A 72,089-nucleotide genomic window follows, 5' to 3' on the forward strand; every position below is an offset into this window, starting at 1 on the left:
TTAACCATCCTATTAACCAACCCTTAAGTGTCATTTGAAAAGACACAAATACCCTTCGAGTGTTATATAATCCATGCCTCTTCTATTCAAGAAAGTTGGGGTTACTTGAATGCCCACTAAGACATAACCCCAACTTTCTTGAATAGAAGAGGCAAGGATTTGAGATTGTTCATTTTTATCAACATGTGGATAGTTGATAAAGAAAATTAGATGACACTCAAAGGGTATTTGTGACTTTTCAAATGTCACTTAACAGCTGGTTAACAACAGGTATTGGATTGACACATTTTGAAAGTTCAGGTACTGAATTATCACATTTTAAAGTTTGGGGACCAAAGTGGCACTAGGCCCAAAGTACAGGGTACTAATCAAGAATTTTCCCTAATAGAGAATTTAAAGTTGCAGCTTTACATTTGAGCAATTGATATGAAGGGCAAGTTTGGAAAATAAATCAATTTTCAAAACAAGAGATTAGAAGAGTTTGGGCTAGTGATTCATGTGAAGAGAAAATTGGAAAATAAATATTTTGGTAAAAAATAACTACATGGGTATTTTGGAAATTTTCATGCCTCGTTTTAGAAGATTCTAACGAAAGGGGCCTACTTGCAACTATATCAAAAACTTTAGGGGAGGTGATTGCAATTACCAAACTTCAGAAGAGGTTTCAGCAACAACCAATTAGGGGAGGTTTTAGCAATTTACCATTTTTTTAATAAAAAACAACAATTAAATATATAAGAGAAAAAAGAAGCAATAAATGGGGGAGAGATTGTAGGGAATGCCACGGTGAAAAAGATATCATCTAATAAAGAGCCATCATTTCTTAGAATTTCTTTGTTATATATATATATATATATATATATATATCGAGAGAGAGAGAGAGAGAGAGAGAGAGAGAGAGAGAGTGTGGGGGTTATGAGAGCAATAGTTAAGGAGTGGGAGATATTTTAGGAAGACTTTTAGGCTGCGTTTGGAAATGATGCAAATAAGTGTGAATGCAAATATGTAGTGTAAAATGGTCCATATAAATTTCAAAGTTGGGTTAGTTTTGCACTGGCAAATTTACCTTCTTACCAAACAGACTTTTAGTTGTAGTGGATGCAAACATGAATTCCAATAAAGCATATGCCTTTTTTTTATCAATAGCACACTTGAATACAATTTTACCTCTTTTTTATTGATGTATTTTTACATCTTATTATCAATGTAAATATGCATTGGAAAATGTGTTTTCTATCATTTGTCAATGCATAAATGTAATGTTGCCAAACACAAGAAAAAGTGAAGTAGAGTGCAAATTTACCCTGAACCGAGATTTACACACCATTTGCATCATTTCCAAACACAGCCTTAGGTAAAGAAAGAATAAAAATAAGAAAGAACAAAATTTTCTTTGATAAAAATGTAAAAGGGGGTAGAGATAGAAGAAATAGGGGTGCTGATGTGGCATTATGGAGAGGGTGGGGAGGGGTGAGGGAGAAAGGAGAAAAGAGATAAGGGAGAATGAGAGAGGAAGAGGGCAAGTGGGACTTCGCTTTATAATATAGTATAGATGTATATTGATATATATATATATATATATATATATATATTGTACTTTTATTAATTTATTATATATAAAAATTCAAATATAATTAATTTTTATTTCTTTTGTATTTAAAAAATTACAATGGAATTTGATTAAATCCAAATCCGCCTTCAAATCCTAACTCGAGGTCGGCTCTAACTCCATCTCAGAATCATATTCAAAAGTTGGAGGCTTTAGTATATGTTTGGCATCGATACTGTAGATACAACACCATTTTCTAAGAAAACAGTGCAGCTGATGTGGGGGTTGGAAGCACAAATGATGCCTTTTTTGTTTGGAAAAGTTGTTGCTAGGTAGGACATTTCCTGGAGCAACATCAGCGTTTTCTGTTTGGTACCTATAGACACCCCATTTTTGCGCTCTTTAGTCTTTCTGTAGCATTTTGAGCTTCTAGCATGCTTCAGCTAACATTGCGATCAACTTGGGGGTATTTTTGAAATTTTATAAAAGTTGGGGCCTCAAGGATCCAAGACCATAGGTACGTAGAGCCTAGAAATCGAAACCCAATGACACCAAGATCACTCAAATACAACACCGTTTACCCCTTCATCCTGAGACCCAAATCCGAAACCAATTCCGATCATCCCATCAGAGTCATTTTAATCTTAATCCTCATTTCACATCAAATCCAAAATCCGAGACCATAGATAAGTAGAGCCCAAAAATCTGAATCCAACGACACCGAGATCACACGAATCTGATACCGTTTACTCCTTCATCCAAAGACCTGAAGTCAGAACCGATTTCGCTCATCCAATCGGAGTTATTTTGTCCCTGAACCTCATTTCACATCAAATCTAATGACACCAATATCACCCAAATCCGACACCGCTTACCCCTTCATCTCAAGACCCAAAGCCAGAACCGATTCTAATCGTTCAATTGAGATCATCTCTGACCCTAAATCCTAACCCCCAGAAAATCTGAAATCCAACCCTGTAGATGGATAGATCTTGAAATTCCAAGTCCAACGGTACCAAGATCGTCCAATCCCGACACCGTTAGCCCCTCCATCTTGAGACCCAAAGCTAGATTCAACTTGGGCTCTTCGTTTAGAATCCTCTTCACAATAACTTTGAACCTAGGGCATTCCACGACCAAAACTTCCTCTCAACCTCTAGAAACATCTTAAAAATCTAAGATTTGACTAGCTATAGCTTCCAATCAATCAAGCCAATCACCTAAACTTGGAATGTCCAATTTAGGTAAATTGATGAAATCTTTCACTCTTTGTCTTGATTGATTGAGAGAGCCTCTCACAAAGCTGTATTGATAGCCCATTCTCTCAATCAGTCTCCCTCCAAAAATCATTTAAACATCAGCCATTGATCTCCCTTGTTTCCTATCTCAGCCCTCCATTCCCCTCTCAAAAAATCTATAAATACCATCCCTTTCTCACATCCTAGATAGACAAGAAAGCCTAGAGCAATTATTCTATAGTCACTTGAATAGAGAATACCCCATTCACATTCCCCACGTCCTTGTGTCCGTTCATATCAATTTAACTCCAAGAACCCCTAGGTCAAACCATATTGAAGAAGAAAGCTGAAGCATTATTGAATTCTAAAATTGTTGCAGAAATGTTGAAGACATCCAACAACATTCATTGGGCCACATGAACAACACTTTCTCATTCCTCGGGCCAAACATATCTGTTGCTAAATGTATTTCTCTTGCCTCTAGATCGATCGTATTCAAAGTGAGTTCACGATCTTGGGTTCATTTGTTTGATTTGCTCATTGTTACTAGTAATTGTTATGGATTTATTTTATCGGCTTGATCAAATAGTCGTATGTTTCTTTCAAAGTTTTCTGCAACATCTTTGTTATTGGTTTGATCGATGATGGATTGTTTTCACTAATAGTTATTTATTTATTTAGTGATAATCAAATTTCTCAATAGTCATTAGTTTACGTAACCAACGTTGCTTAGATTTCTTCAATAATTGATTAGCCTACGGTTGATTTTCAAGGCTCTAGCATAAGTTTTATCATTGTGATTATTATTATTCTCAAGTGTTAAAAATGGCTTAAGTTGCTTATGATACGGGCATGCATGCATATGTTCAATTATTATAGTCCTCATATGGTTAATCGATAGTTTGTTTTTATCTTTTCAATCATTCTCATCATATGCATTAATTAGCCCTGGCCTCATTTAACATCGACTCCGTTTATTTATTTATTTATTTGTATTGCCATCAACATTTTTAGTTTAATACACTTGTTAGGTTTACATATCCATCTTACTTTTCTTCTATTTTATTTTCATCATACAAGGTAGGAAATTTCTTTTAGGAATTCTCCATTAAGTTGCATTTAGAAATATTTATAAATAGGATATTTAGTAGCTAGGTTTGTGGTTCTAGTTTGCTAGTCATTTAATTTTCTAACCAATATTATCTTTCTATTTTGGGTTTTCTTCTTGCATATATTTGTTTCATGGATTGACTACATCTTTCACAATATCGCCAATCTCCTAGTTTTTCGTAGTTCCTTTTCCTATTTTGTTTAATAATAAATTCCTTTTCTTATAATACTAGATCTTTTTTCTCTTGCTTGTCTTATGTTTGTTAATTTGAATTAGTCCTCTTTAGAAATTTTCTTTTTTTAATGCCCAAAAATTATGAAATTATCCTTGGAACATGGGTGAAGTAGAGGCCGGTCCAACCGGACGTGTGTAGGGTGCCTAACACCTTCCCACACTGTACCTTGGTCCTTGTACCCTAAGAATCTCATTCCCATTTAGGTAACGAGTCACCTAGAAAATAAAATATTTTTCTTGAAAAATACCGGATTTTCCTAAATTCCCAATTCCAAAAATTTAGGTTGTAACTCTAAACTCCATATCCAAATCCATCCCCCTCTTTGGGTCGGGTAGCCAAAGTACCAATGTTCCAGGAAACATTTTTAGCAATGGTACCTATTATCCAGTGCCACATCATGTCCCTGTTGGCAGCAACAAGCTGCAACTCCAGGAAACGCCAAATTCGGCGTTGCTCCAAGACACACCTTCCCGATTTCCAAGGCGTGGCTTGGAGAAAACAGTTCCAAACAAACAGGTGTTTCCTAGAGCACTGCTTTTTCCAACATGGCGCTGATATATCACCGTTTTCTAGAGCAACGACATCGATGCCAAATAGACAATTAGTGGCCATGTTATACATTCGTTGATTACAATATGTCGATTTGATTGTTAAGACGTATTTTGGAAAGGGAGAAATGATTGTTCAACACACCTTAAGAATTCTTAACCCCACCTTATAGTTATAGTAGGTGCCATCTCGGAATTGATGCAAATAAATAAGAGACCAAATCAGCCCCCAACAAGACTGCCCCCACAACATTCCACAGCACATCCCCACTATGTACTGGGAACATCCTGATGATGACATTCCTAATATTAGCATTGGGAGATGTTTCCAATATACAACAGGATGTGCTGGGCTGATTTTAACTCAATAAATAACTCCACTCCCAGGCTCTGCAAATCGCGAAACCGTTCCCTCTCTGCAAGTCGTGACACTGTTCCCTATCTCTCTGGTTAGAGAGAGCTTTTCTCTCGAGTTTCTCGAGGTTTTATCCATCTCTCTTTTGGGGTGGCTCTCTCAAGTTTCTCTTTCTGTTGTCTCTTTTTTCCCTCCTCCCCTGCTTTCATTCTTCATTTTTCCTCCCATCTGATTCTCTCCATTTTGCCTACTATTCTTCCTCCCATCTATTTCCCTCACCTTTCCCATATAGTTCTCTCCATTATTTGCCTATTTTTTTGTGTTTTTTTCTTCTTTTTGTCGGCATTTTAACAAGGGGGTTACTTTCTCTTAGATCTTGCATTGGGCTTTCGATACTAGTGGATATTTCTTGACTTTTGTGGTCCATGGTTAAGTCCATTCGTGGTTCTCTAGCAGATGCAATTCATGGTCAGTTCTGTTTGCAATTCTCTGACGGATGCAGTTCTGGAATACAATTACAATCTCTGGTAGTGGTAGTAATGTTTGGGCTTTTGTCGTTTTTTATGGATCTACCCCAACTGGCTCTTTACAGCCTTTTGGGAACCTCTCCTATCATTTCTTTTCACCGTTTGTGGTGGATTGGAGTTGTGCTTATCTACTTCTGTTGGTGATTTTAAATTCACATTTGTTTGATTGCAAAGGTTCATTATGTTCTCCTTCATCCATTTATATATTTTGTTCTTTTTGAGAAATTGTATATGGGTTATGATTGGCCTTGTTGGCAATTTTCTGTAATTGTATCAATTCTTGAATGAATGAAATATGCTTTAAGCCTTAAAAAAAAACTCAATAAATAAGTGGGTATTAATATTTTAAGGTGAAAGGTATTTGCCATTTTGAGTTGTATACATTGAGTTGAGCCGAGTTTGAACTTTTGACTTCAAGCTCAACTTTCTAACTCGAATCGAGCTCGAGCTAAATGACACCTTGACCATTGAGGGAAGCCTCGGCTTGGCACCTCGATCGCTGAGGGAGATCTCGGCTCAGTACATCAACAACTAAGGAAGACCTTAGCTCGACACCTATTCAACTAAGAGAGACCTTAGCTCAATACTTTAACAGTTAAGGGAAACCTTGGTTTGATACTTCAGCAATTGAAGGTGACCTTGACTCGAAACTTCAACTGTTTGAGAGACTTATAATGAAAGATAGAAGAACTTTAACTTCTGAGCTTTTGACTCCGGATGAAATCAAACTCAAGCTCGAACTCTAAATCTCTAATTAATCGAATTAGAATATGATAATTTATGAGCGAGTCCATCGCGGTTGAAGGGCCCCTCCGCCTAGTTGATATTTTAAGGTGAAAGTTATTTGTCATTTTGAATTGTATACGTTAAGTGGAATTCAGAATTCTGGTGCAGTGTACAATCGTAGCAGTGCCTTTTCGGCCATTTAACGGTACGTAACTACGTATGAGGTTTATGAAATGTATATTCGAAAAACCTAAGGGGCACTTCAAATAATTTTAAAACTACAAGGTATATGTATCAAAAAGCCGGGGGTCTTGTCAAAAGAAAAAAAAGCCCGGGGTAGTTTATGTAATTTTCCCGTATAGGCGCATAGAAAGACTGAAACCCTCGTCCAGTCGTCCTTGGTTCCCGGCCCCTCTCTCTCTCTCTCTCTCTCTCTCTCTCTCTCTTTCTCTATAAGCCAGTAGCTAGCCAGGTACTACCGCCACTCTGCTAATAAAAACTCATTTTCATAGCTCACGTTCTGACGTCCACGAGCGGGAAGGGAAAGAGAGGAGAATCCAAGCAATGGCGTCTAGGGTTTTCAGAGGTTGCAGAGTTCTCATGGCGGCGGCGAACAAGTCCTCTACTGGGGCTAAAGCATCAGCTGCGAGCACTTCTTCCTCCCGTACTACTGCTTCTGCTAAAGCTCAGACGGGCATTTTTAAGGTTGTGCCCGTATCCCCTGCCTTGCGCAAGTTCGTCGGTGCCCCCGAAGTCTCCCGTGGCGATGCTGTCAAGAAGGTCTGGGAATATATCAAGGAAAACAACCTTCAGGTCTTCTTTCTTCTCTCTTTTCTCATTTCTTAAACCCTAGAGTTTTTTATTTTTTCGATTTTTTTTTTGCTGTTTGTTGCTTCAAGAGATTTCACTATTCTCCTCTTCCATTGTTTATTAAAATACTGCGTTTCTTTTTGGGGCTACTGTTTTCTTCTTTCTCCTACGTATATCATCCAATGCAGCTGTACATTTCTTTCTTCCTTCGCTTGTTCTAATCCATTTGCGAATGGAACCAGAAACTCTGTATCATTTTCCATGAGTTATTTTTTCACTGTGGTGTTTGTTGCAACAACAATGCAGCACAGGTGCGTAACTGCAGAAGAAGAAGAAATTTTCTTTGAGGGGTTGTACTTTACTTTGTCAATATTCATCTTCCACCTGCCTTGTCTTGTAAAGCATTCTCTCAAAACTAAGTGTTACACTTTTTTTGTGCTTGTATGCAGTTTCTGATATTGGGGTAACATGACTGGAAGCCATCTTTTGCAGGACCTTCTGGTTACGCCTTTTTTGGGCGTTAATCATTTTTTTGTCACTCCATTGTTCCTCTCTGAATATGATAAATTGATAACCCGGTACAATATGATACTAGTATCACAGGATTTCAAAATATACTTTTTCAGCTCTTTTATGATTCTTCCATCATTGATTATATGATTAAGGAAACAAGTGGAGAAGCGTACACGTTTAGCCTTATATCTATTTTGTCTTGTTCTTCCTAGTTGAGCCACAACTGCTATTAGCTTGCAGAAAAGATGATCTGATCATGTAGTTAATTATTTTTTTGCTAAAGAAGGATGTGGACATTTTGCTTTATCTCTTCCCTGTTTTCCACATCTAAGGCGTCTGTTTTCTTCTGTGTAGTAGCATGGAACAGGTAAAGAGAAATCATTTAGACATTTCTAATTTAGATATTTTTTGTTGGTCAAGACAGATCCCTGAACATAGTTGGCAGGTGGTAAATTTAGCAAATATTGAGACTGGATGGTTGTTGGACAACCCACTTTTTTTGCACATTAGCAACTTCATCTAAATAACATTTTTTATGGTTCTCATCTAAGCAACATTAGATGATTAGAACCAAAAAAAATTCCTATGTATCTTTCTACTTGTGTGCATGAAACTCTCTTTAGCCCTTTATTCAATGTGTAATTTATGAACAACTCTACTAAGACTGCCTCTCCCTGTATTTGCACCTTTGTCCATGCCTCTATTTGGAATCAGTGGCAATAGGGCAAACCTGTATATAATCCTTCTTTTAAAGCTTTCCTCAATTCCTCTGTTTTGAAGGGATATATGTTACGAACCATTTGCCCCATGTTGGTAGTATGGGATGCTAATGTGAGGTATCCCAAATCGGTAGTATGGGATGCTGTTGTGGGGTATGTATGTGCTTGTTCCCTCCCTCTAACAGCTAGCTTTTAGGGGGGTGAGTTCTCCCAAGGCACATAAAACAATATATGGATTGTCATGACCACAGGAGGTGAGGTCTTCATATCATTTTCTTTTGTTTATGGGCAGAAGATAAAAGTTCTTTTTCTTGTAGTTCTCTTTTGTTCATCAATGCCATAAATAAAGTATAAATTCATTACTGATTAGAAGACATCATTTGTTTCTATCATATGATGATGATTTTATAGTTTGAGCCACATTTGTATTGTTATTGACTTATGGTCAATTTACACTGGTAAAAATTTGTACTGCTGATACTTGGTGCACGCTTGATTATTATAACCAAAGAACATGTAGCCGACCCCATTTAGTGGGGATAAGGCTTGATGTTGATGATTGAAGAACATGGATCAATATATGTATGGTTAATGTGTTGGTTTATCTTTTAAAATTTGAATTGGATAATATGTACAAGCTTTGTGCTGATGCAGCCTTAGTAGACCTGATTTTGATTTCATGATTTTCTGGTGTTGTGCCATGTGGATGTTTTGCAGAACCCAGCAAATAAGAAGGAAATCCGCTGTGATGATAAACTGAAGTCCATATTTGAAGGGAAAGACACTGTTGGGTTCCTGGAGATTGCAACTCTGCTTTCTCGTCATTTTGTGAAGACTAACTGACTGACTTGGTGTTTTTGGATGTTGCCATCTCTTTTGAGCTTCTTTGATTCTTCTTAGCTGCTTTGGTCCTGTGGAGTGTCAGAAATCTGTGTATGAAAATAGACATCTGGTTTGGTGCATTTGGGACTTGTTGTTACTGCTCAGACCATACAAAATAGGTGAGAAAGACAGGCAAAAAGCATTTTGCAATTGTTCACTGTTTAGCTCAAAATAGATACCCATTTGTGGAATGTATTTCGGAATTATTTTCAGCAGGATAACCAAAGAGTTCTCGTTCAGAATCTTTGACTGGTGGTTATCTATATCTTTGATATTTCTTGTTGAGAGGGAAACATGGAGTTTATTCCCCATAAACATGTTGCTATTGGCTGGCATGTAAAAGAGCAGAAAACTGCACAGGGAAGATCGGATCATGGTTATTTTCCAGAATCTGGGAAAGGGTTTTCCATGAGTTTGTGGCTTTCCCTTGAAAGACGGTCTCAGAAACATCTGATCTGACTTGTTAAGTTTTAGCTTTTCTATTCCGAGAATAGCAGAGTCTTGTGGGGCCATTTGATGATATCAGCTGAAATTGTTGAACTGAATGACTCGTTGGTTCGTCAGGTTGGGAGCTTATCACTGTCAGAAACTGAATTTGGGTTGAATTTTATATTCTCAAATATTTTACAAATCCATAAGTCATTCCTTTCAACAACTTCAGCCATATCAAACTGCCAGTGGTATGTCTTGAATGATACCGCCTGTCCGATATACTGATGTCCGGGCTTTACTTGTTTGATTGTTTCCGACTTGGCTCTATATTGTATCTTTATTTCTTTGGGGCAATCTAGTCATCTGGTCCATGGCGTTATTGGTAAAATTTTCACAAATCACCGACTCCAATGGAGTATTGGATTGAATGGATTCTCAATTCATGCTCCATAGTTGTATTTTGCCCGAGATGGAGAATTTTTGCCATGCATGTGAAACACTAGTTTCAGAAATTTGTCTTCTGTCAAGAAACATAATGGCCTGGATTCTGCTTTAATTGTGGATGGAAAATGAGTGAAATCATTCCATTCCAGGTGGAGGTGGTTACCGAGCTCTCTATGAGCGTGTATGGTTTTGTCATAGGTGTCATTAGGCATCACATCAGTAACTGAGTTTTGGGAGAAGTCCACAAAAATCGAAGTTTGCTTTTACAAATATTAATACATATAAATGCAATTGAGTCATTTGGTGATGGGGGTGCCCATGTGGCACCGTTTACATCTGGATGGGGATGATTTCATGGTGGTGCCATTGTTTTCTACTCAGTTGAATTCAGTTGGTCGGACGGGTAATCTGGATTCTGGTGTTCCAGCCACAATCCTGGTTTGGGCTAAACTGTAACCCACTATTTTACGAATATTCATTGACCCATTTCAAGGACCCCTTGTTCTGGTTGGCACGATAGATCTGTCTAACCCGTTTAGTAGATTATTGGGTTTACCCGTTTAATAGATTATTGGGTTTTCATATTTTCCTTCAAAAATTTTTGGATTTTTACAGTTCAGTCCACGTCAGAACTGGTCAATTTTTTCCAATGTGTTTATACCTAGCTCCCCCTATAAACAGTTAAACACCATCCCCCATCAATTTGGCATCTTTTCTCCCATGACCCAAACCGTACAATTGTATTGTGAATTCTGAGGTGGAACAAACGATTATAAATTTTTTATAGGTATCTTGTCTTTCCGGCATCATAGATTTCTCCCTCATCAAATGGATATTAACTCACCCTTCTATTTTTAATTTTTATTTATACTTTTAACCCAAATCCATTTAAATGTGGGTTGGTAATGAGCAATATTAGCTTTATGGCCATAAAGTTACAATAATCTTTAATTTGGTTTCAGAAACAATATAATTTTTCTAAATCAAATTAAATGTTATCACTTTCTTTTAACAAAACACACTAAAAGAACATATTTTTTGTTTTTTTGTTTTTGATGATGTGACATACTTTAAAAACAAGGAAAAGAAAAAAGACTCGGGTTGGAGAAAACCCCTATTCTAAGATAGCAACAGCTGAAAACAGATGACAGATGGCAAGAACACTGAATTATCTAAAAATGAAAGTTGAACCAGTGTCAATGAATTGATTGAGAAGAACACTTAATTAACAGTAATTAGGAAAAAAGGTGGGATGGCAAGTAGATTATATAAAAGTGCAAGTCTTTCATGTTTTCCCTTTCTCAAGTCTTCCCCACCACCGACCTGACCCCCTCACCCAACCAAAAATAAAATAAAGTTATAAGACCAAGAAAGATGAGATTGCCCTCAGCCCAATGTTCCTATGATATACAGTGAAAATAAAGGAGCACAAAAATATAGATAAATAAATAAATATAACATGATAACATGGTAACATTGAATTTCTGCTTTCCCCTTCAAGTAATAATGGTTAGCTGAGAAGGTGATGTATCCATGTCTCCACAATAGCAGGTGAGCCATACCAGGGTCTCAGTGTGTCATCTGAACCAACTGGTGAGTGGTAAATTCCATCTAAGGTAATATTCAATGCACCCTCTAGATGAGCTGATGACTCAGGAACCACCCCATCACCCCAAACATCTGCCTGACCACAAACCTGGCATAAAGTATTGCTTGTTGGTAAGAAAATGCTTTAAGAATTTCTTGGTGTCTTGACAATAGGCACCATTGATCGTTAGAAAGTATAGTGTCTTGAAGAGACATCATAGGGGCTAATAAATTTTGTAGCAATCATCTGCTCGTCTGTGTTGGCAGCATATGAATCATGGTTAATGTGTCCAGGATTAGATAATAATTATAAGGAACCTTATTTGAGAAAGTAAGACTCTATGCATCTTATCTATCCAAGTGAATGGATTTGAATTTTTCAACTATCAGATACATAGCAAATGAGATGACTTTATCAATTAAAAAACATAGCGAGTAAAAAGAAAGAGGAAAATCCACATTGATTACAATTGATAACATGGACTTCTCGTATGGCCAACTATTTTCATTTTTTTGCAGGACTGGTCCTCTTTACAATGGGTTTTATAAGTCAAAGCAGATGAACTAGTAAGTGTATTTTAGTTGACAAAGATTTTGTGATTTACCTGCTTGTATCCCTGACCAATGAAGCGGGCACGCAAGGTCGGAGCAGTTGATGTTGACTCATTCGTGTTACTAACAACAGTCAATTCTGTCATGGATTCACTGTTGTCTAAGAGGACCATGGAATTAGAATCCAGATTGGAATCGGAAAATAAGCGAGCCCCTTGAATATACCTACATTATTTACCTTGATGACTTAGATTTTGAAGTTTGTGGGTTGTTGGAGCAAGAAGTGAAACTTAAGAACCTAACAAAATGGATGATAAGAATAAATCTTTATACTGCAGACCTGTTTCATTCCACAAAGACTTATCCACTTAAAAAAATGTATGTTAAGTAAATGTAATTATGCTTATTTCCCACTTTCTCAAAATGATTTTCCAAGTTTTTCTTCATCTACAAGTTTTCACATTTAATGCTTAGATTTTCCACTAACACAAAATTAGTGTGGAAATGGGTAAAATGCAAAAAGAAAAAAAAAAAACTCATGCATTATATTATTAAAATGGAGCTAAGATAATTTGCTTAGGTAACTGCTAAATCCAAATAACTACACCTGTTAATTGCTAAATCATGATACTAATAAAAAATTGCAGTTTTTTGTTTTTAAGAAATCCAAAAAATTTTTATTGTTCTGAGAAAAATAGCAATAAATAATGGGAAGTTCTGTTCTTTGTAAAGGACCTAGATGCAGTTGAAAGCTGCTTCTAATAATGTATTCCTTGGCTATAGGAATCAAATGTTCATAATCCTACATCACATGGTCCTTATATGAGCATTTATGTGAACTTTTTTTTTGATGAATGAGCATTTATGTGAACTTAAATGGGATGCTCTTGACCGAGCAGCATCTTTGCACTGTACAGTACATGGCAAAATATTTTCTCCCTATCTTATTTTTTCTGGTGGTACTGATACCCATATCTATTATTATAACTTGTATATATACGAAATGAATTGGTCCCATGATAATGTTTTCTTTCCATGTGATGCCACTGTGTCCCAGGAAAAGTCCTTCAGAGAGGTGCGAGATTCAAAAAAAAAAAAAAAAAAAAAAAAAAAAGAAAACCTTAGGTAACGGGGAGTCTTCTGAAGTTGGTTTTGTTTGTATGGGATGGAAATACAGTTTGGCCTATAGTAGTCCTATTGATGAGGGGAAAATACAGCCTTCTGGAAAGGAACTTGAAGAATCTAAAAATAGAACCATCTTTGTAAACTAGGAACCACCTCCTTCCAATCAAGTTAAGATCAATTTTGATGCCTGTCTTGAACAACGGAAAACAAGCATAGCTTGGGTGGCCTGGGATAATTTTGGAAATATTTTATCTTCCAATTATCATCCTATAGGCTGCACCACAATCACGGTAACAGAAGCTTGGGCAGCGCGGGAGGCAGTTCAAGGCATGATGGAGATACAAAACAAGGAAATCATCATCAAAGGGGACTCAGCTCTAATGATTTTCAGCAGCAATAATAAGTGCAAGCCAACATGGTCTTCAGCTAACATCATCTGAGACATACAGCTCCTTAAGGAAAGCTGTCAAAGAAGGATCAGGTTCAAGCACGTTCTCAGGGAGGCAAACATGTTCACTGATCTCTTGGCAAAGTTAGGTTACGAGGACAATTTCGGCTGTGTGATGGATCAAGCTCAAATTGATCTTTGGGGTTGCATTATCCCCCACTATTTTTGTAGTGCAAGTCCTTTCTGTACAAGAGAGAGAGAGAGAGAGAGAGAGAGAGAGAGAGAGAGAGAGAGAGAGAGAGAGAGTGAGGTGGATTCCACCAAGGCTGAGGTGATGGCTCTTCTTGAGCCTTAGGGGTGCTATCTTGCAAAGGCCCTCATCCTTGATGGTTGAAGGTGATTCTTTAAATGCAACCAGATGGGAAAAGGTTTTGGAAGATGATCATGGAGATTATCCTAGAAACTGAATCAAATTAGAGACAATGGGCTACTGTTGAACTCTTGGTATTACTAGCTTGAATTGGACTATTTAGGGAGATGAATGCCATTTCTGATGAATAAGTGATCTTGGGAAGTCAATTGATGAGGAATGTATGCTGAATCTTTGATGGAAATGTCGGTCATCCAAATATAAGAAACATGTTGGAAATATTGTAAAAATTATAGATATGGTGGAAACATTGTGAAATATGCAAAATGTAGGATGGTATTTTATGAGGCATAGACACACCTTTTTAAATTATTATCTTATTCCAAATCATTAAACAAAGCTAAGAAACTAAGGTTATAGACAAAAGAATATGTTCTGAAGTTGCCTTGTAAACCTTAAGATTCAGAGCTTCATGACAAAATGAGTTAAAGCAAAATTTAAATTCATAGAAAATGTAAATGGTTGTAATAAATCAACAAAATAATCTATTACACAAATAAAAACTAATATTTAACTTCATATTTGAAATGAATATTGAGTTAGCTCAAAGTGATAACCATATAAGTGAGGTGGACAATAACTTGTTACTCCACATACCTACAATATTGTCACCAACTTATGTTATAATACTATCTCTTGTACTCCACATAGTATTAGTAGTATTCATTGGATAATATGTCAATTCTAGTAAAATTTCATGTCGGTACCCTTCGAAGTGGAAGTGGAAATATGTCGTGGAAACTATCTTTTGTACTCCACTTAGTGTTGGTAGTGTTCATTTGGGAAATGTTAATTCCGGTAGAATTTCGTGTCTTTACCCATGGAAATGGAAATATGTCATGGAAATATTAGGGAAATCAGGGACATTTTAAACTATACTCTGTCTGCCTGTGTCCATCCTGTACATTATCTTTCTGTAGTTTCTCCATACTATTAATTAAATCCTTTTAACAATTACTATTCCAATAAATGTCCAAAAGCATATATTCATTCAAAAAAGAGTTAATTAAACTTCTTTTTTGATAGAAAACAAGAGATCAATAAAAAGCTACACACAATGGGGGTAGCACATCCCCAAATGTCAGCACAAGAAAGACACTTTAAAGAGAAAGGCAACGAAGAAACAAAAACAAGGTTTGAATGAGCACAATTAGCAAGCCAATCGGAAACTCGGTTCCCTTCCCGGAAAGTGTGACTGTACTCCATAGCGCTGTCCATCCTCTCGACCAAAGGCTTGCAACCTTCAATGATCCTTCTCAAATCATTGATTCACTATCATAATTTGAAGTAGATTCCATAAATGAGTTTTTAGCTCTATCAATGATTATGGAAGGAGGAATTGCCTTGTTATCGAAGGTTTTGTTATTTTGATTCTTCCAAATTTGCCACAATAAAACAGCAATTTTTTTTTCTTTTACAAATAGAACTTTAGGATAATGAGAATTATCATCCAGAGAAGCCCACTACTCGAGAAACTGAATTGTTGTTCCCTAGAGGAGCCGGAATAGTATCTCTCGTGATGAGCCATATTTGTTTAGTGAATGGCATTTTAAAAAAATATGAACAGAATCCTCCTCTTCACCACAAAAATCACAACAACTGTCAATATCAAAATCTCTTTTCCTAAGGGCTATCTTGGAAGGGAGTTTATTGTTAAGCAAGAGAAATAAAAAGACCTTGATTTTGGGAGCAATTTTCGGATTCCAGATTTTATTGATTTCCTTTGTCACTCTAGTAGGGTTACCATGCATCCAGCAAGCCTCATTATAGGCCGATTTGATTGAGAAGTCTCCTTTTGGGTTAGGTCTCCAAATCTTACTATCCTCATGATCACCCGACGGAATGAAAATATTTATAATTTTTTCCCACGCACTTAAAGGCACTAGGTCCTTAATCAAGTCCTTCCAAGTTTTGGTCTCGTGATTGATGACATCACTAACCTGGAGGTCAATATTATTAATTTATGCTTTGTTAACCAAATTGATCAGGGGAACTTTATCTGACCACTTATCCAACCAAAATATTTTCTTATTACCTTTGCCTATAATCATTCCTAGCCCTCTCTTAATTAAATCACGGGAATCAAGGATGCCTTTTCAAGCCCATAAATGATTCTTTTTCGGCTTAGTCTCCCAAAAGTCTTCTCTCTGAACATATTTGTTACTTACAACTTGAACCCATAAGTTATCATTTTCATTTAGCACTTTCCATTCTAATTTTGCAAGGCAGGCTTCATTCATCCAGCCTGGATTCTTCAGGCCCAGCCGACCCCAAATCTTAGAAGTGCAGACTTGGTCCCAATTGATGAGGTGGAGGGATTTCCTATCTTTACTGTTAGTCCATAAGAAATCCCTTTGCTTCTTATCAAGGTCCTGAATAACACCTTTAGGGACTTTAAATGATCTCATAATATATTGAGGAATCATGTTACTAGAAGCCTTTATGAGAGTAATTTTACCAGCAAGGGAGAGGCAGTTTCTTTTCCATCCTTCCAATTTACTCTCCATCTTTTCACCCAAAAATTTGAAGATGTCCTTGTTATATTTGTTGCTAAATACAAGAGCACCCAAGTAGTTTTCATTTTTCGCCTGTAAAGGAATTTTGAGAATTTTTGCCATGATTTTCTTAAGTTTTGGGTGAATATTCTTTGAAAAAGGTAAAGTTGACTTGGTGAAGTTAGGGGCCTGTCCCGAGGCTTTGGCAAATTTGGACAAAATGTTTTTGATTGTACAACAAGCCTGGATGTCAGCTTTGGCAAAAACAATACAATCATTATCAAATTGAAGGATAGGAATGGATGGCCCTTGTCTGGACACCCAACAACCAAAAGGACTCCTGGGGGCAGAAGCCTCACTCAAAAGGTTAAGAGAGAGATCCTACACACAGAGGACAAAGAGTTAATTGAACTTTGATTTATTGTTAGTTCTCTTAAACACAATCCAAAATATGGATGTATAAGGTAGAGGTGTCTAGTAATGGCACATTATATTGCTTTTAAAGACCATGCATCCTAATTCATACTCTCCAATGAACAGATAACGAAAATGCTCAAGGAAATGTACTTATTTTAATAACTCATGCTCATAAAGCATAATATAATGTTGGACATTCTTCCAAGACAATATATAGCTCAAAACCCCTGACAGTCTACATGACATAACCAAGTCATTATGCAAGGATCAGAATATTGCATGAATCAAAATGAAATATGCAAGCTACAGATAAAAGGTAGAAGAACTGTGTGGTGAAAGTGTCATGAATCATCCACTGCTGGGTTTAAGGCAAAAACAAATATGGGATATCAAGAAACAGAAGAATGTGATTCTTGAATTTATTGATAAAAAATGTGATTCTTGAATTTACCTCCCCGCAATACATACATATTTCAAGTCTGGTGTATATATAGCTTTTGCACAATATCTGTCAACATAATCCAAGAGGCCCCTTGTTTGATCAATTACTCCTGGCAATCCCTTTGGAGGTGGTCTGAAAGAAAACATACTTTCTGGTCAAGCTGTCATGATGAAATGCAAATAAGACCTCTTGAGGATAGAAAGTGGATTCACCATAAAAATCTCTTCAAACCATGTTCCCAAATACAACCAGTATAATGCCACAAGAATTTATTACGAAGAAAGTAACAGATTTCCATAAGTTATGAAAAGAAAACAGGGTACATGAGAAGATGTACCCTGTTTCATCAATTATGCCATAAGAACCTGTCATATGGGTACTCTATATTTGGAAAAATCCTGAAACAATATGCTTTTATGAGTTGCAGAATTCTGAAAAAGGAGACATTAAAGTAAAAACAGAACCAACATGTGAAGAGGGAATAACAGATTAGAAAATGGAAAACTAGTGAAAAACTCAACAGTAATATGAAAAAAAAGCCTAATTCGTTATCATTAATGCTTACTAAAGACTGCTAGATTTTTTTATCTTGCACGTTCTTCTTTAGATGAGAATGCATTTAAGAATATTTTGGGAAGCTGAAAAAGAGATGTTCTCCAAGTACTGAAAATTTGATAAGAAACATACAAATGAGGGGTTCCCAGAGTCAATAACAAGGAAATGTTTGACAGGCCAAATTCTTCCATGTAAAGACGTGCAAGCCATCCTCCAGCTGAGTGCCCAATTAAGGATAAACTCTGACCTACAATGCAGCAGTTTCTTTTGTGGATTCAGATATCCAGGTAAGGGTTGTAGAGAGACTAAATGCTTAAAAAAGGACCTTAGTAATAAGTAATAATAGAAAAGAATAGTTCAGAAAAGACAAAAACTGACTGTTAACATAATTATGCAATATCATATCAATCAATCAATCACTTAAAATGTCACAATGAAAAAAATAGAATGGCTTTTTGTTTGAGAGAGACCCTAGAAATTTAACTTTCATATAACTAAGTATTTTAGATGTTATGCATCAATAGCTACCCTCTGAGGAATAGATGAAAATCACAGAATACAGAGAAGATACACAAAGATGTTTAAAGAAAATGAATAATGAAAGAAGTTTGGCTCTACTTGAGATTCACATGAACTATTGTAACATGCAAGTCACCCAAGAATCAAAACAAGAATTTAACCCCCCTCCATTTGTCCCATAATAACAGTCATATTGCTTTCTCTTGTTTTCATATGTTTATACTCAACACATTTACAATAGGTGATAAAATGAGCAAAGTTAAACTAAGATGGTTTGGTCAGGTGCATAGAAGGCCATCAACAGCACTTGTAAGAAGAATTGATTTTTTACAAGTTGAAGGGACTAGAAGGGAAAAGGGTAAAAGGACATGGGTAGAAGTAGTAAGAAATGATTTAAGCAACAATGATTTAACTATGGATATGACATTAAACAGAATGGTTTGGTGAAACAGGATTCATGTAGCTGGCCCTATATATTTGGGATAAGGCTTGGATGATGATGATGATACTCAACACCTTTACAAGGATATAACTGACATAATGTAGGTTGTAGAGAAAAGATATACAAGTTTATCAAATAATATTTAATGCAAAGTTTTACTGTTTCTTTTTCTGGTTTTCTTTTCTGCAATTTCTACATTCATTATTTGGTATGATGATTCAAAAAATTTAAGACTGTTCTCCTTTAGAATTTCAAAATGTTGTTTCAGTTTTCATATATAGTGGTGATTATTTGCTTTCCTGTATTTCATCTAGAAAGATGTATAATTGTCAAAAACTCTATCTTAAGGCTACTTCCAATGATTAGGATACATCAAGAGACTTTATTGAAAGAATTAGCTTTCATGTGTTCTGTGGGAAATTCACATGTTCTAGTTAAAGGTAAAGAGAGCAAGATATCCATTTGTTTTTCGGCCATTTGATAGAATAATCACAATTCAGCTGAAACAACAAGGTAAAATGAAACAGACCTTTGTCTTCAAATCATTATCATCATCATCATCATCTAAGCCTTATCCTAACTATATGGGGTTGGCCACATGAATCCTGTTTCACCATTCAATTCTGTTCATATCCATTGTTAAATTATGAGCCTTAAATCATTTCTTACTACTTGGATCCATGTCCTTTTTGGTCTGCCCCTAGCTGTTAACCATTTTAGTCTACTTTTTCTCATTTTATCACTTATTGGAGCTACTCTTGAGTTACTCCAAATGACTTCATTGATGACCCTATGCTTTCTAGCTTTTCCACTCATCCATCTCAGTGTATACATTTCTGCCACACTTCGATCTTCAAATGTGAGAGTTTATGTGAGCAATCGACTGTATTAGATACGAATAATATAGTAGAAAACGAGAAAAAGACTTTATTTTAGAATACTATAGATAAGCATTAATATTTGGTATCTTTCCCTTTTTTTTTAGATTATCTATTAAGAAAATAGGGTTGGGGGTGGGAGAAATAACAGACCTTCAGCTAATATCCTTGCTTCCTGAACTGCTTCATCGACCCTCTTCAGATACCTGTAATCCAGAACACTGAACTTAGTCAGAAAAACAGAAGATATTACAAAAAGATGATTTAAATGCAGAAAATATACCAATCAAGAACAGGCCGAGGACGAAGGGTTCCCCTCCAATAATTGGGATCCAACAAGCCAGCTGCATTCCTGAGCCAATCAACTCTAGAAACTTTAGCAACCACTGTGGGCACACCATATTCTTTCAACGTAACCTGAAGCTTCTGATAATCACTTGAATTGTTCCCTAAGCCCTGAACCATACAGAAGTAATCAACCGAATGTTTCTTATTATTCATCTGAAATGAAAAATCTAAAAATCCACACGAACAAGCAATGCCCATCTACCCAACACCTTAATTTTCTTCCTAAAGATAGCTGATTAACTTAACTACCTGATTTTTGAACTAAAAAATTGTGGGTAACAGAAGAAAATTTCTTAGACTTATAAGAACAGTATTAATGACTAACTGTATAAAAGAATAACTAACTTAACTGGAAGAATAACGGCCGGGCGACAGTTGACAGGCGTTGGCTGGGCTGGCTTTTCCTCTGTTCCTGCAGCGGCTAACGTGGCAATAAAATGGCGGTGTTTGATGGGTTGTCGTGGTGGTCGTCTTCTTGGACTCGGAAAGGTTGTCGGCATTGAAATCAACGTTGCCCAAGCCATTCCCTAGCTTGGGTTTCTGCTCTTCTCTGCAACTCTCCATTGGTTTGCAGGTATGCACTGTTATTTAGATGAAAAACCATTGGATTGGAATCCTTCCGAGGATTCTATCCTTTTATAGCTTGAACCATTGGATTGGAACCTGGGAACTTTATCGTGGAGATCGATAACATAGAATCAGAATCTATTGGGACTACTGTACTCCTCATTTAGATGCGAGAGAGAAGATTCTCACTATTTATAGGCTAAAATTATTCCACGTGGCATAATTTTATTTCGCCACGTTGCACAATATCCTTCTCCTGGTATTTAGATCCTTGCTAACCGGCTTCCGTGGGTTAACCGGGCGGTCCAATTTTGCCGGGTTAATGTTTAGATTGTTTTCGTAGGATTGGAATCTTTTGTTTTAGACGTTGATAAAACAGACCAAAGCAGTTTCACTCGAGATTAAACCGTTGGATTAGAATCATAAGAGATATTTTTCAATCACAAAGGAAAATCCCACAATCTGACCCTCGAGAATCGAGATTCCTCACGCGACCATGGGCTTATCTCAGAAGGTCTGAAGGTGGCGTTGCCTTGGTCTTGGACTGGCCGGTCGTGCTCATCTTGTCGCCGATGGTGGCGTCTACGGCTGAACCGATTACACCATTCGATTCGCAATTCCCGAAACTTTTGCTCTAGACTTCATTAGCACTTGGTTTCTACTTTTTACTGTTGTTGTGGTTTTCGCCATGACTGCATCAGACGATGAGAATGAATCCTTGGCTCACTTTCTCGAATCGGAGGTCCTCTCCGAGGTCTCTGACGAGGTTTGATACTTCTTCTTCCTTTCTTTTTTGAATCGACTGAATGTTTTGTTAGACCAGATCAGATTGATGGGGGTTTTGGTTCAGGATGCCTGTTTATGGTTGTAATTACTACTAATTGCTGACTATGCTATGGTTTTGCTTCTTCCCTAATGTTGTATATCTGAGGTGGAACGAATTCTGAGTCCTTTAGATTGGCTATGCTTTGTTTTTTAGACGGCTGTTCATTTTTATTTATTTATTTTTTTTTGCAGGAAGAAAAGAAAACAGAACCCCCAGCGAAGAGATTGCGCCTTGACAATGAGGGAACTTCTCAAACTGGGAGAGGGAGCAGCCAAATCTCCAGACGGATCGAGACGGGGATTTTCAGCAAGATCCCTCCAGAGCTTTTCCACAACATCCTCAAGTTCCTTTCTTCAGAGGTTAGGGTTTCTGAGTTTAATTTGTAATTTATACTGAAAACGTTCAGGTTCCAGAAGAACCAAATGTCAGATTATTTTAGGTCAATTCCATATGGTGGTTGTTGTTATTGTATTATTCTATTTACATTAAGGTAACCTAATTTTGTTGTATCATTGCAGGATCTCGTAGCATGTTCTCTGGTTTGTAGATTTCTGAACCATGCGGCATCTGATGAAAGTCTATGGCGTCGCTTGTGAGTACATCATCTTCTTCCTAAGCGCATTATGTCGTTTTCTTTTTTTTTTTTTTTCGAGTCAGATTCTTATTTGTCTATTTAAAGAAATAAATACTGTACAACTTGGTTTGATTTTGTGATTTGGAACAATTATTTAAAAGCGAGAAGGGGAAGGCATGATATACACCTTAAACAAACTGAGGCACCACTTTTTGAAAAGCAAGTAAAAAAGCCTTAATATTCAAGAATATGCAAATCCAATTCAGAAAGAAGCAAAATATTTCAAAGTCTATTAGTTTAATTGGTTAAAGCATAGTATTATTAAAATGAAGTGTGTGTCCTTGTATGTTTAAGTGGGTATCCTTGATCTGATAAAGATGAAAAGATCCAGGTCCAATTAAAATTTATGTTATATATTTGGTCATGTGCATCGAAGACCATGCAAGCACCTCTAAGAAAAAGCAATCAGTGACAAGCTAAAAGGACTAGGGGCAGACCAAAAAGGACATCGGTTGAAGTAGCAAGATGATTTAAGTGTTCATAATTTAACAATAGATATGGCATTAAACAGAATGGAATGGTGAAACAGGATTCATGCAGCTGACTGCTGACCTCATATAGTTGGGATGAGGCTTAGATGATGGTGATTATATAATCATTATGAAATGCATAATTAGTAAATTCAATATTTATATTTAGATAAATTAAATCTGAAACAGACATATCAGATTCTGGATTGGACTCAGATATAAAGTTTCAATTATCAGAAATCAGATGTAGTTGGTTCCACTCTGAATCTGATCCAAGTAAGCTCGATATTTAAGTCCTTTATGGCCTACTCTCTTTAAAGTCCAAATATAGTAGGCACAATCTACAATATAATAATTCAACTATTCTACACAAAATTTAAGGTTAATTTATCAAAACACAGTGCCAAGTCAGGTTAGGTACACCACAAAAAATAAGCCTTGCCTGTGAGTTAAAACACTAGCATGGAAAAGGATGTCCCTTTCATTTTGGCCGAGTTAATTCTTCTTAATAAATAGCATTCATATTTCTTCTGTGTTCTGCCTTTGATTTGCAATAATGTATGACAAGAGGGGATCTGATGGGGAGTGATAAGTCTATTGGAAGGAATATAAACTAATTTCAGTGGGTATGCATAAGTTGGAAATAATTTGACAAGTGATTTTGAAATTTGCAAGGAAACCATGCAACTGAATGTGGAACAGCTTTTTTATTTTTGTTGCTAAGAAAATGTGGATGTGGTGGATCATCTAGTGCTTGTTTGCAGCCTGTCCTTTTGACGTAAGACCAATTTCTGTTTTTTGAAGATAAATGAACAGGAAAATTTATTAAGAAACAAATAGCTTAGAGAAGAATACAAAGAGGTGATAAGAAATCACCCAACAACTAAAAAAAGCAACAACCCGAGATACTCAAGCAACCTTGAAATTAAAATAAAACCCAAAAATCAACAAGAAAGATCAAGACCCTTAATTTAGCCCACTCCCACTAACCTCTCACTACCCTTAGATGGCAATCTAACAAAACCCCGCCCAAGAATCCTTTACAAAGCAAGTAAGGCCTATCCCACCCTTCTGAAATTGAACTAAAATTTCTCTTTCTCTTTCTTGACAAGCCTTATATTCTTCTTAACCCTCTTGTTTATTCCAATCACAAGTGAACGCCTTTGAGACTAGCACGGATCTACAAACATCTGTTGTCTAAATCTTTTAACTGTATCGAGATGACCTTCACGGTTCTTCCTTTTTTCCATTAAGATCATTAATCCTTTCAAGCTCGAATACTGCATTCTTCTCAAATACCTGCTCCGCAACCAAATCATCTCCCTTCTGTTGCTTGGTCCTTGTTTCACTCTAGAATCTGTCACTTTTCTCCCCCTCTGCCTTTAGAGAGTCTTCAATGGGACTTAAAGCTTCCTTCTCGCTGTTTTTCAGGATCTCACTTGAATTTTCTTCCACTTAAATGCTTTCATTGCAAAATTCTCTCCACCCAAGAAAAACAGTCCCAGGCTCTTACTTACCTCGATTTCTTTGTAAATAACCTCTTCCAGATTGGCTTTCCTTCTAATTTCATGAGTCTCGTCCACTATAATCTCTTCATCCACCTCTTCATTATTTTTTTTGATAAATAAATTCATTTCCATTAAAATAATGATTGGATACAAGAAAATCCCTTTAAATGCACGAGGTGCTGCCTCTCCTCTTCATTTTCCCTCTCTAAAACGCCCTCGAGGGGCTTCGTTCTATATTTTCTCCTTCTATGGAACTTTCTCTTGTTTCCTTCCATCTCCTCCTCTTCTTTACCATATCCATGCTCTTCTTCTTCTGCGAACAAATCTCACTGTCACCTACTCCCTTCCTCAAACTCCTTCCTCTTCCCCTTCAACTTCTTCCAAACCCTTTGGAACTCTCTCCCTTTCACCTACAGTGCGCAAGTTCGAGCCTCCCTGATCTTTCCAACGAACCGATGAAGCTCTTCTCCTTCCTGAACAGCCTGCGTTTCTCTGAAACCAGTAGCATTTTCCCCTCTATTCTCCTCTTTATCCTCTCCCAGAAAATCTCTGTCGAGCTGTTAAATACCAGCCAAAACCAGAGCTTGCAATGCCTTCTTATTAAGTGGGGAGATGAAAGGCTAGAAGTATCATCTAATATTCCCATTATTCTCGTTTGCCCACCCTTTTTAACCAGCCGAACAACTTTGGGCTGCACCGTAACAAACCCACCCAAGTTGCCCAGCTTCCCCCCCATGTGGTCCCTTGCCTTTTTCGCCTTCGTAAGTTGTGCCTTTCTTAAGAGCTTCCATATCAAAGGCTTTCCTATTAAACACTTCCACTTGGTTGATTTCAAAATTATTTGAAGCTTTTTCCTTCGAATGCAGTGCCTTCCTCTTCTTTTCATCTCCCCCATTAAACTTCTTTGGAACTAGCTTCCCCTTGACATCTCCTTCTCTTTCACATGGCTCCCACCCTGCTATTTGTTTGCACCCACCCTACTACTAACTTTGAGTCTCCCTCCACTTCTAGTTGTTGCATACCCAATCACTTAGACAATCTGAGTCCCTGAAGGAGGGCCAACACTTCTCTAAGTGAGTCCCCCCACACCTGTTGGACCAGAGTACATAGCTAAGATTCTTCCTCCCTCATCTCTAAATACACCCCCAATTCCCGATGGTCCAGGATTCCCCACAGACCTGCCGTCAAAGTTTAATTTCACAGTGCGCTGTAAAGGAGGGGCCCAAGCTACTTGTAAGGTAGAACAAGATACGTAGGATCCTGCTCTTATACACCATCCTCTAGTCAAGTCATCTGTAGAGTAGTCCTTGAACAAATCTAGAGTTTTCAGCCAATGTATAGCCTTGATGGTGATCCCTTCATTAAGTTCAGGAGCTGATTTTTCTTTTCCTTGGAAGATCTTGTTGTTTATCTCTTCCCAAACTGCCCACAGGATGGTTGCCCTTGTTGTTCTCCACATCACCCTTCCCTTCTTCTTTGGTTGTTGGAAGAAGCTAAGGTCAAAGAGATCCTCTACACTTGAGGGAGAGTTCCACCTGCAATCAAAGAGAGAGGAGAACCAATCCCATAAAAGAGTAACAAAGGGACAAGAAATTAATAGATGATTTACCGTCTCACCATTCCTCAAGCAAAGGCTACAAACATGTGGAGAAAGCACTAACTTGGTCTTTTTCTTTCAAGCACTTCTAAGGTATTAATTTTTTGGAGAACCACTTCCCAACAAAAAGCCCTTACCTTTGGAGGAATCGAAGCACTCCAGATATCTTTAACAGGAAAGGGTGTAATCAGGTTTGTAGGGGGCAACAAAGCATTGAAGAAGGAGGAACAAGAAAAACAGCCTGAAGATGTTTCAGTCCAAATTCTACTATCAGGACAAGAAAGGTCCAAGAAGACTGAACTGAGAAGAGAAAACAGATCATCTGCCAATCCCACTTCTGAGTCTCTCAAGCCTCTCCTTAGCCCCAGATCCCAAGAATCCTCAGAGACACGAAAAGAAGAAATAACTTGAAATTTTTTCAAAGAAAGAGAATGAATGATTGGGAAACTATCCTTAAGGGGAGGGTCCCCAATCCAAGTGTCCTCCCAAAAAAGTACCTTATTACCCAAACAAGCAACATACCTTATGGAAGTTGAGAATGCAAGCAGTACACCAACAATGTCTTTCTGGGTTTTACCTTTGTCTATTTGTTGTGGTCTTACTGGCATGGAGATAGAGAGCAACTTACCTAATGTCTAACAGGAATAATGCCACTTTCATGCTGAATTTAAATGTTATCTATTGCAGTGTTAGTTGATGCAGCTTTTTTTTTTTTTTTTTTTTTTTTATTCTAGATGAAGATCTTTAAAAGGAGTTCGGCTTCAGTCAGGGAAAAGCCTGTTCGAGCAGCCTTTACTGCCTTGCATTGAGAATATCTCCTTACTTGTGTGCTTTATTTCATGGGGATATATTCCCAATGCATGGTTGCAAAAGGCTGTTAGAATGGTGTGGGCACAGGTTTGCCCGATAGAAGCCGATCTCCTTTAAAAGTGCTTATTTTTTCTAGAAGATTTATACTGATTAGTATAATATGCTTATATGCATAGTATCCAATTGTAAACTTTTATAGGTATTGCATGCGCTGGGGTCTGTCTCCTCCTACTAAAAAATTACGTCAGTTTGCTTGGAAAAAGCTCTATATTCAGGTATAATTTAAGTTTTGGAATCATTTTATTTGTAGCCAACAATAAAATAGTTGAAAAGAAAAGTTATGCTTTGTAAATTGAAAAGAGTAGATAATTGTGGAATGTAGTTATTATCATAATTTATTCTTTAGAATTCATTGATTTAAATGCCAGTAAAAGTAAGTGTCTGGGACCTTGGACTGGTCTAATGTATTATTTGTGATGCATTTGACATTTTTTACTAGCAGTTGCCAAGTTGAATATGCTAACATTTTTTTATCTTACAGCGTGATGAGGAGGACATGGTCGAATTTGTTAGGAATACTCCATCTGAGTTCAAAGAATATTATATCCAAATGCAGGCAGCCAAGAGAAGCCAAGCTCCTCTTCCCTCACAAGTAAGGGTAAAAAGATCTAGAAAGTGTTGTTTGACACTTCATTTCCCATGCATTAGCATGAAAAAAGTTCACTAATTGTTGGAGGTTGAGGAGTAGCTGCTTTGTTCCTCTGATGTACATGTGACACACATGGTAGGGGGTTTCCCTACCAAGTTGTTTCTACCGTGGAAGCTTGCACAAAACTGAGCCTCTCTCTCTCTCTCTGCACGTGTGTAATGATTTTCCAATTTGTATTTTCAATTCTTTTGAAAGTAAAATAATTTTTTTTTATATTAAAACAAAAAGAAGAATACAAGGAAAGTGACAAGAAGTCATCTGAGCAAAGAAGAAGCCCAACACCCAAAACATAACAACACACCACTTCCAAAATTCAAACCAATCAGACTCTCCCAAGATTTCCCAAGATATCAAACAAAGATCCATAATACAAAATTAACTTTAAACAATACAATAAAATAAACCAACCCAAAACAGACACCACCTCTACTCAAAATCTTTTTCAGTAGAACTTCCACCATATCCATAAAAAATGAACACCCACACCCCTTCAACCTAAACATCACTTTTTATTACAGCACTACTAACTCTGACACCCGCAACAAGTTTGATAACCACCACCCACCAACTGAAAGTATACTAAATTATACTGATACTTCAGTGGCAAAAGTCAGAGCCTCATTAAGCCTCTGACACTTTTTTAACTTTCATTTTTTTATTAGGCGCTATTCCAAACACACCTCCTTTCAACCTGGCAAACACTTTTGAAACAGGAATAGCTTGTTTTTGTTTATGCCTTTTATAATATTTCACTGCATTAAGATTCTTCTTATGATCTTGCACTTCTTCTTTAGAGCTTTTGTTAATCCTTTCCAACTCCAACACCACATTCTTTTGCAATTCTCAAACTCAACTCCCCTCCTCTCCCAAAACACTCCAACATTTTAAGCAACCCTCAGTCCATCTTAGACTCCTCTTCCCCTGCATTGAGATCACCCTCATTGTGTACCAATTTCTCTATCTCCCTTTTCCTATCCTCCAACTCTTTAAATGTACTCCTTGCAAGTTCTTCACCCCGTAGAAAAAAAAACCCCAACATCTTGCTCATCTCTACCTCCCTATTCACTATCATCTCCAAGTCAACTGTATTTTGAATTGTATTTGTTTCTTCCATCTCTATCTCCTCATCCTGATCTTGTTATTCCTCTGCCCCCTCTTCCTGATCACCAAAATCCTCCAACTGTCTTGTTCTATACTGTCTTTTCCTCTTATAAATATCTTGCTTCTGTCCTCGAATTTTGCTTCCTCCTTTCTCCTTTCACTCCCATCTCCTGCAACACTACCTTCTCCCTCCCTCTCCCTTTCATCTTGTTCTCCATTCTGCCCTTCCTTTCTTCTACTTTAATTGACTTTCTATCAGCATTTTTTTATTGGAAACCGTAAATCCATTCATTAAATTATAAAGGTAAACAATCACAAGCATCTCAACAAGGAAGTGCTAGATTCCACAATTACGGTGCTGTCCAAAGCAACTCAGCCGTGGTTGACCCTTGTTTAGCTAGGCCGTCAGCCAGGCCATTAGCAGATATTCTAACCCAATTAAAATCGACTTTCTACCAGAACATGCTACCTCTCCTTCCTCCAAATTTCCGTTAACCATTGACACCTCTTGGATCTCCTCCTCTACCTCCCAGTTTTCACTTCCTCCCTGCACCTTTGTAACCAACCAACCTCTCATCCACCTTTCCGATATCTTCCTTCTCCTCTTGTTCCCCTCCACTATGGTTCTCCCTTTCTCTCACTAAATCAAGATTGCTTAACTGTCTGTGATTGCTGACATCTGTTATCCTTATATTTACATCATCACTTCTTCCCACTGTAACCCTTGAAACACAACCTTTGCCCCGTTCTTGTGCATCAGCAGCTGAAATAGACTTCTTGGCCAGACTACCAATCTCATTTTCTTTGAACGTTGTCTGCCCCCCTTTCTCTGCTGTCATTCTTTGAAGTTTTTCTCCTCTCTTTTGATTTCTCATGCTGATTTCTTCTTCTTGGATTGGTGTTATAACTCCACTTCCACTCTTCTCCACTATCCATCTCCCCTGTAATTGTTTCTCTTCCTTGTTAAAGGAAATTCTAGTTTGCAGATGACACAATTCTTTTGTGTGAAGGAGGGGATCTCAATAGGATCAGAAACTTGAAGCTCACTATACAACTTTTTGAGCAAATGTCAAATCTGAAAGTGAATTTTGAGAAAAGTTGTATAGTTGGATTCAATATGGGGATAGAGGAGGTTGGTGAGTGTGCATACATTTTGGGGTGTGAAGTATCTAATTGGCCTTTAAAGTACCTTGGTTTGCCATTGGGAGATAATCCTCAGAGATGAATTTCGGGTTTCAGTTATGGAAAGGTTTGAAAAGAGACTTGTGAAATGGAAGAAAAGTTACGTCTCTTGGAGGGAGAATCACCTTAATTAGATCCACATTAGCTAACCTTCTTGTCTATTTTTTGTCAGTCTTTAAGATTCCAGTAAGGGTGGCTAGCAGATTAGAAAAACTTATGAGAGATTTTCTTTGGGAGCCAGGGGAGGAGAAGAAGGACCATAGGGTTAGGTGGGAGATGGTGTGTAGGAGTAAGAAGGAGGCCGGTTTGGGAGTTGGGAACATAAGGAATAGAAACTTAGCATTATTAGGGAAGTGGCTATGGAAATTTTCTTTGGAGAAAGAAAAACTTTGGGTAAAGATAGTGGGAAGTATTCATGGGGTGGCGGACAATGGATGGGACTTTGGGATTCTAGCACTACAAGAGCATCTCCTTGGAAAGCTATTCAAGCTACTTTGCCCGTATTCTCTCCTTGGATCAAGTATGGCTTGCACTCAGGTAACCTAATTAAATTTTGGGAACATGTTTGGGTTGGGGATTCCCCTTTGAAAGATCAGTTTCCAAATGTTTTTGCTATGTCTACCCTTAAAAATGAATCGGTTTCCTCCTTCCTTGTACCTTCTAACTCACCTTTTGGATTTGGTTGGAACTTGGGGTTGAGAAGAGATATAAGGGACACAAAATTATGTTGTATTTTAGCTTTTTTATCCATCCTTGAAGGGATCTTCTTAGAGCCAACAAAGGAAGACAATAGAATTTGGACACTCCCCCGGGCTCCTACACATGTGCCTCTTTCTTCAAAGCCCTGATACAACCTTTTTCCGTTGGACAATCATTCCATGTTAAAGAAGTGGGGAGTCAACCTATACCTCCGAAGGTTGGGAGCTTTTGTTGGGAAGCCTTTCTGGAAAGAGTTAATACAGGAGATTTACTTCAAAGAAAAAGACTCAATAGTTGTTTGTCTCCTCATTGGTGTGTCCTCGGTAAATCTGATGGTGAGTCTGGATACCATTTACTAAGTTCTTGTCAGTTTGTTAAAGCTATTTGGGAATGGTTTACTTCTTTGTTTGGGTGCAGGTGAACTCCCCCTTTGAATGTGCAAAGCCTATTCAAGTCCATGCCCAACTGCTCAACAAAAAGGAAAAAGGTTATGTGGAGATGTGTAAGGGCTGCAGTTTGTTGGACTGTTTGGGAGGAGAGAAATTCGCGGATTTTTCTAGACAAAGAAAGAAACTTGGAAGTAATACTGGAGATTATTCACATAAGGGTAATACGTTGGTTAAAAACTTTCAAGCTGTTTGCTGAGTTCTCAGTTGATGTGATGCTAAGAAATTGGAAGGAAATTGCAGAATCAACTTCAAGTAAGAAAGCTTCAAGTTCTTGTTGGATCCCTCCACCATGCAAGTTTATCAAACTGAACTTTGATGGTAGTAGTTTGGGCAATCCAGGGCCCTCTGGAATAGGGGGAGTGATAAGAGATGAAAAAGGGAATATGTTAGCTATGTATTGTGGCCCAATTGGGGTGGGAGACTCCTTGAGGGCTGAGATATTAGGAGCTCTTGAAGGAGTACAAAGGGTCAAAGACATGCATTTCAAGAAATAGGTCATAAAAGGTGATTCTGAAATTGTAGTGAACTGGTTAAAAGAGGACAATTCCAAGCTCTGGAACTACAACGATGAAAAGAGGAAATTTAAGTGGCTGAGTAAGGACATGGAAGTTAGATGTAGAAGTGCAAACTCATTGGCAGATGGCTTAGCTAGGCAAGGGGTGAACAAAAACTCTATTTTTTGGGCTGTTTTGTAGTTGGTTTCAGTTTGGTGTACTTTAATGTACTTTTGATGTATTGGGGAGTTAAGTTTTTTTAGCTCCTTATTTCTGTACTTTCTCAATTTTAATAAAATGCACTGTTATTGATAAAAAAAGGAAAATCTAGTTTGATAGTCAAGTGTTCTTAAATTCTAAATGCTGATTTACAATTTTGGTCTATAATTTTTAACCAATATAGGATCCATAGTTCCATACAGAAAATGGATGGCATTTGAGATATTGCCCAAATTTGAGACTGATATAGTGAGAACCTTGATTTTTTTGATATCTGAAATATTTATTTGAACTATGTATTCTATAGGGTGCAATGGTTAAAGAGATGTGCTAACTCCTTTGTGGATGCTCTCGCTAAACAAGGGGTGGGAACTAGGAAGGGATCAAATGTTATGGGCTGTATTGTAATTCTGTTTTTTTTTTTGGTTTCTTGGGGAGGGTTAAGAGAGTTTACCTCTCCCTTTGCTTCCTTTTTACTTTTCTATTAATTTTGTTAATAAAAGGTTCTGTTGTTGACAAAAAAAAAAAAAAAAACTTCTCTAGGGACTGTTAAGTTGCACTTAGATGTTTAGGATCACTAAATTTGGGGTTTCTTGTTTGGCTAAGGGATCTTTTTGGAGGAACCATTGAATGGTGAGGGCCCAATCCTGCATTTGTGCCATATTCATGGAAGATGCTATATATATATATATCCATAGTTGTCAACACATATGGGCAATGTTGGGAAACAGGGGAGTGCCTAGTCACCTAGGTAGTAGAATTTGACAAGGAAACTGAATTCTAGGTTCCTTGGTTTTATATACCAATCATCATATGTTTAAGTTGAAAGACGAGCAACACTTCACTAATAGCATAAATTTTCCTCTCATAACACAGAGAATCATCATATCTAAAAAGGCCAACATTTTAATTCCATTAATTTCAATATTTCAATTTCTTTCTCCTCAAAACCTCTGTTCTTGTGTGTGTGTGTGTTGTGATTACAATAGGGTGTCATCTTGTGATTTCTGTTGCCTAGTCACCTAGATTGATGACTTTTTGATACAAGTCATGGCATTAAGGTCAGATGGGCCACATCAAAGATGCTTTGTTGCCCAAGTGATACCTTGACAACTATGTGTATATCTTCATGTTATATTCAGATTAGGCCATTCTGAATTGTTTGCATTTGAAGGTGAATGATGATCGCATAATTATGGACAAGACAGTGGCTGATCAAGTATCTATGTGGAGAAGCAGTAAAGGCATGACAGATGAAGTGGTTGTTGACCATGCTTGTTCTGGGGAAACATGTTCTTACTATCAAATCGGAGATGTTTTCATTTGTGAGAAGACTGGTCGTGTTCATGGTAGGAACTACTCTTATGAGATCATCACACTAGTTGGTCCTTTATTCATGAAATTTGGGCCTTACATGTCTCATTTTGTTGATTGCTCCTGCAGTGTGTGATGATACATGCAGAGAAGTTGTTTTGGATGCCTCCAGTGGGCTTCTGGTTTGTACAATATCTGGGCACTGTTTTGATAGAATGCTCTCTCCTTCAGAAATGGAACCAGATGCTGTGAGTAATTTGTATCCTGGCCTACATATGTTTCATACTGTTTCTTGTTTGCAATTCTGCTACTACCCACTTAACATTTTGTTTGTTGAATTATATGTGAAAATGACCTTTAGGTATTTTTCTTATTTCCTTTCTTTTGACATCCCTTTGCTGTTCCCCTCTCCATTGTCCTACTTTTTCTTATGTGATAGTTGTTGGTGTGTTGATAATAATGTTCTTAAAGGTGCTCTCCTAGGTGCATACTTCATAGTGGCCGGAGACTTCTTGTATAGTGGGTGGTATGCACCTTTGTGACAAAACCTAGGGTGAAGGATTGAGAATATTTTTTAAGGTCTTACTCCTGGTTCTTGTGGAAATGTTTCCAATGGGTCCTTTTATAATTTTGAGTTCTTCATTGCCCTGTTTTCAGGATCACCTCTTAGATGGAGTTAGTGGTAGATAAGAAATAGTCGAATGATTATATTCCATCCATGCTGATTAATGGATTGTCATTGAATTTCTAGAGGCTTACAAACTGGTATACTTGTTCCCTTTTTTCCTATGTCTAGTAAGCCCTTCCATGTTTAGCCTCTGGTAGAATGTATTATTTAGAGCTCTCCCTCTAGGTGGATTGGATTGCTATTTTAGTGCTTTGTAAATATCCTTTCAGTTGGATGCATAGTATTCATTCATTATTGCAAGAGGAAAGGATCTAGTTGAATTTCATAGGGATGGGAATTTTGAAGCAGAAAAAAGCAATACATGCCTTGCATCGTTTGGTTTAATTAATCTTATGGTCTTTTATTAAAAATTCAGGAACAACAGCAAGGTGGTGTAACAGATGAAGCAGAACCATTTATGGGATCTGGCCGATTTGGTAAGAGGATTAAGGCCCTTCATCATAATTGCATTGTTTTATTTATTTATAGAGCTTTGCTTTTATATGCCCTTTGGAGTGTAAACTTAATGAGGTTTTATGAATCTGGTATTATAAATGAATAAAAACATGCAACTTCAAGTATCCCTTAATAATAATTTTTCTCAATTCAAATCCAAACTGGGAACACATTCGCTGCTGCCGGTTAATCTGTGACACATCATCGTATGGATATATAATATAATATGTTATATATATAATATGCATAATTACATAATATATACATAATAATATTATTTATACACATTCAAAATATATAATTATATTCTGTATATTTTTTATACTAATAATTAAGATTTGAGGCCAAAATAAGCATTGTTTGTGAAAAAATAGTGGCCCATGGTGCTGAAGGTGAATGATGACCTCTGGAAATTCTCATATAAATTGTATTTGTAACCAGTGACTCAGTTACCCGGTCAAGTGTGTCAATGGTTCAACCACCTGGGTCAAATGGGTTTTGATCGAATTCTAGGTGTAGGATTTATCTGGACCGGAGTTGACGCCAGGTGACGGCTTGAACAGTTCTACTGCCTGGCTGAACGGCAGGTTGAAAACATTGGTCCTAATTACTCTACATGTTAACATTCTAGCATTGCTTAGAAGGCCATGTATTCATAACTTGCTGACAGTGTGGTCTTTTGAGTGATTTTACCATGCCTCACCAAGATGAAACTTCTGGATTTAACGTCTGCATGGATCCACTTGCAGAAACATTTCCAAAAAAGGAAAAAAATTTCTCTCAAATTTTTATGATGAGTATTTTTTTTTAATTTTATTTCTCATCTTTTTTGTGTTTTTATGTGATAGCACGTGCTTATCTCTTGGGGTATAACTGTGCTGATGAGAAGGAACTGGAAGCGGCATTGAGGTTTTGCTGATCTGGTATTTGTGCTTTTCTTCCATGTTCAGCGAATTTTGATGAAAAAGATAGCATCTTCAAGCCACAGTTTTCTAAGAATGAAAGATAGTTGATTTCAGTTCGATATATGATACTTACTGTATGTTGTAGATTGTAAGTATTACTTAATGTAAAAGAAAGCTGGCTTCTTCAAGCCTAAAAGATGTGTAGCAGGTTGTATTTGTAGAATAGTGTTTGTGATTAAAGCAAGGTTTAGAGGAGCAAGGTCTAGCTGAACGCGTTAGCTGTTCAGCAGGCTGTGGAACCAATGATAAGGTTCCATGCTAGTATTTAAATAGGCCTGTATATTTTACAGTGGGGCCCATGAGTTTATTACTGGCGTGGAACCTTGTCATTGGGTCCACAGCCCACTGAACAGCTAAAGCGTTCAACTAATCCGTATTCGGTTTAATGTATTGATACATATCAACCGATGTGCTTTTTGGGCTTATTTACATGGCACAGGTGTAATGGTATTGGTCAAAACTCATGTTTTTCCACCCTTGTGTATTCAAGACATTTCTTTCTCCCACCTTATTTATAGGCCTATTAATGTGCCCATAGTTTTTGAAAATTGAAAGCCCCAAGGATGTTTTTTATTTTATTCAAGGGCAAGCTCATATATATATATATATATATATATATATATATATATTCTATGCTTTTATTTTAATTTTTTTAAGCACCACTTTTCAACTTTAGCCTTGTGGAAGCTGCTACCACCTTCTCCTGAAACTGGGCTTTTCTTAGAAACTCCTGAAACTTCAACTAAAAATCTCTTTCTTTGCATCTTCTCATACTTACGGAAATGTCCTTCCATTGCAAAGGCATCTGTTCTAATCTCAAACTTTTTTGAGCCCCTATATTAGCAGGTCTGTAATTAGGTATCGTTAGGGAATGTTATCCAATCTACGAGAAAACAAACCTCTTCATGTCTCCTAGTTGCAGTGAAGAGCTGGTAGCATTGCTTCCTTGATTGTTCAGATCTAAGTGGACCTTGCGGCTTTCAAGAGGATTAGATTTGAGTCCCTGTATCCGATTTTATGAAGGAGACTAATTTTAGAGTTCGGAGCTTGGAGGAAAAAGTCATAACCAAGGTTTGATATTTCTAAGAGCAATAGAGAATGGATCTTTTTGAGTTTGATAATCTTGGCCACTGCTAATTTAGTGCAAACCATTTGAATATCACAAATCAAAAGCAGTCTTTCTTTACTCAAATCTTTGCTTAAAATTTAGAAAAAGCCAAGAATTACATTACGTGCAGTCTACATATTTGTTTCCTTGATTTTTCATTACAGAAGCATGCATTAAATATGTGATATGGAGAGAGATGATATTCCCTTGAGTGGATGCTATTTTATTGGATTTTGAGAGGGGGGAAGTTGATCAATGGGATTTTGGTTTCCATTGATCAAGAATCCCATGTTCATTTTTCAAATTTATGTGGGGGCTAGGGAATGTTTATTTTCTTGGGTAAGTGATATAAATAACTTTTCCATGAGAAAATTATTAATACTTGAATGAGACAAAAATACCTCTTTTAATAATGGATTTTTATGGCTAAAATGGTCATTACCATATTTACCTAGAAAATAAAAAACATGGTTAAATGCATTAAACCGGGTAAATATTTTTCAAGAAAAATTTATCTAGATAATTGCATTTACCTAGGTAAATAACTTGTCGAAATGTGAACGGAACTTTAATTCTCACTGACCTCTTCTCAAACCCAATAAAATACTTGAATGACGCCGATTATGGCTAATCATTGTTGTTGCTACTATTATTGTGATATAAATTACGGTCATCCATCATCCAAACCACGCCTGAATGATTTTGCTCCAGTTGACACAGATAACCAACATTAATATCCAGACCAACGCTGACATTCTCTACAACGCTGACATTGTGAAGAGTTCACACTTGACGATTCCTTCTGAAATTTCATTGTGACTTGACTTCTATGCAACCTTATTTGTTTATTGATCAATCGGTTGATCAAGAAATCTGCTGTAAAAAAAAAAAAAAACGAAATTCCTCACGTCCGATTTCTTGATCAACGGTTAAAGTAAAGGATATTTCACAACAATCATGAAAGGATACGTGTATAACTTTATGAATTCTTCACAATCAAATGAGGATTCAGATTGATCCTCGAGAATGGCCTTAATTTGGCTTTCCCTTTCTCCATGTCTTTCCAACCCTTCTCCAAGTCAACAGTTCTTGAAGCCAACCTCTGGTTAAAAAACATAAGAAAAAAAAAAGGAAAATAAATAATGAACTTTTGCAATAGAATCCTACTAGAATCATCTTCAATGAAGACAACCCAATTAACCAACAAGGATAATATAACAAAACTATCTGTTTCTTTATTTTTATTACAAATAGCCAGAAGATGGAAAAAAGCGTAAAAGAAAATTTTGAGATAAAAAACAAATGGGCAATGGAGATGGAAAGGATCTCAAACTGGATCGGAGGGCATTTCGGTTTCTGCCAACCAGCACTCAGGAAAAAAATCCATTAGAAATCATGAAAGAGATAAGTGTCTAGAGTATGAAAAATACTGCAGGTTATCAACTGTTATCGTTAGTTTGTTCAAATATAATGACGAACTGAAGGACGAAGAAGGAGCAACTGGTATCTATTCTCGTCGATGAGATCACTGGCCGTTGGGTAGAAGATTGCAACCGGTGGAGGGAGGGGGGCTACGGTTTCCTTGCCGGAGAGAAAAGAGTCAGGGGGTAGTGGGTTTGGGCAGGAATGGAGAAGAAAAATGAAAAGCACTGAATTTGGTATCGAGGGCTAACGGAATGGAGAGCTAACGTTGTAAGTCGTAACCTGGCCTCAACTTGTGCTTTTCATCTATGTTTTCTAATAAAGTGGTTTACAATGGCAAGACTTGATCCCTATTGTGTTGTTAGCAGAGAACTGATTCCATATTTAGGGTGTTCTAATAAAACCTCCTTATTTGCATGTCTGTTAAATGCAAATAGGTGTTCAAACAGATCTGTTGCATGTTGGTGTTTGAAACAAATCTGAACAATAACCTATTCTATATCACAGATAAGAAAAAAAAAAACATAGATGAGAGGAGCCGTGACCTCTCCTCAGAAGAAACAGAATAGATAAAATAGAAATTACCATGCATATTATTGATCTTATACAAAGAAATATACAAATAAAAAGAAACAAAGAAACATAGACAGAGAAAAGGGTACCAGCAGCTGGCTGGAAAAGAGAGACACAGTCACCAAATGGGGTTTTGTTTGTTCTAGCTTTGGGAATAATACTGATCCCTAGCTAGAGAAGAACAAAACTAAAGAGAATAGAGATTCTAAATTTTCATTCAAAATAAATCCATGTAAGACTTATAGGATTTTGGTTCCCATAACTGAAACCAAAGTTTCGTAAAATTTCAGCAAAATACGAATAAGTGTACTTAGTGGTTGTAACTAGGACTATGATTCTTAAAATCTACATGATTAAGGTTGTTTCCCATCTTCAAATACATTTATTTTAATTTCATTACATTTGGGGAATGAACAATATGAATATTATAAACATAAGTGTTCAGCTATGATATTACCTGGTCTATATTTTTCTCTTTGTCTTTTGGTTTCCTTCCATGTCTCACTGAAGTGCTCCTATATTCTGCTTATAATTTGAGGGTCCGTTTGGTTCGTAGTCAGAATCGAAATCAGAATTGAAATTGGAATGGTCCATTCCCATATTCTGTTTGGTTCAAACAGCTGAAATGAGAATGAAAATTAAAATCAACAGGGATGGGATTTCATTCCCAAGGAAGGGGTAGGGAATGGCCATTCCCTCAAATAGGAGAATGCCATTCCACTAGGAATGGAAATGAGATTCCAATTCTACCCAACCAAACAGTTGAAATCGGAATAGCCCATTCGATTCCAATTTCAGACCCCTATTCCTGCAAACCAAACGGACCCTGAATTTGCAGAAACACAACTCTCCCAGAAATATTGAACTGTAGCTTCAAATTGAATTTAGAATCATTTTCATGTCGAAACCCTATGACATTATCTTGAATTAATAAAATGAAGATGAAGTCTCCCATTTCAGTAATTTCTATTTATACATGAAATAGCATTAGTTGAAGAATGTGAGCTGTTACATATTCTAACCGAACAAATATCACTGAACATGTGAATGCAGAATCATAACTTTATTGCCCAGCATAGGATATGTATGTGAACGGGGCAAAAAACAGGTAATGGACATAATCTTTTAGAAACTAGCTAGGGTTGTTAACCATATGCTTAATCGAATGGATTTGAATTCTGTTGAATCCAAAACTTCTCCATCAAGTTTGGATTGATTATTCATGGCTGCCCTAAAGGAATCCACCCAAACCCGATTTGACCTGAAAGCTTTAAATTATATATATATAATACATTTGAAAATATAAGTCATTAATTTAAGTTTGGAATTTGATTGGATAGTCATGCCACGCTATAACAGTGGATATGATCATGACTTGTACATTCAAAACAAGAACATAATCTTCAAAACGCTGATGACCAATTCATCTGATGGTTTGAAAAATCCCATTCAATTTATAAACTTGAGACTTGACTGAACTGAACCTTAGTGAACCATGTGGGGTCTCAACAAGAGTACTGTCAATGGGTCGGGCCAAGCTGATCATTGAACCAACCCACTTAACTGATTATATATATATATATATATATATATATATATATATATATATATTGAAGCCTAAAAAAACGAATTCATTAAGAGCTTAACATAATATCATCAGCAATACAATCCTCCAGGATAGAAGGAATTGAGGACCAAGTATATACATGGAGGGAATAACAAGAGCTCGACGTGCAATCTTGTGTGCCACCTTGTTTGCTGATCTAGGGGTATAAACACTAGAGCTCCAAGGAAGATTAGAACACATCGCTCTGCAATCTGCCAAAGTCTTGCGGACTTACCATGGAGGAATGAAACTCTCCTCCGACAGAGCTTGAACAATACTTAAACAATCTCCCTCAAATATTACTTCAGAGAGATGAAGCTCCAAGGAAAATTTGATGCTTTCCAGGAGAGCTGATGCTAATGTGCCAAGTGGAATGTGGACGTTAAGAATGGCATTAATTTGATTTTCTGACAGAAGATGTTGCAGCATAGACACCCTCGAGGACCTGGACCTGTTCTCTATATCAAGCATGCGAACATCACTGAATTGGTCAATTGGGATCCATGGATTATTTCATCCCTATACTTTAATAAATCAGCTCATCAACCAGAACTTTTGTTGTGATTGACGTTAGCCTCCAGAATGAAGTTCCATTTGGTAAGTATTTGGAATGTACAAAGAACTTTTAGAAGACAAAAGTCTCCAGCATAATCACATAAGTTGAGATTTATTCCTCAACGCAACATCACAGATTGCTAATCCGCTTTCTTCTTTCAATTTGGTCATTGTTGATCATCCTCTCAACTACATAATTTTTTTTTTTGTTGTTAGCAACACTCCACCAGAAATCCCTTTTCAAACCAGTGATAATTTTGGATAAGTTAGAGGGAAAAATTCTTGTGGACATAAGGTGATTAGGAATAGATGAGATTGTGCTTTTGTTCTACCTGCATGAGAGAGAGAGAGAGAGAGAGATTGGCCCTTTCACCGTATGAGAGTGGATTGTAAATGAACAATTTCATCAAGATTACTTCGTCCAAATAATAGGAGATTTGCTTCAGTTCTGGATCCACGTTGAAGTAAAGTAATGCCATCCAAGACTGTCTTTACCATGGTTTTCAAAATCAGACCAGATCGGAAAAATCGAGAATCGATTAGGTGACCGATTCTGTTTTACCCCAAAACTGTTATTTCGTCAAAAACCGTTGATTTGATCAGCAAACCGCTAACCTGGGTGATCGAACCATTTGAACCATCTAATGATTTTGGCCATTTTTCTATTTTTTAATTTTTATTTTGTTAGAATGGGCCATCTGTTCAGTTCGAATGGTCAGACCATTCGACCTGAGAACCAGACCCCTGACTGGTTCGTTGTCCGGTTCAGTTTTTAAAACCTTGATCTTTATACGCTCTCGAAAATTTCCCTGTTGGTGTTTCCCCCAGTTAGCTATATGTCTCACTATATCATCAACTTTTTCTTGAAATATGGACCATTGTGACCATCCCATGAGTTCTTTCTCTTCAGTCCAAGTGGCCTCAAAACGGAAAGGTCGCTTGTATCTTACTCGACTTACTATTTTATCAATATATAAACAATTTACTATTTGTTGAGGTTATGCTATTAACCTCAACAAATTCTAAATTGTTATTATCTTGTATACATGCCAAGTGTTATCGGGTCAGATTTAATTATTGGTTCAATTGGTTTAGGACTGGTCCACTCTGTCCCGAGCTAGAGCCGGCCCATTTACAGCTCTAAACAAGAATCATATTTTTTTGAAAATTTCAGACTATGCTTTCTTTCATCTTCTCTTCATTTGTTCATATGTCTTCTATTTACAGAAATTTACTCCTCACTGACAGCAGCCATTAGTGGTCTATTTATACATACAAACTAGGTCCAACATGTCCATAACAATACGTGGGAATTATGGATATCATTCTTTTATAAATTAGTATTAAAATTTCTATAGAAGATTACGACTATTACACTTCTATTTGAATCCCTGAAAAAGTGAAAATACAATAGAGGGCATGCAAAAGAATAATTTGAAAAAAAAAAACAAACAAATATTGGGGTTGGCTACAGACCAAACTCTCCTTCATATGATATCTTCTATTTTTTTAATTCTAATATATATATATATATATATATATATATATACATACACGTATTACATATGCATGTATACATACATTATATAGTAATATGTATTTTCCCTATAAACAACTTGATGGTTGAACCAAACCGGAAGCTGTTCCACCCACATTAGCACAAGATGATTGGGCCTTTTGGTTTTCATTATAACTGAGCTTCACATCTTCTAATGTGATCCCGGTACACGGATTCTTGGTGCTACAGTCAAATTTCACAGCGACTTGTGTAGCTGATGTTCCTTGGATGTGTTTGTATCTCACATTGCTGATTTTTACTCCTGAAGCCTGTCAAGATTTGATAGAGAGAAATGTGAATAGTGAGAACCAGGCCCAAGCCCAGACTAGCTTTCAACTAACCATTAATTACTATGTTTAACATAGTGGAGTGGGTGCCAAAGAAATAATTGTTTGCCAAAATTATCCTTATTATGAGAACGTACCTGACCAGGACAATCTTTGTTGTGAGGGCAGTAATTTTGGTCAATTATGATGGGGTTTTCGACATTCTTCATGATGGCATTTTGATAAAGGACCCCTTTTACGAATCCTTTGCTGGGTCTTCCCCACGTCTTAATCCTCAGCCCATTTTGGGTACCCGTAAAGGTAACGGTTTTAACTGTCACGTTCTGCACTCCTGCTTCATTAAGAGACCAGCCAAGGCTTCCGATGCTGCACCAAGCACCAGATCCATAGAGAATCACTCGGTCAAAACTTGCATTCCATCTCTCTCAAAGTTGAACACATCAAAGCCTGAGGTGCAACTCACCTGATGCCGTGTCCAGGTCCACATGCAATGTTCTCTATCCATACGTTCCTTGTAGCAGGGCCGATTGAGATACAGTCGTCTCCTGTCCTCATGCTTGAGCTCACAATCGCCACCCGGCTCGATGATTCTACATGAATGCCGTCGGTGTTCGGGCTGTCGCCGGGCGCCGTGATCGTCACCCCTCGGACGTGGACATTGTGGCAACCTCCGATAGTAATGTGGAACAGTTGGCTGTTTATCGATGATAATCCACTGATCACAATGTTTCTTGAGTTCACAAAGGACAGTGACTGCATATATAGACACACAAAGGATGAACAAAATCGTCAGTATCTATATATTTGAATAATTGAACCCTATTTCCTTAACGATCTCCACTGGTTAATTTTCTGTTACAATGGAACAATCAGTTTTGATTTCCAAGGAAAAAAGCTGTCATTAATTAACCCACCAGAGAAAAATTAATTCTGTGTTTGGTTTTTGATCAGATGATCTAAACGCAGAAAGAAATTTTCAAAACTCATACTTCACTTACCCTGGCTCCGACTGGGCAGCTCTTCCCTGCAGCCTTACAAGACCACAGAGAAGAGCCTTGGCCATCAAGGGTCCCTCCATAGATGAAAACTCCATTGACGCCCTGGAAGGTAATCCAGCGTTCAGAGCTACCGAGTACACGGTAGTCAGATGGGGCCAGGAGAGTCCCGTCGATACGTATCATGGTACGACTGTTGTTGCATTTGCCTCCAAAGCGGACTGCTTGGTTGAGTAAATATCTTCCCGGTGGCACATAGATCTCGGCCAGACCGACGGAGCCACAGGCCATAGCCCATGCCTTGAGGAATGCGCCGGAGGAGTCAGTTTTGCCATTGGCTTTGGCCCCATAACTGACCACGTTATATCTTGCAGCTGCTGCTGGGTAGAAGAAGAAGACGAAGAGAAGTGACAGTGGAAACGTTATGGGCTTCAACATATTAACTCAGAGAAAGAGATAGAGATGAGGAGGGTTGTACCAGAGAGAAATGGGAATTGATGGGATGGGAGAAGTTACAGCAGTTTGGGATATTTATAGGATCTAAATAAGAAGTGGGTCCAAATGTCCATTCCAAAGCAGAGAAAACCGCTGAAAAGTGAAAACTAGATTTAATTTAATTTACTAAAATCTTGATAAACTGTTCAGTAAGGAACAAGGCCTTCATTTTATCCATCCGTTCCAGAACTCACAAACTGATAATATGTGGAAAGTAAAACGGGAGAGTGGGTTTGGCCACAATCCACCTTCCCCACATTGACAGTTTGACATTGCTAGAAGAAATGGTTTGAACCTTGGAGAGATTTCAAAGTTTTGACTTTATTGGGTCAATTGGGTAGTGGTCATGTAACAGCCCAGTACTGTTTTTCTTTGAAGGGTCAGTTCCACAACAAAGAATGAAGAGGAGGAAGAGGAGAAGAGAGAAATTTTCTTGTTTTGCTCTATGCTAGTGTGCCATGAGACATGATAACGAGGAAGATGGGAACTGTTTGATTTCTATGTTTATTTCAGCACTTAAGTTAGCTAGATCACTATTGGAGTAGACCAGTAACATGGTTGAGCTAATCAAAATGGTGGGGTTGCAGCCGTGAACAACTGATGACCCTCCATTAAAACTTTAAATTAAAGGTTGGTCTTACACCTAACACTTGGGCCAATCTAACTTATTCTTAACCTTTATGGACTCTCTCTCAGGGTTGTACATTCTGAACTTTGTGATCCTTTAGGTTGGATCATATTTGGTATCAGAACTTGGTTTATGAGTTAGGTTGTTCTTCATGTAGGCTATGATATCTGGTGTGTTTTAGACTTCTGTGTATGACTTGTTATTCTTTCTTGGTCTTACCTTTTGGGTTGTAACTGACATGGGTGGGTCTTACCTTAAATTCTTATGGATGCATGTTAGGTCAATTTGTTAACATGGTTCTATAACTACTTAGTACATGATTTCTGACTTCTATTAAATTTTAGTATGTTTTGTATATGACTTTGACCCCCTACCCGGCCCCACCAAAATTAATAAAAGAATAGGGAAAGTAACCACCTTAATGTTATGATTTCAGTTTATTGGTCAGTTATTTTTCTTATAGTCGAACCCAACAAAATAAGGTAGAAATATTAGTTATAAAACCACCAAGACGTGTTACTCACAGGAATTAATATAACAACTCAATTGCTTTGTTATTTGAATTGTTTTGGTCATTATGTTAATTAATATATTTAGTTGTAGAAAAAATCTATGCTGCCGTCGGAACAAACAAAAAAAAAAAGAAAAAAAATCCCACCTTTTTGCTTACCATGGTTATGAACTTATGATATAGTTTCTTTTTAATCCAAAGAGTCAAAGTTTCATTTATAAAATGCTTGGATTACAATTCCAAGGAGAACAAAGAGTAAGAAGAGTGCCTTAAAATAAAAAATAAAAGCAAGAAGATAAATAAAACAATATTGTAAGACAAATTAAACTTGTTGTGAAAAGCAGTAATGAGTAGGGGTGTTAATGGATCGGTTTTGGATTGTACCCTGTCCAAATCAAAATTAATTTGGATGGATTGGATTGAACAATAAGACATATTAAATTGGACCAGTCTAGACTTTAGGGTCCAAAGTTTTTATTGGATTGGATTGGACTGGACTTGGTCCATCCATAATGAATTTATATTGGATTGAGCCAATATCTGGTCTATTGATAGAAGATAAAAATAATGTAGGTGTCAAAATAAATTTGAACACATTGGACAATCAAAACATTGAATTGGACCGGTCCAAAATGGCCCAAAATATTAATTAGATTGGATCGGACCTAGTCCATTTGTAATGAACTCCCATTGGACTGGATCAAATTGGACCAATTCAGTCCAATTGACACCCCTAACCACAAGCGCGGGCAGTGAATTAGCTCAAGTAAATCTCTACAAATGGCACAAAGTCAAGAATTCGGATATTTATCAAATAAAATCAGGTCATACCCAAATTCGACCGATTATGTCAAATCTCAAATTCAAAATCAGATTTTCAAATATCGTTAAAATCTCTATTTGCCATGTCAAGCTATTTATAGAGAAAAGAGGAGAATTGTGGTCTACCTGGAGTTTTAGCCCTATTGGGAGACGACTTTCCCGACCAGGCCAAGGAATCTGCACACAGGGCGCCCTTATCTGGTCCCTGACCTATGAGGGATGTGGGGTTGAGGTTAACCCAATGGAGCAACCCACTGATGTGTGAAGCTGATTCCAAAGCTAGCTGGTCAAGCATAGGTTGTTGGTGAGTTTCCTAGAATGCCCTTTGGCCAAAGGCCACGTAGCGAGGGCTCTGGTTGGGCCATATTATTTAACCACATCGTTACCACTTTTATAATGTTAGTTGATTGGTTAAAGTTTTTTTTTTTCGGTATTATATAGGGTTCAACTATGATATGGAAAAGATATATATAATATCTGAAAAACTTCTGATCAGTCAACTAGAATCATAAACTCAGTAGCCAATTAGGTGTTATTTATGAAAATTCATGAGTAAGTTTTGACTGGTCAAAACTTTTCCTATACCATGTCTTTCCGCATAATAGATTTCAAGAACACTAGATACAAAAACCATAAGTATCTTATTAATATAAACCAGGGCAACAATCTATCCTGCTCCACACGAAGACGAGATTCCTCTTGAATATTTCCATCAACATTAATTAATTGTTTTTCAATTTCTTTAATTTGGGCACTAAAGCTCCCCAAATTAGTGCAATCCCAAGAAGAAAGAGAAATTTTATAAGTCAGAACTCAGTGTTTAAAGGAACCATGACTAGAATTCCAGAATTATTGAACTTGTGTTTTGAAACCATCCAACTTCGTCCAAACAGATTCAAACATAATATGTTGTCAATGTGGACGCCTTATAGGCTGTGTAAGAAGAATAATTGGTCTATGGTCTTTATGACCAGCTATAAGGTGCTTGAGATGAGAGTGAGACAAAAGATCAATCCAAGGAGTACAAAAAGATCGATCCAGACGTTCCATAATTAATCCATAAGAGCGCCTGTTAGACCATGTAAATGGTGGATGAACAAAGCCCAAATCAAGTAAACCACAAGCTTCAGCCATTTGATTAAACATTTGAACATGTTGTGTGTCCACAACACAACCGTCATTTTTCTCATCAGCATTGAAAATGGCATTCAAGTCTTCCAATAAGACCCAAGGTCTGGAAATACTAGAGCCAACAAAAACAACCTCATCCCAAACCTCTTATCATTGTGACTGATTTGGATGACCATAAACACCAACTACGTCCCATACCATTGAGGGAGGGTGATTGTTGATAAAAGCATGAATTAAATGTTCATTAGAATGAAGAATACACAGCTCAAGTGACTTCGTCTAGCCAAACCATAAACCCCGAACTAACCTTGAGAGGGAATGACAAAAACATCATAATGCACTAACCTGGATAAAATTCTTTAAAATTTCACCAAATCACAACAAGTTTCAGAATGAACAAAATGGTAGGCTTAATCTTCTTGAGGAGACAGTTGAAATGTCGAACTACCGATTTACCTCCTCGACCTCGATAGTTCCAAGAGAAATATATCATGGTGAGTGTGGTGGCAATTGATGACTTGCCACCTCAGCCACTAAAGAACAGGAGAGTCATTTAAGGAAGATGCATCCAGCTTAGCCTTTAAACAAGCTTGCTTCTTGAGTTTAAGATGAGATAACACAACACTATCAAAAGGCTTGGATTGGAACGAAAATTAGCAACAACAACATTGTCCTCCAAAGATGGTGTTTTGTGTTTCAAGCTGCAAAGGGCGGGGGGAGACTCCCTTAGTAATATCCATAGCACAAACAATGGCGTTACCAACATCAGAAGTGATAGTAGAGAAAGAGACAATAAGAGAGGGGATGGAATGCATTCCTGATTGTCGAGAATACCACCATAAAAAGTGGTAGTAAGCTCGTCTTCCGATAGAGTTTGGCCAAGAAAATTACCAATTGATTGCACCTCTATAGGAAGCAAAGTAGGAAAATGTGGAGTTGAATTTCTTGGGGTTGCACATGCTAGGTAACATCCAAAATTGGTGGCTCAAAGTTCATATTCATGTGAAAAGAGCAAACCATTACATTCAAAACAAGAGCAAGAGCATATATGTTAGAATTAGAAAAATCACCCAGTTTTGTAGTAACTGATGTAACTGTATTAAATGCTTCATTACACTCACCGGATTTGGTGGAATCACATCCATGTGTATCGGACGTAGTTCCATCTTCCACAACTGGAACATGAGACGTGATCATTTGATTGATAACTGTCATTGCAACCACTTTTGGGCTAGAAAACTTTTCCCATAATTAAGTTATTGTCGGAGCAACTAGGTCCGGTGGTGGTGTCGATGTATGTTCATCCGTAGAATTTACTCGACGAGATGGCAACATCCGTTGAGAGGATGGTGTCCATATTGAGAGGGAAATACGTTCAACGTTTAATTCCTCTAGTCAAGAACGAGTAACCTCTGAAGTACAGGCATCAATGGCAGAGTGTAGTCGATGACAGGGTTGACATCCTTGTAAAACATGGCCAACCCGGCCACATAACAAGCAATACCAAGGAAGTCTTTCATATTGCACTTGGACTCTATAGTTTCGCTTGTTAACAAAGCACATAGAACCTCTTGTAGGAATAATAAGTCTTTCTCACGTAGAAATCAAGTTTTTTATCTCTTTTTCATTATTTTATTTATCTTTTATCTCATCGTACCCTACTTCACTTGGGCTGCAACATGGACCGGATCAGCTGAACTAGGGTGCAACTTGGGTGGGCTTAGATTGATTTTTTGCCAAAATTTAAATGGCCCAGCCCAAAATCCTGAATCATAAGAAGTGTACAGAATACAAGATTTAGAGGGAATTTTTGTCAAAATTCCCTCTAAATCTCCACCGTTTAGATTGTAATTCAGATTAAAATGCATTAGGCACAATTTGGAAAGAGTATACAAATACAAATATGTACAAAATACAAGATTTAGCACTCTATATATTTGTATTTATACTCCTTCCAAACTGAGTGCAGCCTCTAAGTGCAGTCTGGCACCTCATGATGAGGGCGGATTTTGCCCTCCAGTGAAATTATGACACCTGGCACCTCATGCCAACTAAGTGCAGCCTCTTGACAACTAGACAGCTCGAACTCAGCATATGCAAATCGCCACAGGTAGCTTGCCACTTATAAGCAGCTCGCCACATGCAGCTCGGCATCTTACAAAGAGCTCGCCTCCTAGTAGGCCACGAAGACCTGCCTCGGGTAGAAGCACCTCGGCACATTACTGGCAGCTCAATGAAAAGTAACTTAGTAAAAAGTAGCTCGTTGTAAGGTAGCTCGTTGTAGAGTAGCTCGGCGTATCGCAGGAAGATTTCCTATCTTACAACTGTACCTGCCAGATCTGGAGACTGCACCCACGTCTCTGGCCAGGCGGTGTCGTGCCTGCCAACTCTGGCAATGCCTCATATCTGACAGGGTCGTACCCTACAACAGTTACTTGCGCCCACCAGCTCAGCCCTATCAAGTAACGGTTGCGCAGAGAATTAGAGGCGGTTACGCCAGATCTATCAGGACACTATATAAGAGCTCCGACCCCCCAAAGGGGAAGGGGGATAAAAATGGAGGTAACCCCTATCCTCTGATTCAGTTCTCGTAGGTTCCTCGGATCCCGCCGTCTACAAAGAGGAGCAGATCATATCATGTAGAGAGCAGTCGGGTTGCACTACAACAGGGAGCTCACCACCATGGTTGTGCACTCAGCAGCTCATCAAGGTGGCTCACTACTAAGGAGCTCATTATCAAGTAGTTCACCACCAGGGAGCTCGCCACCAAGTAGCTCACCACCAGGCAGTTAACCGCCAGGGAGCTCCATCATCCTCTAAGTCACAGGCCACCTGGGAGCAGGTCAAATGACGAAGTACTTAGCCAAAAATTGATACATCACAAAAAAATTGGTATGTGACCAGAACCGGTTATATCACCTCCAATAAAAGTCAATTCAGGCGTTGGGTTTTCTTTCCTTGATGTCCTTAACAGGTTTCTTCTACATATTTTAGCCAAACTTCCGTTTCCAAATGTCCATTTTAGACTCTTTTTCTCGTCTGGGCTGCACGCAAGTCAATATACGAAATGTTGTTATATCCCCACAACCAAAAGTGATAATGTACCTACTTCCTCTGTCATGAGCCTGAGCGTCTGAGCTGCTAAAATGGGTGTTCTTCCAACCGTACCTTGAACATGGATTCACAATCCAGGGGACCGTCTTTCTTCAAACTTCTAACACATAAGAAACAGCCTACTGGAATTGGAATTAGATGGAGAATAAATCATCTTTTTGTGTGAATCTATCACACCAGTTGGTTATTTAGAGTTAGATTCAATTAAGGGTATCAATGGATCGGATTTGGATTGGATACGTTCGAATCAAAACCAATGTGAAAAGGTTAGACCATCCAATAAAACATAATGGTCCAAAATATTTATTGGATTTTACTGGACTCGGTCCATCTATAATGGATTTATATTGGACTGTGTCGGGTTAAAATAACAAAAGATAAGAATAGGGATGAAAGTGGAGGTTTGGGTTGAATGCAATCTGAATTAAAACCAATTTGAACAGATTAAACGGTACAATAACACACTGAATTGGGCCACTGCAGTCCAAATACTTTTCGGATTGGACCCGATCTGAACCATCTGTTAATAGACTAACAATCGATCATAGCCTTAGATCCAAGATCCAGCCAATAGTCTTGAAACTAAATATTGAATCATAGACAAAAAGAGGAAATGGTAAACCACATTTGCCTCCCTATGATTAGTATAATGCAACTAACATCAAACCCCAGCAACAATAAAAAACAAATAAATAATATCCCCAAGCCAATTAGACAGTCAAATATACATTTCATCATACCCATAAACAATCTCTTATACTCGTGTCATGAGGTACTGTTAGTATCAATGAAACAAATACCAACAGAGGAGAGGCATGCAACCAAACTGAGCCTAAATACCATTTTGTAGAGTGCAAAGTACAAATGCAAATATGTAGAGTGCAAAACCTTATATTTTGTATGTATTTATACTTTACTTTGCATTTGTACTCTTTTCAAACTGAGCCTTATTTTCAAACCATCGATATTGGCAAGAGCTTCCTGTCAACTTTTCATACTAAGTTGTTATTTTATTGAACCTGTGAGAATGTTTATGAAGAAAAAAAGAAAGGGAAATTTAGAGTTCAGTCCACCTCCGGGATAAAAACCCCAAAAAATTATATGAGGTTGCAAAGGCCTGAAGCATTAAAATCCACCTGTAGACTGCAAATACATCAAATTCCTATCTAATTGAAAATCCATAATGGATTTATATTAGATCAGATTGGATTGAACCAGTATTTGATCCATTGGTAGAAAATAAGAATACAGGTGTTAATGGATCAGGTATCGATTGAAACCAATTTGAACAGATTGGACCAATCCAAAATGGTCCAAAGTATTCTTCAGATTGGATTTGACCTAATCCTTCTGTAATGGACTCATGTTGGATCAGATCAGATTGGACCAAATCAATCCAGTCCAATTGACATCCCTACCTACATGTGTCATGTTACATTTTGACTTGAAGGTTTAGAAATAACTTATAAAAGGTTTTTCACTGTACATATTTGTATTACAAATTTACTCTTCCCAAGAAAATGAAAGAGCAAGGGCTATTACCAATTAAGTTTTAAGGAGATCTGGTAATTATTGATTATTGCAGGGTTAATAATCCTATAAAGTATTTCAATCCCGTTAAATTCTATAATAAATCAACCACTGGAATACTAGACACATATGCTAATTAGATGCCCTAGTTTATATTAATAAGATACTTATGGTTTTTGTATCTAGTGTTCTTGAAATCTATGATGCGGGAAAGACATGGTATAGGAAAAGTTTTGACCAGTCAAAACTTATTCATGAATTTTCATAAATAACACCTGATTGGTTACTGAATTTATGATTCTAGTTGACTGATTAGAAGTTTTTCAGATATTATATATATCTTTTCCATATCATAGTTGAACCCCATATAATACCGAAAAAAAACTTTAACCAATCAACTAGCATTATAAAAGTGGTAACGATGTGGTTAAATAATATGGCCCAACCAAAGCCCTCCCTACGTGGCCTTTGGCCAAAGGGCATTCCAGGAAACTCACCAACAACCTATGCTTGACCAGCAAGCTTTGGAATCAGCTTCACACATCAGTGGGTTGCTCCATTGGGTTAACCTCAACCCCACATCCCTCATAGGTCGGGGACCAGATAAGGGCGCCCTGTGTGCAGATTCCTTGGCCTGGTCGGGAAAGTCGTCTCCCAATAGGGCTAAAACTCTAGGTAGACCACAATTCTCCTCTTTTCTCTATAAATAGTTGGACATGGCAATTAGAGGTTTCAACGATATTTGAAAATCTGATTTCAAATTTGAGATTTGACATAATTGAATCGAACTCGGATATGACTTGATTTGATTTGATAAATATCCAAATTTGACCGATTATTTAATTCTTATATATTATATAAAATATTTAAATTATATAAATAAATTATATATTTTATATAAATAAAATATATATTTTATATATTTATATATCTAATCGGTCGAATTCGGGTATGACCTGATTTGATTTGATAAATATCCAAATTCTTGACTTTGTACCATTTGTAGAGATTTACTTGAGCTAATTCACTGCCTGCGCTTGTGGTTAGGGGTGTCAATTGGACTGAATTTGGTCCAATTTGATCATGTCCAATGGGAGTTCATTACAAATGGACTAGGTCCAATCCAATCTAATTAATATTTTGGGCCATTTTGGACCGGTTCAATTCAATGTTTAGATTGTCCAATGTGTTCAAATTTATTTTGAAACCTATATTATTTTTATCTTCTATCAATAGACCAGATATTGGCTCAATCCAATATAAATTCATTATGGATGGACCAAGTCCAATCCAATCCAATCCAATAAAAACTTTGGACCCTAAAGTCTGGACTGGTCCAATTTAATATGTCTTATTGTTCAATCCAATCCATCCAAATTAATTTTGGTTTGGACAGGGTACAATCCAAAACCGATCCATTAGCACCCCTACTCATTACTGCTTTTCACAACAAGTTTAATTTGTCTTACAATATTGTTTTATTTATCTTCTTGCTTTTATTTTATTTTTTAAGGCATTCTTCTTACTCTTTGTTCTCCTTGGAATTGTAATCCAAGCATTTTATAAATGAAACATTGACTCTTTGGATTAAAAAGAAACTATATCATAAGTTCATAACCATGGTCAGCAGAAAGGTGGGATTTTTTTTTTTGTTCCGACGTCAGCATAGATTTTTTCTACAACTAAATATAAATTGAAATTACTGAAATGGGAGACTTCATCTTCATTTTGAAAGGTTGCCCCAGCATTTTTTAGCCCAAAGGGCATGATCTTGTAGCAGTACAAACCAAGCTCGGTTATGAAGGCAGTCTTTTCTTCATTTGTCGGATCCATCCTGATCTGGTTGTAGCCCGAGTAGGCGTCTAGAAAGCTCAGCAACTCATGCCCCAAGGTCACGTCCACCAGACGGTCAATCCTGGGAAGTGGTAATTAGTCCTTTGGGCAAGCTTGATTCAGGTCGGTGTAGTTGACGCACATGCACCATTTATCGTTAGCCTTTTTCACCAGAACGGGGTTGGTCACCCAGCTCGGGTAATGCACTTCCCTGATGAAATTGGCTGCAAGGAGCTTCCCGACCTCCTCGTCGACTGCTCTCCATCGCTCTGGGGCTAGGTTGCGTTTCTTCTGTCTAACGGGCCTAACTACAGTATCAGTATTAAGCTTATGAGTTATAATGCTAGGATCTATGATGGGCATTTCTGTCGCTAACCATGCAAAAATATCTAAATTTTCAAGTAAAAAGTGTACTAGTTTAGATCGCAGAGGCTCCTCAAGGGAAGCACCGATATGAAGCATTCAGGTTGGGTTCTCCGTTGAGGCTGGGATGGAGACGGTCTCTTCGGTGGGCACAACTCGCTCCTCGCTTTGCTCCGTAGGCCGCTCCAGCTCGAGGTCATCGGCCACCTTGGCTTTCCCTTTGAGGGCGGTGACGTAGCACTTGCGAGACTCAAGCTGGTCACCTCACGCTATCCCGATTCCGAAGTCTGTGGGGAACTTCATGGCCAAGTAGTAAGTGGACACCACATCCCGTAAGGCATGGGTAATCGGCCGACCTACTATGGCATTATACGGGGAGGGGGTTGCAACCACTAAGAAATCGTGGTTGAGCCTCACTATGCTAGGCCAAGTGCCGACCTCCACGGGTACTGTAATCCTTCCCAGGGGCCTGACTTCTCTCCACTGAAGCCTACAAGGGGAGTGTTTGCAGGCCTCAGGTCGCTCTCTTGGAGCTAAAGTTGGTCGAAAGTTGCTTTGAAGAGGATGTCTGCTGAGCTACCTGAGTCGACGAGGACGCACCTGACTTCGAAGTCATTGAACTTCACTTTTATGACGAGCACACCATCATGGGGGTAGTGGACCCCGCGTGTGTCATCTTCTGTGAAGAAGATGGAATCTACCATCCTTGGCCGCTTTGGGGGGTTCTGCTCTTCCCTGACGGCCTCGCGAGCTGATGCACGAGCTGCAGCTAAGGTGCAGCCCACCATAATCGAACCTCCAACTATGATGTGGCTGGTCCCCCGAACTGGTCTCTCTTCGGGGGGTTGCTTCTATGGCTGTTCCATTTGTTTGCTGGACTCGGGAACGTCTCTACTCTGCTCCCCTTGCCAACCTGCTGTATTATTATTACTATTATTTTTGTACAAAATTTCTCAGATATCCGTGACGGATGAGTTCCTCTATCTCGTCGCGGAAGTTTTTACAGTTCTCGGTACTGTGATCGTGATCTTTATGAAAGCTACAATACCGATTTTTATTTCTGGCATTAGGGTCGGCCTTTAGCCAAGGTGACCACTTCACATACGGAGCGTCCTTGATCGCCATGAGGGTCTCAACCCACTTTGTGTTAAGGGGCGTGTAGTCCCTTTCCGCTGTTGGAGCTCTGAAAGCCTGATTTGGCTTTGCCCCCCTGAGCTTGGTCTTTCTTCTTCTTGCTGTCGCCCTGAGCTGGGGGCTCTGGTTCCCTCTTTCTTTTCTCAAGGGCCTGCTCACCCTTCTGGTGGATCTCTTCCTCCGTCCCTATGAACCGATCCGTGAGCTTGAAGAACTCAGTCATGGTTTTGGGCTGATTGACAACTACATGCCACTTGAACTCTTCGTGGGTGATACCTCGCTTGGCTGCGGTGAGACGAATTGCGGGATCCAGGTCGGGTATCTGCAAACCAGCACCGTTGAACCGCTTGATGTAACTCCAAATGGACTCCCCTTCCTTTTGAGCTATGCCGAGGAGGCTTTCCTGAGTTCTCGGGCACCTCTTGCTAGTGACGAAGTGGGAGGTGAAAACTTGCACGAACTGCACCCAGCTTCTTATTGAACCGGGTGCGATGTTTCAGTACCAAGTGCGGGCTACCCCTTTGAAGGTGGTGGAAAAGGCCACGCAATGCAGGACTCGCTGGCTCTTGCCAGGTGCATCTGGGACTGAAAGGCATCCAGATGATCATTCGGATCAAACGATCCATCATACTTGTCCAGTGGAGGGTGCTTGAAGTCCCTTGGCATGGGGACAACAAGGAGTTCTGAAGATAGTGGGGAAGAAACTGAGACGAGAGGGGTAGCTTTCACTTCACCTGAGCTTACCTCCTCTTTTCCTCTGAGCTCGAAAGAGACCCGGGTAGCAGCCGACGAGCTCGTCGGTGTCTTCACTGCTGCTTTGCTGGCTTGGCGTTGGAGCTCGACGCTTCGGTGTCACCGAGCTCGATGGGCTCGAACTACTGGTAGTGGCTATGAACTGAAGGGCCCTACCTGTAGCCTGCGACTAGGACCTCAAACGGGTTCTCTGTGAGCGGGAGCTCGAACTGCGAACACTGGGGTGAGGCAGGCTTAATTTGCTGGGAGGCCCCTGACCTGCCCACAGGCTACAAGGCGTGGGTGGCTGGCCTCTCCTTCCTACCATGGAAAGAGGCTTCGCTCTTGGCGGGATCCTAGGACTGGGAGGCCTCTAGCCAGTGAGGTCATTCGCTCCGACGGGAGGGCTTGATCTGTTTTGTGGCCAGGTGCCGAGGGGGAAGCGACAGCTGGGCTTGAGGCAAAGACGGAACTGCTGCTGGTACTAGTACTGGGAGACCTGAAGCAACACTTGTTGTTGGTAGTGCTGGAATTGCTAGAACTTTTGCATTTGAACTTGCATGGCTTGCATGCACTGCATTAAGTCCTCCAACTGGTTCGGGTTGGCCACTAGGGGCACAACCGAGGGTTCAACAAAAGTTGCTCCCACTGTGGAAGAAAGTGGAGCGACCACGGGTGCCACTGTGAAAGGCACGTTCAAATTGGGAATCCCGTCCACGGAGAGGGGAACGGTGAACTATCCGATACAGACAGTAGGAAGTTGGGGTTGCTCCCCAAAAGCGTTCTGGTTGGCACCACGTCCGGTGTTGCTGGAGGAGGCCATAAATGCTTAGTTTTCAAAAGGACACTGTAGAAGCTTAGAGGAAGGATTTTTTAAGCATTTCCCACAGACAACGCCAAATGATGCTGTGCAATCCGGGCACTCCTAGCTAGCTGCTAACTAGCTCCTAGCTGGCAACGGACGACACCTGAGAAGAAGATGGTGAAGAATTCCCAGGGAATTTGCCCAGTAGGAATACTCCGATGCTTAAGTTAGAACGTTGGAAAAAATAGTAAAGAGTGTAAAGAGGCTAAGAGTGTAGGTCGCGCTAGATCACTGAGTGTTCAAGATTAGCTCAAGTGCAAGTAAGATGATTCAAGATCCAAAAATCAAATCAAATCCCCTCCCCTTTGACTAAGGGGCTCTTATATAGGCGTTCTTGTCAAATTGGGTGTAACCGCCATTGGACTTCTGTTGCAGCCGTTATTTGCCAGGGCTGCGCAGGTAACTGTTGCAGGGTACTACACAATCGGGTGAGTGACACGTCTTGGGAAGACACTGAGTGTTCAAGATTAGCTCAAGTGCAAGTAAGATGATTCAAGATCCAAAAATCAAATCAAATCCCCTCCCCTTTGACTAAGGGGCTCTTATATAGGCGTTCTTGTCAAATTGGGTGTAACCGCCATTGGACTTCTGTTGCAGCCGTTATTTGCCAGGGCTGCGCAGGTAACTGTTGCAGGGTACTACACAATCGGGTGAGTGACACGTCTTGGGAAGACAGGCACGCCACCATCTGTCGAGAGATGTGGTTGCAGTCTGTTGAATGGGCAGGGACTGCGCCATTAGTCTGGAGACGTGGCGCAGTCTGACGGGTACGGTCTTGTCAGATAGAAGCTTGCTGGGAGCGTCGCGTTGCTTAGTCGCGAGCTACCTTGTCGCATAGCGAGCTATCTTGTCGCATAGCGAGTTATCCTGTCGTGAGCTACTTCGTAGCTAGCTCCTAGGGGTACTTCGTGGTGACCCTTCTCAAGGTTGTCTTCGGGGCAGTCTTTCTGCCTAAGTGTTGGAGCGATCTGGTTACCCTGGCTCGTGAGTTGGGATAGTCTTGGAGTATTACCTTTCAGAAGCTTGGGGGACCTTGAGCTCACATTGTAGCGAGCTCCCCTATAGCTAGCTGTCCTGTGGGCTCGTTACTTAGTTGCAGTCAGGCTGTAGTGCTGAGTTGTTGCTCGTGTTGAGTCAGGTCCACGTGCCATCGTCTCAAGGGGTCGGGTCAAATCACCCTTCATTAGGAAGGTTTTGGACTAGCAATTCATATGAAGAAAAAGTTTGGAAAATAAATATTTTGTTCAATAGTAACTGCATGTGTATTTTAGACATTTCAGGTGTCTTAGAGGATTCTAATTAACAAAGGTGATCTACTTGAAACTATGAAATATGTTAGAAAATTCAAGAGAAGTGATTGTAATTACCGAATTATAAGGGATGTTTTAGAAATTGTTATAAACTTCAGAGGAGATTTCAGCAATTTACCCTAAAAAAATATAGAATAACGAATTAATGGAAAAATTAAAAAAAAATGCTAAATAGACAAGTTGATTAAAGTATATTCTTCTTCGAATTTTTTTGGGCATGCTAGCTATAATGCCACAAGGTTATGATACCGACTCATTCTTTTTAACCAACATGTTTGAATGAAATTGCCCACTAACAAAGGAAGGAATATAAAAAAGGTGAAAGTACCTCATTCATCCTATTTGTGCGGTCACAATTCATTCGATGCATAAGGCCCATATGCATCTTGTGACTAATCCATTAACCTATTGACTAGGTTAATCTGCATTGCCAATACCAAGAATTCTACCAACGTCTAGTTACAAAACATCACAGCCACACATAGAGAACACCTCATCCTCCTATATAGTATTATGTATGGGGAGATGTGCCTAATACACGAGGAGTAGTGTGTTATGGGTAGATGTGGGCAGGAGATCCGGAGTTACCTACTATTGCTTCCTCTTTGAGCAATGCTACAAGTGTGCCCTTGCATTTGTAGTGAGATGCTCTTTTCCGACTTTTCATTTAAAAAGGAGTAGTGGAGCACTGGTCCTTTTTACCATGGTTTCCAAAATTGGACCAGACCGGAAAACCGGATATTTGCAAAAAACCGTTGATTTTATTAGTAAATCGCTGACCCAGATGGTTGAATCGTTCAAACCATTCAACGGTTTTGACCATTTTTATTTTTTTATTTTTAACTTTTTATAATTTTTTTATCAGAATGGACCGATCATTTGATTCAAACCATTCGAACCAAAAATCAAACCCCTGACCAGTTTGTTCTCTGGATCGGTTTTAAAAACCTTATTTTTTTATGGTGGATATTAAAGCCACCTCACCCAATATTTGTCTGTTTGGGAGGGCTTTTATGCAACGGATTCTGCTATTATGTGAACTAAGAAACCAAGGAAGCCGTTTGAGATATTTCATTAAAAATCTAAAAAGTCCAAAATAAACAGGCTTACATGAGCCACAAAATCAGACTTTGTGCTATCATAATTAATTTCTCCAAAGTGACTCGGTCAACGTAGCTCAATCAACACAAAAGCCCTCCCAAACAGGATCACTAAGGACTTATCTTTGATTTGCTGCCGGAATGAACTCTTACCATGAGAGTATAAGAATTTCTGGAAGCAGGGAAGTGCAGCCTTATCATCCACGAGTCCACCATGCAAAGGACCATTTTCTCCTTTTAAGCTATGTTTGGTTTGAAGGAAAATGTAGGGAAAGAGAAGGAAAGTTAAGAAAATCTTTACAAATTTTGTATAAATTTTCCTACCTTTTTCTTTCTTTTCCCCACTTTTTCCTTCAAATCAAACATAGCCTTAAATAAATTGAGCAAAGGCTATTTTCCGCTTCAATTAAAAGATTGTGTTGTTTTTTGTTCATCATTTCAGAGTGGAACCTATCTGATGGTGGGTCCTAATTCTCTTAAGACATAAGAAATTTTAGGAGGGCATTTATTATTATTATTATTATTATCGTTTTGTGGTTAATTAGGTTAGAAAAAAATGTTATTTAAAAAAAATGTAGCATTTATAAGAAAATCATATACTTTTATGCTATGTTTGGTTTGAAAAGAAAAGTAGGAAAACCTCTACAAAATTTGTAAAGATTTATCTACCTACCATTTTCTTTCCTTACTTTTTCCTTCAAACCAAGCACAGCGTTAATGCTTCCTAGTTTTGATTTTATTTGAATATCATATTTCTAAGAATCTATTTGCTTTCCTTGTGCAATCAAATTCAGCCCACAAGAACAACTCGTGAAAGATAAGAGAGAATAGATCCCATGGAGATGCTGGGCTTGAGATCCACCCATCACCTTGGACCTAAAGCTCATGTCTTGACAATGGGCCAGTGGCAGCCCCTCTTCGTGTTCATGTACAGAAAACACCACTCGACTTGGCCTGACAATAAATACACGGTTTTTTGCAATTAACAGGCATGGACATCGAACACCCACTCAAACTGCTGAGACCAGATCTGCTACTCACACGCATATCCTACCATGCATTGGCAACATCTCCCGTACTTATAAGTTATTATTCGTTGGAGATATTCTCAATGCATGGTGGATGTGCATGTGAGGAGCAGATCCTGTTCCGCATCTACTTACTTCAGGCTGCATTTGTTGTGATCGTGCTGTTTGCTTACCTTAATTTATTCCAATGTGTCCCAAAAAGAAACAAAGTTTTTCACAGTGAAAGAAAAAGAACATCCCACTTCTAAGGAATATAGGGACTCAGCTTTCTTTCTTCACCTTTCTAAAAGAAAAATATATTATTACTAGATTTGCATTTATGCAAAATTAAGATAGTGCAAATGATTTGGATGCAAATTCTGATTTGTTTTTGTTTTAAAATTTATCTTATTTTATTTGGTTGCAGTACAAATAAAGTAAAATAAGTCAAATCAACCTCAGAATAGGCTGACCCCCAACCTCAGAATATCTTGGTCTTTGTAGATGATTTTTTTTGTATGATTGTCTTAATTTCATTCTTTAGCTCATGATATTCATTTATCTTGTGGTCAATGCCATAATGGTAATTGTAGTACTTGTCCTAATTCTTTTTCTTAGGGTTCTTCATTTTTGCAAGCCAGCACTTTAGTCCTACTTTCCAATCTACATCAGAATGTGGTTTCCGATGGCATTCAAAGGTGTATATGTGTTGTATGAGGGTGGAACCTTCTTTGACAATTTGTCCTTGGACTATGAGCCAATAGGCATCGATTCATCATTTTCTTTTCTTTTCCCACTTGCATGGTCTTCCTCCATTGGTTGTTTGTTAACTTGGTTCTCTTTTGCATTTATGTACTTCTTGGCCCAAGAGAAAAGGTAGACCATAGTCCAAAGGAGATTCTTATCCAAAGAGAAACTGAAGGGTGAGGATATCAAGTTGTTTATGATATGCTACCACTACCATGGCTTGGTTGAGGTTCATGACTTCTAGTGCCTCAACATTGAATAATTGAATGTAGTCTTAAGCATGCTGAGGTCAATTGGCAATATGGGTTGTTAACAAAGTGTGATAGGAAAACTTTGGAGAATCGGTCCCATGAGCTAATGAAATGAGAAAGCCTGCACATGGTCCTATGGAATGGTGGTGCCATCATAGAACTCCAAATTACGGGCTTTAAAGTTTGGGGAATGCAGATCCAAGACGGATTTCATATGCAAAGGTAGTCTTAGCCAAAGTGGTGTGGCAATTTCTACCCTACCCAACAGGTTCCCACCCCTACCCACCTTAATGGGGTGGATTTTTTCCTTAAAAAATGGATTTTTTGGTAGGGATAGGTTTTGGGATTTTATAACCCATAGAAGTATGGGTAGGGTACTGGTATTAGGCTAAACTTGACTCTCTCCAACTCGTATATTGTTGGAAGGCATATGACTTATGTATTAGGTGTTGAATGAAATAATATTTTGAATTTTATGTGAAAAATAACCCATAGTTTATGTGTCTTTTACATGTTTAATCAAATAATTGAAATATATATACCCACCTTGCCAATTTGACCCACCTCACGTTCAATTACAAATAGACCTGGAAAAAAGTTGACCCAACCCGCGAAATCGACCCAACCCAACCCGAAAAAATAGGGTTAGGGTCTCATATTGAGCTACTTGAATTTGAGAATGACCTGACTCGACCCAACCTGGAAAAAACTGGGTTGGGTCATGGGTCAACCCATTTACCCGATTGTTAGGTCTAATTGGGACTATTTATGCATTGTTAGAAGTTTCCACTCTTTAATTTTTACTATTTAGTCTTTACTCTAATTGTTTACTCTTTGAATTGTTAAATGTTCATGTTTTTTCATTTTATATTTGGAATTTTAAGGTTAATTGCTTTAAATTTGGCATGTTTCATGTATTTATTCTTTATTTTTTAATTTTAATTATTTTTTGGGATGACCTGATTTGACCCATGGGTCAATCCTAACCCGAACATTTAGGGTTAGGGTCTAGCATTTGGCAACCCAACCCGAAATCAACCCAAATTGTTTTGACCCAACCCGAACCCGACCCACCCAACCCAATTGCAAGGTCTAATTACAAGGATCGTAGGGTTGGGGACTAGGAGGGTTGTGCATTTTCATGTGCATGGAAGGTATGGATTTTGAAAATCCAACCTACTATGAGTTTTGGGGAGGGTACGAGCTGGGAGGTCTAGGGAGATAAGTAGGGTCTAGAATTTATAAAACCCTCCTCAAACTCACCCCATTTCCATCCCTATTGGGTGGTCAATTCATCCAACCTCTTGTTGTGATCGCTTGTTAGAGTGTTCTTGGTGGGTGTCACCTTATCCCGTGGTGGTTGAGGGTCACTCTAGGAGGATCATGATATTGTGGGATTGTTAAGGTGATTATAGAGAGTTAACAAAACTTCTATGGTAATTGCTACTTTCGGCCTTGGAAATGAAATCATTCTTGGTATGGCTCCCAAGCATTGACTTAAGAATGGTAGGTCACTGGACCTTTGACCGATGTTGGCATTAGTGTTAGTTGGACGTCAGAGTGTTGGTTGCCTACTAGTTGCCTCATATTGTGCATATTTCATTGCCAAGAAGTGTGACTTGTTCCAATAGATGTTGAATCTGCTCCTGGGTTAGTTGAGCTTGAAATAGTGATGGAGAGTTTTACCTAGATTACTTAAATCTTGTATAGGTTTCTTTACCTTTTCTTTCCTTTTCTTACTTTTTCCTTCAAACCAAACACAATCTAAAGGAGAATGGTTATTCTGACTTGGAATTATCAACATGAGTATCATGTCAGTTATGAGCCATACTAATTCAATCGCAATGCCAATTATTGCGATGGAATTTGGCAATGAGAGTAAATTGGAAATTCTGGAGCTAATACTAATTGTGAGTCCCACCTAAGGAGCAAAGGCTCCAACAATCAAGTTATTAACACCAAAATTAGAGAAGATGAGTTGAAGAGCGGTAAGGTTAGATGAAGTGAGGTGTGCCACGTGTTTGAGCATTGCCCAATCATTAAATGAGGTGGAATGGTTGGCCAAGATTGGACCGGTTAACGGTGGTGCTGCCATTAAGTCTCAGAGGCCAATGTCATAAATGACCTCCAAGGCATGTGAAAAGATGAGGCTGCCTGGGATGCCAGATGTCAACAACTTATTGGGTTGATATATTTGGCTGTATCGAATACTTTGAACTTTATGCAACCATTGGCATTAAAAACCAATATGTTATATGATCAAACTCATGATCTAGAATGTCTAAAGGCGATATGCGTTGATTTTGTTGATGTTGCAATTGTTTTTTGTTTCTGAAAAACAAAATCATACACACTGGCCAATGATCCGTCTCCATCTCCTGTTTGATTGCAGTGTAATTTTATTTAGACTAGTACAAATGTATAAGAATGCAAATTTTGGTTTAATTTTGTTTCAGGTTTTACTTCATTCTATTTTAAGTCTTATTTTACTTTATTTGTACTGCAATCAAATAAAATAAGATAAATTTTAAAACAAAAACAAATCAGAATTTGCATCCAAATCATTTGCACTATCTTAATTTTGCATAAATGCAAATCTAGTAATAATATATTTTTCTTTTAGAAAGGTGAAGAAAGAAAGCTGAGTCCCTATATTCCTTAGAAGTGGGATGTTCTTTTTCTTTCACTGTGAAAAACTTTGTTTCTTTTTGGGACACATTGGAATAAATTAAGGTAAGAAAACAGCACGATCACAACAAATGCAGCCTGAAGTAAGTAGATGCGGAATGGGATCTGCTCCTCACATGCACATCCACCATGCATTGAGAATATCTCCAGCGAATAATAACTTATAAGTACGGGAGATGTTGCCAATGCATGGTAGGATATGCATGTGAGTAGCAGATCTGGTCTCAGCAGTTTGAGTGGGTGTTCGATGTCCATGCCTGTTAATTGCAAAAAACCGTGTATTTATTGTCAGGCCAAGTCGAGTGGTGTTTTCTGTACATGAACACGAAGAGGGGCTGCCACTGGCCCATTGTCAAGACATGAGCTTTAGGTCCAAGGTGATGGGTGGATCTCAAGCCCAGCATCTCCATGGGATCTATTCTCTCTTATCTTTCACGAGTTGTTCTTGTGGGCTGAATTTGATTGCACAAGGAAAGCAAATAGATTCTTAGAAATATGATATTCAAATAAAATCAAAACTAGGAAGCATTAACGCTGTGCTTGGTTTGAAGGAAAAAGTAAGGAAAGAAAATGATAGGTAGATAAATCTTTACAAATTTTGTAGAGGTTTTCCTACTTTTCTTTTCAAACCAAACATAGCATAAAAGTATATGATTTTCTTATAAATGCTACATTTTTTTTAAATAACATTTTTTTTCTAACCTAATTAACCACAAAACGATAATAATAATAATAATAATAAATGCCCTCCTAAAATTTCTTATGTCTTAAGAGAATTAGGACCCACCATCAGATAGGTTCCACTCTGAAATGATGAACAAAAAACAACACAATCTTTTAATTGAAGCGGAAAATAGCCTTTGCTCAATTTATTTAAGGCTATGTTTGATTTGAAGGAAAAAGTGGGGAAAAGAAAGAAAAATGTAGGAAAATTTATACAAAATTTGTAAAGATTTTCTTAACTTTCCTTCTCTTTCCCTACATTTTCCTTCAAACCAAACATAACTTAAAAGGAGAAAATGGTCCTTTGCATGGTGGACTCGTGGATGATAAGGCTGCACTTCCCTGCTTCCAGAAATTCTTATACTCTCATGGTAAGAGTTCATTCCGGTAGCAAATCAAAGATAAGTCCTTAGTGATCCTGTTTGGGAGGGCTTTTGTGTTGATTGAGCTACGTTGACCGAGTCACTTTGGAGAAATTAATTATGATAGCACAAAATCTGATTTTGTGACTCATGTAAGCCTGTTTATTTTGGACTTTTTAGATTTTTAATGAAATATCTCAAACGGCTTCCATGGTTTCTTAGCTCAAAGCCCTCCCGAACAGACAAATATTGGGTGAGGTGACTCTAGTATCCACCATAAAAAATACGGTTTTTAAAACCGACCCAGAGAATGAACTGGTCAGAGGTTTGGTTTTTGGTTTGAACGGTTTGAATCGAATGATTGGCCCATTCTGATAAAAAAATTATAAAAAATTAAAGAAAATAAAAAGAAAATAAAAAATAGTCAAAACCGTTGAGTGGTTTGAACGGTTCAACCACATGGGTCAGTAGTTTACTAACAAAATCAATAATTTTTTGCAAATATCCGGTTTTCCGGTCTGGTCCAATTTTGAAAACCATGGTAAAAAGGACCAGTGCTCCACTACTCCATTTTAAATGAAAAATAAGAAAAGAGCATCTCCTGCAAACGCAAGGGCACACTTGTAGCATTTCTCAAAGTGGAAGCAAATAGTAGGTGACTCCAGATCTCCTGCCCACATCTACCCACAACACACTACCCCTTGTGTATTGGGTACATCTCCCCATGCATAATACTATATAGGAAGATGAGATATTCTCTCTGTGTGGCTGTGATGTTATGTAAGTAGATGTAGGTAGAATTCTTGATAGTGGCAATGCAGATTTTACCCCTATAAGGGCCACGTGTTACACTATAGGCCTAGTCAATAGGTTAATGGATTAGTGACAAGATGTATATGGGCCTTATGCATCGAACGAAAGAGAGAGACTACAACTAGGTGAGGTGATATGTCACAATTCATTCATTTAATTTGTTTCATGACCGCACAAATAGGATGAATGAGGTACTTTCGCCTTTTTAATATTCCTTTGTTAGTGGGCAATTTCATTCAAACATGTTGGTTAAAAAGAACGAGTCGGTATCATAACCTTGTGGCATTATAGCTAGCATGCCCAAAAAAATTCGAAGAAGAATATACTTCAATCAACTTGTCTGTTTAACATTTTTTTTTTATTTTTTCATTAGTCCGCTATTCTATAGTTTTTTAGGGTAAATTGCCGAAATCTCCTCTGAAGTTTATAACCATTGCTAAAACCTCCCTTATAGTTCGGTAATTGCAATCACTTCCCTTGAATTTTCTAACATAGTTCATAGTTTCAAGTAGATCACCTTTGTTAATTAGAATACTCTAAGACACTGAAATGTCTAAAATACACATGCAGTTACTACTGAACAAAATATTTATTTTCCAAATTTTTTCTTCATATGAATTGCTAGCCCAAAACCTTCCTGATGGAGGGTGATTTGACCCGACCCCTTGAGACGATGACACATGGATCTGATTCAGCATGAGCAACAACTCAGCACCATAGCCTGACTGTAACTAAGTAACGAGCCCGCAGGACAACTCGCTATAGGGGAGCTCACTACAACGTGAGCTCAAGGTCCCCCGAGCTACTGAAAGGGAATACTCCAAGACTATCCCAACTTGTGAGCTAGGGTAACCAGCTCACTCCAACACTTAGGCAGAAAGACTGCTCCGAAGACAATCTTGAGAAGGGTCACCTCGAAGTACCCCTAGGAGCTCGCTACGAAGTAGCTCACGATAGGATAGCTCGCTACGCGACAGGGTAGCTCGCGACTAAGCAACGCAACGCTCTCAGGAAGTTTCTATCTGACAAGACCGTACCCGTCAGACTACGCCACGTCTCCAGACTAACGGCGTACTCCCTGCCCATTCAACAGATTGCACCCACATCTCTCGACAGATGGTGGCGTGCCTATCTTCCCGGGATGTGTCACTCACCCGATTGGGTAGTACTCTGCAACGGTTACCTGCACAACCTTGGCAGATAATGACTGCGATAGAAGCCCAATGGCGGTTACACCGGATTTGACAAGAACGCCTATATAAGAGCCCCTTAGTCAAAGGGGAGGGGATTTGATCTGGTTTTTGGATCTTGAATCATCTTACTTGCACTCGAGCTAATCTTGAACACTTAGTGATCTAGCGCGACCTACACTCTTAGCCTCTTTACACTCTTTACTATATTCCCTAGCGTTCTAACTTAAGCATCGGAGTATTCCCACCGGGCAAGTCCCCCAGGAATTCTTCACCGTCTTCTTCTCAGGTGTCGTCCGTTGCCAGCAAGGAGCCGGTCAGCAGCTAGCTAGGAGTGCTCGGATTGCATAGCTTCATTTGGCGTCGTCTATGGGAAACGCTTAAAAATGCCTTCCTCTAAACTTCTACAGTTTCCTTTTGAAAACTCAACATTCATGGCCTCCTCCAGCAACGTCGCACATGGTGCTAGCCAAAACGTTTATAGGGAGTAACCCCAACTTCCCACTGTCTGTATCGAATAGTTCACCGCCCCCCCTCTCCGTGGATGGGATTCCCAGTTTGAACGTGCCTCTCATAGTGGCACCCATGGTTGCTCCACTCTCTTCCATTGTGGGAGCAACCTTTGCTGAACCCTCGGTTGTTCCCCCAGTGGCCAACCCGAACTAGTTGGAGGACTTAATGCAATGCATGCGAGCCATGCAAGCTCAAATGCAACAGTTCCAGCAATTCCAGCTCTACCAACAACAAGTGTTGCATCAGGTCTCCTAGTACTAGTACTAGCAGTAGTTATCCTCTTTGCCTCAGGCCCAACTGCCGCTTCCCCCTCGGGACCTAGCCACGAAACAAACCAAGCCCTCCCGCCAGAGCGAATGACCTCATCGGGGAGAGGCCTCCACGGCTCAAGATCCCGCCAAGAGCCAAGCCTCTTCCCATGGTAGGAAGGAGAGGCCAGCCACCCCCGCCTCATAGCCCGTGGACAGGTCGGGGACCTCCCAACAAATTAAGCCTCCCTCGCCCCAGCGTTCACAGTTCAAACTCTTGCTCGCAGAGAACCCGTTTGAGGTCCTAGTCGTAGACTACAGGCAGGGCCCTTCAGTTCAGAGCCACTACCAGTAGTTCGAGCCCATCAAGCTTGGCGACATTGAAGCGTCGAGACCAATGCCGAGCCAGCAAAGCAGCAGCAAAAACGCCAATGAGCTAGCCAGATTGCTACCTGGGTCTCTTCCGATCTCAGTGGAAAAGAGGAGCTAAGCTCAGGTGAGGTGAAAGCTACCCCTCTCATCTTAGTTTCTTCCCCACTGTATCCAGAACTCCTTGTTGTCCCCATGCCAAGGGACTTCAAGCTCCCTCCACTAGACAAGTATGATGGATCATTCAATCCGAATGATCATGTGGACGCCTTTCAGTCCTAGATACACTTGACAAGAGCCAGTGAGTCCTGCATGTGTGTGGCCTTTTCCACCACCTTCAAAGGGGTAGCTCGCACTTGGTACCGAAACCTCGCGCCCGGTTCGATAAGAACTCAGTCCATTTGGAGTTACATCAAGCGGTTCAACAACGCTTGTTTGCAGATGCTCGACTTGGATTCCGCAATTCGCCTCACCACAGCGAAGCGAAGTATCACCCACAAAGAGTTCAAGTGGCACGTAGTTGTCAATCAGCCCATGAGAAAAGAAAGAGGGAACTAGAGCCCCCAGCTCAGGGCGACAGTGAGAAGAAGAAAGACCAAGCTCGGGGGGCAAAGCCAAATCATCCTTTCCGACCTCTAGTAGCGGAAAGGGACTACACACCCCTCAACACAAAGTGGGCCGAGATCCTCATGGCGATCAAGGATGCTCCGTAAGTGAAGTGGCCACCTCGGCTGAAGGCCGACCCTAATGCCAGAAATAAAAATATGTATTGTAGCTTTCATAAAGATCACGGTCAAAGTACCGAGAAGTATAAAAACCTCCACGATGAGATAGAGGAACTCATCCATATGGATATCTAAGAAATTTTGTACAAAATAATAGTAATAATAATAAAGCAGGTCGGTAAGGGGAGTAGAGTAGAGACGCTCTCTATTCCAACAAGCAAATGGAACAGTCGCAGAAGCAGCCCCCCGAAGAGAGACCAGTTCGGGGAACCATCCACATCATAGTTGGAGGTTTGATTGTGGCAGGCTGTACCTCAGTTGTAGCTTGCACATCAGCTCGCGAGGCCGTCAAGGAAGAGCAGAACCCACAAAGCGGCCATGGATGGAAGACCCCATCTTCTTCACAGAAGATGACGCATGCGGGGTCCACTACCCCCATGATGATGCGCTCATCATAGAGGTGAAGTTCAACAACTTTGAAGTCAGACGCGTCCTCATTGACTCAAGCAGCTCAGCAGACATCCTCTTCAAAGCAACCTTCGACCAACTTCAGCTCCAAGAGAGCGACCTAAGGCCCGCGAACACTCCCCTGGTAGGCTTCAAAGGAGAGGAAGTCATGCCCCTTGGAAGGATTACAGTACTCGTGGAGGTCGGCACTTGGCCTAGCATAGTGAGGCTCAACCACGATTTCTTAGTGGTTGCAACCCTCTCCCCGTATAACGCCATAGTATGTTGGTCGATTACCCATTCCTTACGGGTTGTGGTGTCCACTTACTACTTGGCCATGAAGTTCCCCACAGACTTCGGAATCAGGATAGCGCAAGGTGACCAGCTTGAGTCTCGCAAGTGCTACGTTACCGCCCTCAAAGGGAAAGCCAAGGTGGCCGATGACCTCGAGCTGGAGAAACCTATGGAGCAGAGCGAGTAGCGAGCTGCTCCTACCGAAGAGACCGTCTCCATCCCAACCTCAACGGAGGACCTAACCTGAACGCTTCAAATTGGTGCTTCCCTTGAGGAGCCTCTGCGATCTAAACTGATACACTTTTTACTTGAAATTTTAGATGTTTTTGCATGGTCAGCGGCAGAAATGCCTAGCATAGACCCTAGCATTATAACTCATAAACTTAATACTGATCCTGTAGTTAGGCCCGTTAGATAGAAGAAACGCAACCTAGCCCTAGAGCGATGGAGGGCAGTCGACGAGGAGGTCGGGAGCTCCTTGCAGCCAATTTCATCAGGGAAGTCCATTACCCGAGCTGGGTGGCCAACCCCGTTCTGGTGAAAAAGGCTAATAGTAAATGGCAAATGTGCGTCGACTACACCGACCTGAACTGAGTTTACCCAAAGAGTGCTTCCCACTTCCCTGGATTGACCGTCTGGTGGATGCGACCTCAGGGCATGAGTTGCTGAGCTTTCTAGATGCCTACTCGGGCTACAACCAGATCATGATGGACCCGACAGATGAAGAAAAGACTGCCTTCATAATCGAGCTTGGCCTGTACTACTACAAGGTCTTGCCCTTTGGGCTAAAAAATGCTAGGGCAACCTTTCAAAGACTTGTAAATAAACTGTTTGATCCATTGATTGGCCAAAAAGTAGAATGTTATGTAGACGACATGGTCGTCAAAACCCAGTTTTCATGCGATTTAATACAAGACTTGCATTTAGTTTTTGAAATCCTGTGTAGATTTAATATGAAATTGAACCCGAATAAGTGTCTTTGGCGTCACTTTGAGCAAATTTCTGGGATACATAGTAAATCGACGCGGCATTGAGGCCAACCCAGACAAAGTAAAGGCCATCCTAGACATGAGACCACCCCAGAAAATGAAGGAGGTTTAGAGGTTGAATGACAGAATAGCCGCTCTAAGCCGCTTCATGTCCAAGTCGGCAGACCACTGCTTACCTTTCTTCAAGGCAATTAAAAGCAAAGAGTTTGAATGGACCCAATATTTTCAGCTCGCATTTGACGATCTAAAAAAGTACCTTGCTAGCATACTGGTCTTAACCCGGCCTAAAGAGGGCGATGATTTAGATTTGTACCTCTCGGCAAGTGACGAAATGGTCAGCTCGGTACTAATAAAAGAAGTAGATTGGGTCCAATGACCTATCTATTATGTTAGTAAAGTGTTGTAGGAAGTAGAGACAAGATATCGGAAGATAGAGAAATTGGCTTATGCACTGGTTATTGCATCTTGAAAGATCCGTCTATACTTTCAGGCTCATACTGTTATCATCCTCACCAACAAACCTTTGAGGCAAGTCCTACTCAAGCCCGAGGTCTCTGGTTGACTAACGAAGTGGGCCGTTGAGCTCAGCGAGTACGATCTCCAATACAAGCCACGAACTTCTATTAAGGCCCAAGCCTTCGCAGACTTCACCGCGAAGTGCACTTTCAGCTCCGAAGTCCCCAGGCCGATTGAACACGAGGCCCCCAGTTTGAACGAGCCCGGAGCTCCAAGGCTAGTTGAGTCTGAGCACTGTAAGGTAGCATCCAGTGTGGCATCTCTCCTAGTTAAGCCAACCGCAAACTAAGATAGGAGCCCTGGATCTTTCACGTGGATGGCTCCTCGAACCAGTAGGGTAGCGGAGCCGGAATAGTTCTACACGACCCAAGTGGCACGAAACTGGAGTACGCACTACGCTTTGAGTTTGCGGCATCCAACAATGAAGCGGAGTATGAAGCATTGATAGCCAGGCTAGCTCTAGCCAAAGAAGTGAAAGCCAAGCATATCGTCATCTGTAGCGATTCCCAGCTCGTGGTCAATCATGTCATAGGCGAATACGAAGCTCGCAAACCGACTATGATTGCCTACTTAGCCAAGGTAAGAAAGGCTCTGCTCAACTTCCAGCCACACTACATCAGGCAAGTCCCGAGGTCGGAGAACGCTGAAGTCGACGCCCTGTCCCGGTTAGCCAGCACCAGTGATAACACCATGAGAACCGTGTACATAGAGAACCTGCCTCATCCTAGCATTCTCGGGGGGGGGGGGGGGGCGGGGGGAGGGGGGGGCGGCGCAGAGGAGGTCGTTCCTGTCGTTCAAGCAAAGCCAAGCTGGATTGACCCACTTGCGAGCTTCCTACTACACGGGATCCTCCCTGCAGATCGCAATGCCACCAGAAGGGTAGAGCATCAGGCGGCCAAAGATCCTACACACTCCCCTACCTGCACTGCTTGCGATTTTCAAAAGCCGAGCTCGTACTCCGGGACACTCATGAGGGCCTATGCGGCGGACACATGTGGGGTACGGCCCTCGCCCAAAAAGCACTACAATAGGGGTACTACTGGCCAACGATGAAAGTGAACGCTATTGTGCTCGTCAGAAAGTGTGACAAGTGCCAAAAGCATGTCAATATCCACCACCTACCCATGGCCTTTCGCACAATGGGGGATCGATATACTCAAATCGTTTCCACCAGCGACAGGCCAGAGGAAGTTCCTAGTGGTAGTAGTGGATTATTTTACCAAATGGATAGAAGTTGAACCTCTCATAACGATCACAACCAGAAATGTCCAGAACTTCTTTTGGATGAACATAGTGTGCCGCTTTGGGTTACCTCGGGTACTAATTTCTGATAACAGTAAGCAGTTCGAGGACATTAAATTCTAGAACAGGTGCCAAGATATGGGGATCCGGTAGAACTTCACTTCAGTCGCACACCTTCAAGCAAACGGTTAAGCAAAAGTCACGAACAAAGCTATCCTCCGCAGACTGAAGGCACGGTTAGATTGAGCTAAATGACTATGGGCGGATGAGCTACCCAATGTCCTATGGGCCTACCAAACCACAGAGAAGATCACCACAAAAGAGACTCCCTTCAACCTCACCTACGGAACCGAAGCAGT

At 39.1% G+C, this 72,089-nt stretch overlaps 4 protein-coding genes across 4 annotated transcripts; 2 read left to right on the forward strand and 2 right to left on the reverse strand.

The window, feature by feature from the left end:
- Window positions 1-6,611: 6,611 nt before the first annotated feature.
- Window positions 6,612-9,455, forward strand: LOC148873577 (protein TRI1-like). The gene is made up of 2 exons (XM_088965006.1): window positions 6,612-7,102; window positions 9,049-9,455. The coding sequence occupies exons 1-2, from the start codon at window positions 6,854-6,856 to the stop codon at window positions 9,172-9,174; spliced, it is 375 nt and encodes a 124-aa protein (XP_088821132.1). The 5' UTR covers window positions 6,612-6,853; the 3' UTR covers window positions 9,175-9,455.
- Window positions 9,456-11,324: 1,869 nt separating this feature from the next.
- On the reverse strand, window positions 11,325-20,835 carry LOC148873578 (alpha/beta-Hydrolases superfamily protein). The gene is made up of 7 exons (XM_088966785.1): window positions 20,618-20,835; window positions 20,203-20,375; window positions 20,073-20,125; window positions 18,213-18,327; window positions 17,535-17,657; window positions 12,282-12,453; window positions 11,325-11,785 (listed from the first exon to the last, which is right to left on the reverse strand). Exons 1-7 carry the CDS (start codon window positions 20,789-20,791, stop codon window positions 11,600-11,602), a joined length of 996 nt encoding a protein of 331 aa, XP_088822911.1. The 5' UTR covers window positions 20,792-20,835; the 3' UTR covers window positions 11,325-11,599.
- Window positions 20,836-21,283: 448 nt separating this feature from the next.
- On the forward strand, window positions 21,284-35,070 carry LOC148873579 (F-box family protein). The gene is made up of 9 exons (XM_088965007.1): window positions 21,284-21,600; window positions 21,852-22,019; window positions 22,179-22,252; window positions 26,879-26,954; window positions 27,221-27,331; window positions 32,707-32,881; window positions 32,976-33,094; window positions 33,890-33,950; window positions 34,818-35,070. Exons 1-9 carry the CDS (start codon window positions 21,523-21,525, stop codon window positions 34,886-34,888), a joined length of 933 nt encoding a protein of 310 aa, XP_088821133.1. The 5' UTR covers window positions 21,284-21,522; the 3' UTR covers window positions 34,889-35,070.
- A 6,733-nt stretch (window positions 35,071-41,803) lies between these two features.
- Window positions 41,804-43,499, reverse strand: LOC148873580 (polygalacturonase-like). Its single transcript, XM_088965911.1, has 4 exons — window positions 43,042-43,499; window positions 42,507-42,796; window positions 42,181-42,409; window positions 41,804-42,025 (listed from the first exon to the last, which is right to left on the reverse strand). The coding sequence occupies exons 1-4, from the start codon at window positions 43,474-43,476 to the stop codon at window positions 41,804-41,806; spliced, it is 1,176 nt and encodes a 391-aa protein (XP_088822037.1). The 5' UTR covers window positions 43,477-43,499.
- Between the last annotated feature and the right edge of the window lie 28,590 nt (window positions 43,500-72,089).

Source organism: Nelumbo lutea, chromosome 1 (assembly GCF_056320005.1).
Source record: "Nelumbo lutea isolate HS-2025 chromosome 1, American lotus-T2T, whole genome shotgun sequence".
NCBI lineage: Eukaryota > Viridiplantae > Streptophyta > Magnoliopsida > Proteales > Nelumbonaceae > Nelumbo > Nelumbo lutea.

Bases quoted from the DNA above. Each gene is read 5' to 3' on its own strand.
- LOC148873577 (XM_088965006.1), top strand. From the start codon at position 6,854: ATGGCGTCTAGGGTTTTCAGAGGTTGCAGAGTTCTCATGGCGGCGGCG. The intron at 7,103-9,048 runs GTCTTCTTTCTT...GATGTTTTGCAG, and splicing joins TCAAGGAAAACAACCTTCAG to AACCCAGCAAATAAGAAGGA.
- LOC148873580 (XM_088965911.1), bottom strand. From the start codon at position 43,476: ATGTTGAAGCCCATAACGTTTCCACTGTCACTTCTCTTCGTCTTCTTC. The intron at 42,797-43,041 runs GTAAGTGAAGTA...CTATATATGCAG, and splicing joins GCTGCCCAGTCGGAGCCAGG to TCACTGTCCTTTGTGAACTC. The intron at 42,410-42,506 runs GTGAGTTGCACC...TGCTTGGTGCAG, and splicing joins GGACCTGGACACGGCATCAG to CATCGGAAGCCTTGGCTGGT.
- LOC148873579 (XM_088965007.1), top strand. From the start codon at position 21,523: ATGACTGCATCAGACGATGAGAATGAATCCTTGGCTCACTTTCTCGAA. The intron at 27,332-32,706 runs GTAAGGGTAAAA...TTGCATTTGAAG, and splicing joins AAGCTCCTCTTCCCTCACAA to GTGAATGATGATCGCATAAT. The intron at 33,951-34,817 runs GTAAGAGGATTA...TTTATGTGATAG, and splicing joins TATGGGATCTGGCCGATTTG to CACGTGCTTATCTCTTGGGG.
- LOC148873578 (XM_088966785.1), bottom strand. From the start codon at position 20,791: ATGGCTTGGGCAACGTTGATTTCAATGCCGACAACCTTTCCGAGTCCA. The intron at 17,658-18,212 runs GTATGTTTCTTA...GTTTTCTTTCAG, and splicing joins ACTCTGGGAACCCCTCATTT to ACCACCTCCAAAGGGATTGC. The intron at 11,786-12,281 runs GTAAATCACAAA...ACTTTATGCCAG, and splicing joins TTGGTCAGGGATACAAGCAG to GTTTGTGGTCAGGCAGATGT.